The following is a 71,743-nucleotide window of genomic DNA, read 5'->3' on the forward strand; positions in this document are numbered from 1 at the left end:
GGCCAAGTCTAGCTAAACTAAGGGTGGGAGGGATGGGGAAATCGCTCTGCAGCTGGCGAGGGGAAAAAGAGGGCGGTCCCCGGGCGTGCCTGGCCCTAAATAGCCCGGGCCACGCCTCCCCCGCCCGCCGATTGGTGGGCTGGGTGGCAGACACGCCCAGGGATTCCCCCCAAGTCTCGCGGGGGCAAGGGAAGCCCGCAACACCCTCTCTGCTGCAGGGGCGGAAAGGGCTTTCTTCTTCTTCTTCTTCTTCTTCTTCTTCTTCTTCTTCTTCTTCTTCTTCTTCTTCTTCTTTTTGCATTTCTAGCACATTTCAACAGAAGAAAAAACTGAAAGTAATAAGAAAATCGGGAAAAAATGAGCTACATATTACATATTCTATTACATTCAAAAATACAATCATTGGCAGGCTTCTCTTCCTCTCTTACCTTGGTTTCTTTTATATGTCACTTCCTCACACGTCTTCTTAGTTTCCCCAATCATATTCTATCCCTCCCATTAATTTTAGTTCTAACTTCCGCTGCTGAAAATACTAACATCTTGCTAGGTTAATTGCATACTAGTTCTTCCTTGCCGTTTGCCATGGTGAATTTCAGGGGGATAGAAACACTTATGCGTGGAAAGGGTGGGGGAAAAGTGTGCTGTCCAATGATGTTCATCACTGTGTCACACTACGCTCATTGTTGTGAATGAAATTTCTCATGATAAGCTAGTATATTGGTCAAAAAGTCCCAGTTCCATAATGCAACAGGTATTGCAGTGTGAAAGCAATTTTGGAAAATGGCGTATAAGTGCTAGCATTATAACCAGGAAATCCACTGCAATATTCCATACCCTCCAACATTTCTCCGATGAAAATAGGGATACCCTATTCAACAACAACAATTTTACTATTCATACCCCACCCATCTGACTGGGTTGCCCTAGCCATTCTGGCCGGGTTCCAATATAAATAAAAATATAATAAAACATGAAACATTAAAAAAACTTCCCTATACTTCAGCCTTCAGATGGCCTGGGGGTTTGGATAACTTCATACCCTCCAACATTTCTCTGATGAAAACAGAGATGCCCAGTTCTCCCCCACCCAAAAAAATGTTAAGGGGTACTCTTATTTTCCTACTCATACTGAAATACTGCCCCTCAATGAGGCCAAACTTAGATTCACAAAATGTTTAGGGGTATGCATACTCCTGCGTACCCCCAGGGAAAAAAAGCCCTGGGGATGCCCTAAGGAAAAGTGGGATATTCCAGGATCAAATCGGAAACTGGGATGGCTTCTGTAAATCCGAGATTGACCCTGGAAAATAGAGACACTTGGAGGGTCTGATATTGTCAGGGTTCTGTTGGTGGCTCCCGCCAGGTTGCCCAGCAAAGTATAAAGACAAAGAAATGTTTATTACAGTGGTACCACGGGTTAAGAACTTAATTTGTTTTGGAGGTCCGTTCTTAACCTGAAACTGTTCTTAACCTGAAGCACCACTTTAGCTAATCTGGCCTCCCACTGCTGCCACGCCGCCGCCACACGATTTGTGTTTTTAGCAAAGTTCTTAACCCGAGGTACTATTTCTGGGTTAGTGGAGTCTGTAACCTGAAGCATCTGTAACCTGAAGCATCTGTAACCCAAGATACCACTATACTGTCCTTTTTTATTTCAATCTTTATAGAGAAAGGCTATAGAACCCAGCCTCTTGGATAATGGCGTTGTCCCAAATGAATCTCCACCACCCGTCTCTCCCATTTCCTCATTCGTCAATCTCATCACCTACGGGTGCTGCCACCTGCCCTCTTTGAGCTCTTTGCTCTCCTACTTTTAAGGTTCGCTGGGTTCTGGGAGTTGGAGGGTCTGGAATGCTTTCTAATGACAGTCTGTCCGCTGGACGTTGTTCTGACTCTTCCATGATTTCCCAGCTTCTCCCCTCATCTTCCTCCGAGCTGTGAGCTCCCTCAACTCCCTGAAACGCCATTTACCTTCCTGCCGGAGTGGTACCTATTTATCTACTTATACTTTGATGTGCTTTCGAACTGCTAGGTTGGCAGGAGCAGGGACTGAGCTACCAACAAGACCGGCGGAGAGGGACTGAAAGAGACTGGAGGGCCTCGGACGTGAGGAACCCGGGCTAAGAACTGTTATTTTGGACATGCTTTGGGAAGGGACGCAAACCGGGGATGGGAGGGAGGGAAAAATTAAGTTCTAACAACACTCATGATTATGCGATTTGGTTAAAAAGATCATTATTCAAGACAAAATGGGAAATCGATGGAAGGGAATTGAGGTCCAACTTAGAAAAAATTAATTTTGTTTGCTTTTATAAAAGGACTAATATTAGGACAGGGAAATGCCAATTTGCTGACATAAATTTGGAAATGGGGATGCAAGGGAGGGGGTAGGGGGAAGTCAATGACCAGGGTTAGGAAATAATATCTTCGGGAAAGTATATATGTTTGTTGTTGTTTTCTTTTTTTTCTTTCTTTGTTTATGTGTTTATTTGTTTTTCTTGTGTTTTTGTTTTTGTCTATATAAAATGTGAAAACCCAATAAAAAATTTTATAAAAAAAAAAAAGGAGCAGGGACTGAGCAACGGGAGCTCACCCCATTGCGGGGATTCGAACCGCCGACCTTCTGATCGGCAAGTCCTAGGCTCTGTGGTTTAACTCACAGCGCCACCCACGTCCCTTCGGTTTTCTTTATAGGCAGTGCTTAAGTGATGAGCCCAAACTAGGCTTGAGTGAAACCGGCATGCTCCAATAATCCCCATTCTGCAGTAAAAACTGAGCGGACCAATTCCATCCAACACCACCTCTCTCATTACAATAGTCCCCAATGTCCAGACGTGAGAAAAATGAGCGCTGTACGGTTTATTGGATACTTAATGGTGTTTTGGGTGTTGGGTTGCAAAATATGTCAAGAATAGCAGCCTGGAAAGCGGCAGGCAGGCAAGCTGGTCATCCTACAGAGGTTCAACTAGGAGTCAAGCAGTCTATATGCAGCTCAGCTTGCAGCTTAGCAACCAGTTAACTCAGACTGTAGAGCCAGGAAGGATTAGCAGGTCTGTAAGGTTGGATGGGATATTATTGGCTCCTCAGGTCATGTGACGACTGATGGATTGAATACTATAGCACACCCTCTTGTTAACTGCAGCAATGGTGATGGCTGATGTAGCACAGGAATGAGCAGGTCAGTCATTCCCAACTGTAGAGAAGAGGGTGCCTGGGTTTTATTATAAAACTAGGTACGACGACGGGATTCCATTCAATTCCCGAGTTTGAGATACTGGTCTTTGGTCTTGGACATCCCCTGTTTATTCCATCAGTGCTGCAAAAACTGAAGTCTGTGTACACTGCAGGAAGGTGTCTGAGCGAGCCAAGAATGTGTTCTCTTATGGCAGAAGCAGATTCACACATGGCTCCATTTTTGCTCTTCCTCCCAATCCATCTTGAAACGCTGTTGGGAATGGTCCAGTTGGTGCTACAGGACGTACGGCTTTAATGTTTTCCTGCAGATCAGTAAATATATGTTGCTGATATACAGCAGATCAGATGCACAAATAATGCAGCTTAAAAAAATAAATATATTGAAATCTGGGTGTTTTTCCCCCTCCTTAAAGGACTGCATTATACATCCCTCTCATTCTTGTTCTGTTTCTGGAAGGTTCCTTGTGGCTTCCTGGATTTTGGAGACATTCCTCTTCCTTCCCCTTTGATGCCAAACTATTTTATGTAAGTTCTGAGACAATCAACTTGGCCATCTCTTTGGATGCAATTTCCTTCTGATTTTAAATTTGTCACTGGGGAAGACTTTTTCTTCCCCTAAGCCAAACAGCTGTTTTTTATTTTATTTTATATTTTTCTCTGGTTCTGCCTCCCCCACCCCCTCCTCCCCAAGTGGTCAACTTCCTTTTTTGGAGTTCATTCCTTTCTTCCCCCTCATATCAAAACAATAAAATACAGATTACAAATGGAATGGGATTTGCTTCAGTTAAATTCTGTTGATTCCGCCATCCTTGCTTCCCCTGATCTGGGTCTATGCCTATAGTAATAATAGTCATCATTCCATTTTTTGTTGTAGCACTTCTTGAATTTTTTAAAAAAGAAAAAGACTGCTACGGAGGAAATATAAGTCATGCAAATCTATCTTGAGTCTCTAATTCAAAAGCCCTGTTTCATTTATTTCTAAAAATGTAATCTATTTTTCTTTTTAAAAGAGAGAGAACCCAAAATGACTTACAATAAAATTTAATCTGTAAACACACCCCTGTGTTGCAATATAGACAAGCTGAACAATATAACACAACACAATGGCCAATAACAATGGCACTAAAAACTATTTATGTTGTTGTTGTTGTTTAGTCATTTAGTGGTGTCCGACTCTTCGTGACCCCATGGACCAGAGCACGCCAGGCACTCCTGTCTTCCACTGCCTCCCGCAGTTTGGTCAAACTCATGCTGGTAGCTTCGAGAACACTATCCAACCATCTCGTCCTCTCTCATCCCCTTCTCATTGTGCCCTCCATCTTTCCCAACATCAGGGTCTTTTCCAGGGAGTCTTCTCTTCTCATGAGGTGTCCAAAGTATTGGAGCCTTAGCTTCAGGATCTGTCCTTCCAGTGAGCACTCAGGGCTGATATCCTTCAGAACAGATAGGTTTGATCTTCTTGCAGTCCATGGGACTTTCAAGAGTCTCCTCCAGCACCATAATTCAAAAGTATCAATTCTTCGGTGATCAGCCTTCTTTATGGTCCAGCTCCCACTTCCATACATCACTACTGGGAAAACCATAGCTTTAACTATACAGACCTTTGTTGGCAAGGTGATGTCTCTGCTTTTTAAGATGCTGTCTAGGTTTGTCATTGCTTTTCTCCCAAGAAGCAGGCGTCTTTTAATTTCATGTCTGCTGTCACCGTCTGCAGTGATCATGGAGCCTAGGAAAGTAAAATCTCTCACTGCCTCCATTTCTCCCCCTTCTATTTGCCAGGAGGTGATGGGACCAGTAATACAAATGATCAGAAATTACAACCAAAGTCTCTAAATCATCTTCACCGGTCTTGGCAGAATAATTCAAAAGTTTGATATATACATAATCTGTCACCAAATATTGCATGAACAGAGTTCATCAGTGACTACAGAATCATATGAGCACTGATCCAGAGTATATTTTCTACAACGTTTATATCTGCTTACATGTAAGATTGGCTTGTTAAGAAATTGAACTGCATCCTTCTCGTATTAATTCTTACAAGTCTGGCGGGTGAAGAATTGATCAAGATTGGCTGCTGAAGCATTGAATGAAACAGAAAGTTATCCGGAAACTCTGTCCAGGCGATATTTGGTGACAGATTATGTATATATTGAACTTTTGAATTATTCTACAGCAACTGGTGAAGATTTAGAGACTTTGGTTGTAATTTCTGATCATTTGTATTAGTCTATAAATAGTGTTTAGTGTCATTGTTATTGGCCATTGTGTTGTGTTATATTGTTCAGCTTACAATAAAATGTAGCACCCTTAAAACTCACCGTATTGTAAACTCTCAACATGGCAATGAGAAAGTTAATGCTACCATTCGTGCAAAAGCTTACCAAAATAGGAAAATTTTCATTCTCCTCTGGAAAAAAAAGTGCTGGGTTTAGGTGGGTCTTTCCTGTAGGGAGTTTAGTAGACGTTGGACCACTTCCATGGGACTTCATTCTGCACCAGAGATTAAATTTTGAGTATAAGATTATTCAATTTACTTATTCGTTCATTTAACAAAATGTATTTACAACTTACTCAACGAAAAAAACAAAAAAGCGGTTTCCAAAGAACAATCTTAAAGGTTTTTTTTTTTAAAAAAATGCCAATAAAATCAAACACGTGAACATAATTGTTTGTATCAAAAATATAAATAAAATCAGCAGATGAACTCAAACTTAAACTTGTTAAGCAAGTAAAATTAGAGAACAAGAAGAGACAGCTTTCAAAGAGGATTGGAAACCATTTGTAGATTATCTAAGAAATCATTGTAATAATGTTAAAATGCTAGCAGGTTTGGAGTAAGCTCAGCAGTAAAAAAAAAAAAAGCAATGTGGAAAAAAATGGAGGTAAGAATAATTAGAATATGCAGAATATGCAGCAGAAATAAACAATTTGAGGAAACCATGGAAGGGTGGAAGGGAAGTTGACTAAAAGAAAGTATTTGATGAATTGATTGAAATAGATTGAATTTTCGTTTTTCTTTTTTCCTTTCTCCTCTTTCTTTTTTCTTTCTTTTTCTTTTTAAAATTAGATGGTATTTTGAAAAATCTATAAATAAAACTTTTTTAAAACAAGAAAAAGAGATCTGAAATCTTATGTGATGAAGTTGCTAAGAGTATACATCAAATCTGGGATACCCCTGGCTGAAACGTCATCTTGGCCACAAACTCAACAAACAGATTTAGGCAAGCTGCTGTCCCCCACCTCCAATTTAATGATGTGCAGCAGAATGGGGACCAGGTAGGATGGAGCTGCCATGCTAGTTTATGGACTGGTGGGTCACTGTTGCTTTCCAGGATGGCCAAATTGGTGAGGAGGTCGGCATGGTGGAAATGCACCTGCAGGAGTGACAAATGAGCTCTGGCAGTGTCCTTCCTGCCACCATGAACCTCCTGGTAAGTGACAGCAACACACCTGCCAGAAAGTAGCCCTGCCTTATCCAACAAGCTACTTAGGAATGCAATCCTGCTCCGAGCAGGGATGGAGGGGAAATCCATCCTGAATGGATTTCTACACAGCTTACTATGTTGAGTTTTGTCTGCTTGTTTGTTAAATTTACACACTGCCTCAAGGATCTCAAGGTGGTGCACATGGTTCTCCTCCCTGTTTCATCCTTGGTGACTGGGCCAAGGTCATCCAGTGAGCTTTGTGGCTGAGTGGGGATGGTGGCGCTAGGGACACGGGTGGTGCTGTGAGTTAAACCACAGAGCCTAGGACTTGCCGATCAGAAGGTCGGCGGTTTGAATCCCCGCGACGGAGTGAGCTCCCGTTGCTCAGTCCCTGCTCCTGCCAACCTAGCAGTTCGAAAGCACGTCAAAGTGCAAGTAGATAAATACCGTATTTTTTGCTCTATAAGACTCACTTTTTCCCTCGTAAAAAGTAAGGGGAAATGTGTGTGCGTCTTATGGAGCGAATGCAGGCTGCACAGCTATCCCAGAAGCCAGAACAGCAAGAGGGATTGCTGCTTTCACTGCGCAGCGATCCCTCTTGCTGTTCTGGCTTCTGAGATTCAGAATTTTTTTTTCTTGTTTTCCTCCTCCAAAAACTAGGTGCGTCTTGTGGTCTGGTGCGTCTTATAGAGCGAAAAATACGGTAGGTACTGCTCTGGCGGGATGGTAAGCGGCGTTTCTGTGTGCTGCTCTGGTTCGCCAGAAGTGGCTTAGTCATGCTGCCCACATGACACGGAAGCTGTCTGCGGACAAACGCCAGCTCCCTTGGCCAATAAAGCGAGATGAGCGCCGCAACCCCAGAGTCGGCCACGACTGGACCTAATGGTCAGGGGTCCCTTTACCTTTACCTCTTCCTGCATTGGCCACCCAAGTTATATCCAAGCCTCTTATGCGTTGTGAAACTTAAACAAGAACAATACACAAAATAATTCTATACAAGTTAAATGCAAAATTGCATGCAAAAAAAAAAAAAGGTATATCATGCATATAATAAATATAACAGAGTCAATCCCATTCGGTATTATATTTCTGTAAGGATAATTTCATGCATTAGTAACTGAGAGCTTTTTATAGTTATATGAAATGTTGCATGCATCTGTTCTTGCGCTGATTCCTTTAGGAACCCTTCTGTGTATTTCAGGATTATAATGCATATAATATGCAACAATTATTCATATTTTTAGCAGAACCAGTAAAAAAACAAGTCAATTCTAATTAAGATCAAGGAGGAAAACAAAAACTAGAAAACATCCATGGGGATAAGTTCAACATGGAGATTATTATTTTTCTTTCTTTTCTTTTTTTTTAAAAAAGCCCCACCCCTAGTTCCTAGTAAGTGTAACATTGTCAGTCACCATGACTACTTGTGACCTTTTGTTCTGGAACGTGTTGTCATTGTTTTTATTTCTATATTTAACGAATAGGACTAACAATGAATGTGATCACTGTAAGCCAGAGGTTTCCAACCTTTCTGAGTTCATGGCTCCCTTGACCAACTCTATTCTTTCTGCGGCTCCCCGGTGGGGCTCAGGAGCCCAGTTATGTCACCCCTTGCCTACAGAGCTGCCAGACTCTTACCCTTTTTTGAACACCCTCCTTGCGGAGTGTTCCCTCAGCCTCCTCTTCTCTCCTCTGGGCAGGTGCTGCTTCCACCCCTGGTCTTTCATCTGCCCTGCCTTGCCCCACAGGGGCCTGGGACTTGTCTGTCCATTCCCAACAACAAGGGCTGGTAGACCAGCTGGCTGAGCTCCCTCACCTGCTTGCTTGCTTACTTACTCCAAGGCCGCTTCAGCTCCTGGAAACCAGCAACATCTGACCAGCCCCTGAGACACCATTCGCCTGCGGAGCTTGTAGCCAGAGCTGCTGCAACAAACAGCTGTGCAAGCCTTTGGGAGGCAGAGACGCAAGAGTAGGGTTACCAGACGTCCCTGGTACAGTCCCCGGATTTGCTAATCTGTCCCTGGACAAATTCTGTCCCCAGACTGTCCCCAGATTTGCAAATCTGTCCCCGGGAAACATGACAGCGGCAGCCTCAGCAGCCCAGAGCCAGCTTGGTAGCGCAGTTGGCTCTGGCTGGCTTCAGGAACTGTTCACTGCTGAAGGGGAACCGGGGATGTCCGGCGGTACAGATCTCCTGCCCCCTTCCCCCTTTGTTTTGACAAATCGGGGGAGGCTCAGGAGTTGTGGGAGGACGGCTGTTGCCCAGGAGGGGCGCAAGGTGCGCAGTTTCTCTGCTAGGCAAGTGGCAAGGCCTTCTTTCGCACCCTGTGAAACATAAATGCACAGAGTTATTTTAAAAACTGGACAACGACAGCCCGTCCGCAACTCCTGAGCCTCCCCCGATCAGTCAAAACAAAGGAAAGGAGGCAGGAGATTGGGGGAGGCTCAGGAGTCATGGGCGGGTGGCACGCCGTTGCCAGGTTTTTAAAAAATCCTGCGCATTTATGTTTCACAGGGTGCGAAAAAAGGGCTTTGCACCTTTATACAATATGCATGTGTGCTTGGACCCAGGGTCTTTTGCCTCACCATCCCCACTACTGACTCTCTGTTGCTACTCAGCTTTAATATATATATATATATATATATATATATATATATATATATATACACCCCGCCCATCTGGCTGAGTTTCCCCAGCCACTCAGGGCGGCTTCCAATCAAGTGTTAGAAACAATACAGCATTAAATATTAAAAACTTCCCTAAAATAAAAATCTGGTAACCATACGCAAGAAGGCATCAGAGGAGGGTGGGGAAAAAAGAGGGACAGAGACCAGTGTTGCCAACAGCACTCCTGACCATCATTCAAGACACCCTGTGTGCCACGGCACACTGGTAGAAAACTGCTATAAGCAGCTGCACAAATTTGCAGAACTTTTAGGAGAAACTGGCTTTGCTACTCAGGAGGATTAAAGAAAACAATCTTCCTTTCTTTTTTTTTAAAAAAAAAAACAGCACCAACCTGCAGTGCTTAGAGCTCGCCATTCCCCCTCCTCTCTTCCCAATGTGTGCGAGTGAGAGCGAGAGCTTTCACAAACTGGTTCTACAGTCCTTGGCATTTAAATCAACTGCCAAGTAGCGCTCACAGTGGATTCTTTGCAAATAACTTACAGTTAACCACATAAGATGCACCGGGATTAAGCTAAACCTTCTTTTGATACCTAATGTGTTATGCTTTCCAGAGCAATTTGGTGGCAGAGACAAACTGTTAAAAAGTGCAGGAAATTCAAATGCATCCCAAGCGAGCATGGGAAATAGAAAATTCCTATTTGTGCCGCCTCCAGTTCTTTGCCATGTTTCTTCATCCAAGCCAAAAACTGCGTTGCTCAATATTCCACAGTGGCCAGTGAAAGGATGAATGGAATTTAGTGCTCTTTTGTATGCTCTGTGAGGGAAGAGAAAAGGGCACAGTAAAGCTTTTATTGACCCAACTCCAAATCCAGTGTGTCTAACTAGGAAATTGTTCATTCAGTTGGAAGCCAAAAAAGCATCGATGCTTTAGTGAGGCTGAGACAGCAAAATCAATTCAGAAAACAACGGCTGTGTTGAGTATGTTTTTTAGGGAGGGGAGTCTCAGGCTAGCACAGTCTGTGGTCATGAACAGGACAACACACTTTCGCTATGCTAAACTTTATGAAATTAGGATCAATGAGAAATTGCAAGTACGGCAATTGCTGTTGTTTCTAAATCATAAAACCAGCTGTGAAATAATCTCATAGGAGCCAACTCCTAGGGGCTGAGGTCCCTTTGCCCCCCGATAAAATGTTTGAGGGGGCTGATTCCCCCAAAGTTGATGGACTTTCTCATTCAGATGGTGTGTGCTGTGTCTTGTGATTGATTATGTGGGGCGGGGCTTACCTAAGTGCCCAATATTTTATTCAGGTTGACACCCCCGGATACTGTAACTCCTAAAGTAAAATCCCCACTCTTTCAGGTCTCTTGGTAGACTTAACAGTCCTCTCAGAAGGACTGTTGTTTATCATGATATTTGCTTATCGTGGTGTTTCATGGTCTTTCTTGGGCATTGGTTTTCAGCCCTTGCCTCCTGCTTGGCAAATCATTTTTCCTGGGTCACCTTAGTCTGCATAACTTTACACCAGATGGTCACTGGAATAAGGTAGTTCTGAAGCGTGAAGGGAAGGGACCATAGCTCAGCGGCAGAAGAATACTTTTGTTTCATGTGCCAGAGGCTGCAGATTTAGTCCCTGGCATCTCCAGGCTGAGGAAGGCAATGAAAAGACCCTCTGCTTGAGTTCATGGAGAACCATTGCAACATTGGGCTACACCAGCCTTCCACCAATCTGGTGTCCTTCGGAGGTTTTAGAGTACAACTCCCATCAGCCCTGATCATCGGCCACACTGGTTGTGGCTGATGAGAGATGCAGTCAAAAACATCTGGAGGGAACAAGGTTAGGGAAAGGCTGACCTGGACAGACAAAGTGTCTGAACTGGGAAAAGGCAGATTCCTGATTGATTGCACATTCCTTGCTTCCCTGCCTCCTAGCAGCTTTAGAGTCCCAGATTTACAGAAGCCACCCCAGTTTCTGATTTGATCCCGGAATGTCCCGCTTTTCCTTAGAATGTCCTTATTGTCATTGGAGAAATGTTGGAAGGTATGGAATAGGACATCCCTAGGGTTTTTTCCCCCTAGCCAGAACTTGCTGGAACTCAGTTCTGGCACCTCTCAGGTGGGCACCATTGGTATTCTAAGAGAATGAGGGCGGCATTCATGGTGAGTTCCAGAACCTCTTTTTCTAGAAAAATAGCACTGGACGTCCCTATTTTCATCGGAGAAATGTTGGAAGGTATGCTATGCTGCTGAATGTATTTGTCCAAATCCAACAGCAAACAAAGCTCATCGAAATCTGATAAACTGCTGAACTATTGTACAGTCCTCCTGGCCTATTCTGCACCTTGCAGATTGGAACAAAGTTATCCCTTGATCCGACATAAAGTGTGTTTAGATGTTTGAGAAAAAATATGCTTAGAAGTACATACTTCTTGAGAAAATATGTTCAAGAATACACATTTAAATATTTTGTTAAAAAAACAACCACACAGATGAATGCAGAAACCAGATAAAACATATTAAAGAATGAACATATGTGGAAATGAAATAGACCTATTTTTCTAGAAAAAGAAGTGCTGGAACTCACCATTGTTGAATGCCTACCTTGTCCTCTTATAATGGCAATGGCACCCACCTGAGAGGTGCCCTGAGTTCTGGTATGTTCCGGTTGACAAAAAGCCCTGAAAAGCCCAGAAACAGACCAGAAGTGTATGCATGTAGACTCATTCCACACATAGAAACCAAAAGGGCTTTGAAATTTTTCTTTAACTGGGTGACAGCCTGAGAAATTATCAAGAAATTACCAAGAGGCTCTAACAGTGGAGGGAGGCAGTCAGAAAGACAGAAGCAGTAAGAGGGGGCACAGAGACATTTTTATTAAACGTAGTGCTAGGGAACTCATTCTGTTAGTAACAGGATTTACACTGGAGCAGTGGATCTTCTTCCCCTCTCCCATGCCCCCACCCTTTCTGTTCCAGGTCCCCACCCCAAACCCTCCAGAATAGACTTGGCTATGGTGTGTGGTTTGGGCGAGTTTCATTCTGCAAAAATAAATCCATGCTAATTGGATACTGCCCAGAGAGTAACCTGCTGGCCCACAAGTTGCAAAGCACAAGGAAATGTGTTTGGAAGAAGTATGCGGTCTCATTTTGTTTGTGTGTGTGTGTAAGAGAGAGGATGGCGAGAGAGAGTGAGAGAGTGTGTGACTGGGTGTGAGAGAAACCGGGTCCTACCCTTGACACATTCAACATCCTGGAGCCAGCCATGATTTCAGTAATATGTTTAAATAAATCCAAAGGGATAGACTTTCAGCTCCAATTAGAATAAGCAAGATTTCATTTACTTTTGCCTTTCTACTTCCTCTGAACTTCAGCAAAACTCATTTGGTTCTAGCCAAAATATGCTTGTCTCCTTGCCCGGTGTTTTTAATCCAAGGCTTGTTCCGTATGGTCTTTGAGACCCTGAAACGGCATCTCTAAACCAAGTTCCGTTATGCTCTTGCCCAGTTTCTTGAGGCTATGCTTTGCTTTATGCACTCTCTGTTGACAGCAATTGAACCAGAACGGGATGCTCATGCTGCGGTCATAACTTCAGAGATCCAGCTACAATGGGGTGAGGGAATCATCTGGAGAATGTGCTCTTTCCTATCTTGAGGAGGGGGATGCAGAAATGAACGTTTCCAGCCAGATCTCTGGACTGAGGAACATGCCTGCGTTGTTGCCACATGCTCTCTTCCTTTGCTTTGAAATGACCTCTTAAATTCTCAGAGCCATTACGCATTTGGATTTGGAGCATGGATAGAATGTTGCCAAACAGAGGAGCATCTGAAATTGCTGCTCATCCGTCTAGTATAGTATTATGTACATTGATCAGCTTTGGCCACCTCATGAGAAGAGAAGACTCCCTGGAAAAGACCCTGATGTTGGGAAAGATGGAGGGCACAAGGAGAAGGGGACGACAGAGGACAAGATGGTTGGATAGTGTTCGTGAAGCTGCCAGCATGAGTTTGGCCAAACTGCGGGAGGCAGTGGAAGACAAGAATGCCTGGCGTGCTCTGGTCCATGGGGTCACGAAGAGTCGGACACGACTAAACGACTAAACAACAACAACAACATTGATCAGCAGAGGTCCTCCAGGGTTTCAGGGAGAAGTCTCCCTGCATGGTGATCCCAGGAGATGAACCTCAGAACTTCTGTGGGCAAGGCAGATGCTTTACCACTGAGCAACACCCAAACAGACATTCATAATAGTCCTCATGAGCAAGCCATTCATACAGTCGTGAGAAAGTGACATCACAAAGCAAGGAGACTTCAAATGACTTCAGGAACTCATCAGCCCCCTGGCCTCAGTATCTTGTCCTTGCAATTCTCACCCAACCATACCTCCCCAATACCCAATAACATACTGTCAGGGAACTGCCATCGGAGCCAGAGGGAGAGGGAGGGCTCCAGAGGGATTCCGGAGAGTGTCCCAAGAGGGAGAGAAGCAGCACATCTTCTAGAGAAGGAAATCAGCGTAACACCAGTGGAGAAGGGGGCAGATGGGGGAATCGGCGAGGTGGCTCCAAGACTCTTCACCAGGAACCAGTGGGGAGAGCACGGGTCCTCCGATGCCCACACCCTCCCTGCGCAGAAGGCTTCCGCGCAGGGAAGCTAGGCGGAGACTAAGCGTCAAAGAGCTTCTTTGCTGGAAGAAATTCAAGAAACGCCCACTAACGGATTCTGCCAGCGATTGAGACAGTCATGGGCGCGTGGCTGTCCAGACAGAAAGGGTTCATTCAGGCAACCAGCCAAGGGTGGCGTTGATTTACACACAAGCAACCCCTAGAACCATTACACATACCATGCAACTATACTGTTTTAAGTGGGGCACTACAGATTTACAGAAGCTGCTCTGACTTCTGATCCCAATCCCGGATGTCCATGTGGGCTCCTGTGCTTTGGCCGTATCAGAGTGCAGGACCAAAAGATGTGCATTCACCCCACGCTGTGTCAGGACAAAAAATGTAAGTAAAATTTAGCTTCCCCTCGCAAGCCGTCCACTTCTTCCTCCTTCCACCGTGGCTTTCCAGCTGATGTACTTCTTGGAAGTGGCACCAGCTTCTGGAAGTACAGCAGTGGCGGAGGCCACAGAAACTGTGGTGGAGGTGGCAGCTGTGGTGGTGGGCAGGTGAAGGTGCAAGGGGGTGCGAAGGAAGGAGCTGGGGTGTGAAGGGGTACAGCTTCCATTGAGGTCTTGTCCTGACTTCCTTCACTCCAGTGTTGGAGGTTGTCTTGGAATGAACTTCAATCTCCAGGAATCTCCTGAGGACAATCCTAGAGATGTGACAAAGCACCACTGCTGTCTCACACAAGTGAGACAGCATGGGTTCAACGTATAAAAGCAATTGTTATGAGTTGAGGGGGGAGGAAGAAAGTAGGCTGCATGTGAGATCCTACAAATATAAGCTAGGCTGTTTTCCTGTGTTGAGGTGATTGACTGGGCGATAAGCCATTAGGGCAACAAAGGAAAAGGAACTCTGTGTGAGATGGAAAATGAAGTTGTAATTAGTTAGAAGGATGAAGCCAGAGTTTAGAGTTGAAAGTTGCCATCAGATGGGGTAATAATAATAATAATAATAATAATAATAATTCAGTTAGAAGAAAAGCTGTATGCTGGACAGTTAGAGAGGGAGCAATGTTTGATTTCAGTTTGAATCCAATGCTGCAGCTATGGGAGAAACAATACCCTTTAGGGTTGCTAATGCTGTGAGTCTATCCTCTGTGGGCTCAGGTTGAAAATATGTATAAATAAACCCAATTGCCATAAATAAACCACAGTCTGTGCTTTGCCTCACTCCAGAAGGAAACATTATCCCTGGATAAGCGCCTGAAACTCCTGGAATCTCACACCGCTGGTCCGCGATTGGGGTGGCGGGCAAAAATATTCAGCTCTCACAAAAGATCCTCAGCCAATTGAAATGCAACCTTTAGCCTTCATTTACAAATGCAAACAAACTGGCTAGCATAACTTGCAAGCAGTCTTCTTAACAGTCTTGCTGGTGTTAAACTGCTGGCATAAAGTAGGAACCCCGTTGAAGTGAGTATACAGCCTCTGACTCCCTCTATTTTTCTTATTTCTTATTTCTTAATTTAATTTCTATACCACCCTATCCCCGAAGGTCTCAGGGCAGCTCACATAAAATATCAAATACATAAAATCAAAATAACAACAACCCAATGCCTCCCCAAAAGAGGGCCAGCATTTTAAAAAGGGTCCAGGATGTAAATTGAGTCAGGCAAAGGCCTGGTTAAAAAGGAACGTTGCCTGGTGCCTAAAGGTGTATAATGATGGTGCCAGGCGAACTTCCTTGGGGAGAGCATTCCACAGATGGGGAGTCACTGCGGAGAAGGCCCGTTCTCGTGTTGCCACTCTCTAGACCTGTCAAGGAGGCGGCACACGAAGAAGTGCCACTGTATTCCGCTCTGGTCAGACCTCACCTGGAGTACTGTGTCCAGTTCTGGGCACCACAGTTCAAGAAGGACACTGACAAACTGGAACGTGTCCAGAGGAGGGCAACCAAAATGGTCAAAGGCCTGGAAACGATGCCTTATGAGGAACGGCTAAGGGAGCTGGGCATGTTTAGCCTGGAGAAGAGGAGGTTAAGGGGTGATATGATAGCCATGTTCAAATATATAAAAGGATGTCACATAGAGGAGGGAGAAAGGTTGTTTTCTGCTGCTCCAGAGAAGCGGACACGGAGCAATGGATCCAAACTACAAGAAAGAAGATTCCACCTAAACATTAGGAAGAACTTCCTGACAGTAAGAGCTGTTCGACAGTGGAATTTGCTGCCAAGGAGTGTGGTGGAGTCTCCTACTTTGGAGGTCTTTAAGCAGAGGCTTGACAACCATATGTCAGGAGTGCTCTGATGGTGTTTCCTGCTTGGCAGGGGGTTGGACTCGATGGCCCTTGTGGTCTCTTCCAACTCTATCATTCTATGATTCTAAGGGCCTCAGAAGATGATCTCAGGGTCCAGGTAGGTTCATATGGTAATCTGCCACGTAACCAGACTTGAAAGCCTATTCATTTTGCACAGCAAGGAGGGCCCATCATATAACCTGGGATTCTAGAGACCCTACAGCTCACCTGTGCTCCTCTTCCAGTACACCACTGATGATAAGGCTTGTCTTTTTGGAATCATGATGGGTGGACTCCCCTTGATGGAAGTGGAAACTGACTGCATTCCAAGCTTGTTGAAATAGTTTGGGTATTTGCCATTTTTTCTTCCAGAGAAATACTCTTTCTTAGAAATGGGGAATGTGCCTTCCTTCTATGTCAGGTGTCACTTTCCCAACCAAAATGATTTGTCTTTGAGAAAAGGAATTTTGGGAAGGGTAGCTATCACTGAGAGGAATGTTCATCACTAGAATTCCTCTCCCCCCACAGCCATTCTTACATAGTTGTAGAAGGGCTTTCATCCTTCTTTAAAAACCCTTTACATTCAATAAACTGTCTAACGTTCTTCCTTCCCTGATTTTTACTTCTGATTCATTCACTTTTTGGGGAGGGGTTGGGCAATGTGGAATGTGGCCCTTTCCCGCAAAGACATCTGGCCCTCAGCACGAATAACGTTCCTCATCCCTGGGCAAGATGATGATCTCATATACCACACTAAATATAATCTCGGGGGGGGGGGAATCGAACATCCATTTATATCTTTAGGATTTAGAATGGAAATCTAAGTAAACACCTGGGACCATTGTGGAACAGTAACAGGACCATTTGACCACCTTCTGACTCTTCCAAGAGTTAGCCTGCGAAGATAATCTATACAGATGGACAGATTGCCAAGATCAGGAGCCACCAAATTAATATTTCTACTTTTTCCATTAATAATGTTGGGCTCCATCTCAGATAAGCACTAGCAATCCTTTTTTAATCAACTTTTTTGAGCACCATCTTGGAGACACATCAACTGCACTCAATCATAAGGTCAAGTTCATCAGATTAAAAGAACAGCTGAGGTTTTGAACCTCAGTGTTTTACACTATTTACACAAAGTGCCATAATTTCTGCAGAATATTAAACACTTTGAAAAAACAACAACACCTTTTGCTAAGAAAAAAACAAACCAAAACCCTTCATTGATTCATTGCAGAACAATGGCAGCTTCGTTTAGACCAAAGAACAGTTTGGAATGCATGAATTCAGCTGAATGTTATCTTTTAGACAGTTTGGTGTAATTATTTAATGAACGGAAATGGAGCATTGTGGTACTGAAGGATTTGAATGCGAGTTGAGGGGTGCTGTGGCTAGCTCATGGTGCAGCTCCATTTCAGAGCCGTTCACATTTTCAAATAATGAAATGGTGAGTTTTCATGGTTTGCCCTTCTTTACCTCTTTCAGCTTCATGTCGCAATTCAACCAAAGAAAGCCGTCTTTTGCCAGATAGCAGGGACATTGGTTGCTGAGGCAACAGGTTGATTGGAGTGGGTAATGGGGGTGGCGGAGAGAGTAGGCCTTTAAAATAAAGATGGCTCATTTCCAACTTTTCCCCCTTCTGGCAAGAAAACAGTGCTGTGGACTCCTGAAATCAATAAACCTGTTGTTTGCTGTGGAGATTTCCCTTGGATTTTCAGCATTAAGCTGGGGAAAACAAGACATTTCTGTTATATCATTTTAAAGAATTTGAAAGAAATGGTTAGTGCATTGAGATTCAATTTAAAATAATTGATAGGAAAACAAGAAGAAATGCTGAAGGTCTCAGAAATCACCATCTTACTTAAGATACTGTTACTGGGCTTTGTGACTTGCAGATAGCTTGGGCCATGCATACATTAGGGAAGATCTGACAGACCCTCCAAGTGTCCCTGTTTTCCAGGGACAGTCCCAGATTTACAGAAGCCATCCCAGTTTCTGATTTGATCCCGGAATGTCCTGCTTTTCCTTAGGATGTCCATATTTTCATCAGAGAAGTGTTGGAAGGTATGGAGTTATGTGACCCTGAGCCAAGGAGGTAACTATACAACTTTTAGAAGACATCTGAAGGCAGCACTGTATAGGGATTTTTATATATAGATAAAAGTTTAATGTTTTATTATGTTTTTATATGTGTTGGAAGCTGCCCAGAGTGGCCAGGGCAACCCAGTCAGATGGGTAGGTATAAACAATAAAAATATTATTATTATGGAATAGAACATCCCTACTTTCATCAGAGAAATGTTGGGAGGGTATGGATCTGCAGAGTTAGTGAGCCACCGATCTGAATGTAGGCCAGCGATCATGCATGAAGGAGACTCCCTGTCCTTTGCAGTGCTAGGCAAGCAGCATAAGCAAGAAGTGTACCAGGATATTGGTGGGCTTCCATAACCTAGGTTAGAAGGTCGCATGAAGCCTGGCAATTGCACAGGCTTACGTTAGAGGCAGAGGTTACGTTTGGATCTATTGATAAGGTAGATTTTCCCATTTATTTTGATTTATCTTGAATGAGCCACATGCTAGTATATGTGGTATGATCACTCACACATCCCTAGCTCAAATGGGATAAACAAACCAGTAGCTTTGGTTGATAGTGATGCCCAAACTGGAGACCATGGTCTGTTGAACCCTAACAACTTGATCACGATTCAGCCTGAATCTATGGTTTGTCATTGGCTTGATGCTCATGTCTTGTTAAAGGTAAAGGGACCCCTGACTGTTAGGTCCAGTTGTGGACAACTCTGGGGTTGCGGCGCTCATCTCACTTTAATGGCCGAGGGAGCTGGTGTACAGCTTCCGAGTCATGTGGCCAACATGACTAAGCTGCTTCTGGTGAACCAGAGCAGCGCACGGAAATGCCGTTTACCTTCCTGCCAGAGTGGTACCTATTTATCTACTTGCACTTTGAGGTGCTTTCGAACTGCTAGGTTGGCAGAAGCTGGGACTGAGCAACAGGAGCTCACCCCATCGTGGGGATTCGAACCACCGACCTTCTGATCGGCAAGCCCTAGTCTCTGTGGTTTAACACACAACACCACCCCGTGGTCTTCATGTCTTGTTAGAAGCCAACAAACCACAACCTGTGGTTTTGTTGTAATGGAAAGCCAAAGCTTCTTGGTCTGTTTATCCTGCTCACACTGTGGGACAAGTGAAATAGAAGAAATAATGAATATATGCATTTTTAATACGTATGTTACCCTAATGCATGCATTTTCCAAGTAGTGGAAAACAGGGCAGGGCTCTGCTACACACCTGAGCATCCACTGGCTTGCATAGTGCTGTCCTCACACCTCTTCTTCTCTGTTCTGGTATATAAGTGTACCTGGAGATGCAAGTGATGGAACCTGGGACCTTCTGAATAATAATAATAATTTATTTGTAGCCCGCTCATCTGACTAGGTTGCTTAAGCTACTCTGGGCAGCTTCCAGCATATACAAAAACATGGTCCTTCCCTACCTTATGATACAGAATTTTGTTGTTGTTGTTTAGTCGTTTAGTCGTGTCCAACTCTTTGTGACCCCATGGACATGAGCACGCCAGGCTCTCCTGTCTTCCACTGCCTCCCGCAGTTTGGTCAGAATCATGTTTGTAGCTTCGAGAACACTGTCCAACCATCTCGTCCTCTGTCGTCCCCTTCTCCTTGTGCCCTCCATCTTTCCCAATATCAGGGTCTTTTCCAGGGAGTCTTCTCTTCTCATGAGGTGGCCAAAGTATTGGAGCCTCAGCTTCACGATCTGTCCTTCTAGTGAGCACTCAGGGCCAGTGGCGTAGCGTGGGTTGTCAGCACCCAGGGCAATGCAAGTAATTTGTGCCCCCCCTGCCCTAGGGGCAGAGAGCTGCGAGTGCGAGGGCGCCCCCCAGATGTTGCGCCCGGTGCGGCCGGTCCCCCCTGCACCCCCCACGCTACGCCACTGCTCAGGGCTGATTTCCTTAAGAATGGATGCTTTTGATCTTCTTGCAGTCCATGAGACCCTCAAGAGTCTCCTCCAGCACCATAATTCAAAAGCATCAATTCTTTGGCGATCAGCCTTCTTTATGGTCCAGCTCTCACTTCCATACATCACTACCGGGGAAACCATGGCTTTAACTATTCAGACCTTTGTTGGCAAGGTGATGTCTCTACTTTTTTAAGATGCTGTCTAGGTTTGCCATCCCCTTTCTCCCAAGGAGCAGGCGTCTTTTAATTTCGTGGCTGCTGTCAGAATAAAACAGAATTTTACAGGTGCATATATTATCAATCCAGTTTGATTTTTGTAATGATTTCCCCCAGTGATAACATCCTTGCCCTAACCCTTTGTATTCTTCCCAGAACTTCACCATTGCCTTCCAACGTTTCTTCCAGCATACAAAACACAACATATGCCGTCATGGGTGTTCAGCAGAGGAGGGCACACTAGCTGGTGTTACCCCGACATTGTCGGAATTGGTCCCTTATTCTCAACTCACTACACAATAAATGGATTATGCATTTAAAAGGACTGTATGCAATCAAGAAGAAATTTTAATTAATCACCAATAGAACTGGCTCTGTGGAAATAATATGGCCTGACAGTTTAAGGTTTGATCAGCACATCACGGAGATTAAGAACACTTTTTGACTTGAACAGTCAGAGTCCCAGAGAGTCAGTTCAGCCTGAAATACTTTTGAAAAGCTAGTGTGCACAGATCACACAATGTCATTGTCTCTCCTAATGCTGCCATTCCACTGGGAGCCAATGCGGGGCTCTTTTAACTTCCGAGAAACCTCCCAATATCATGCTGTCCTGGTCAACACTGAAGCAACAGAGATTACAAGACATCAAACTACAATCTTTTTATCCCATGCTCTGTGTGTATAAAACAAGGAGTCAGCTTCCCTTTGAAGTACTAATTGACTGTCTGTATCAATCAGTGCCTAATCCCTTTCCTGCATACATTTAGATCTCCACAGTAACTGAGACTGGTTTTCCTCTGTTACACACAGGAAGGCACCAAGGGTGGGGGAGTGAATGGTCACAGCGATGAAATCAACCAGTGATCCAAATTTCAGACAGCAAAGCTAAAAACAGCTTCATTCATGGTTTGTGCTTTCGCTAGGCAAGTCAATAGCTGAAATCTTCAGATGGTTTACTCTAAGTATTTGTACGACTGTCACACTTAAGTGTCTGTAGTATATTTGCAAGGGAGGAGGGTGGGGAGGAGACCAACTGGTCCTGCCCCTGCGATCTCATTGCCCATGCCTTCTTAGCACCCCTGCGAGATCCAAAAAATGCCAGACGACACTGCTCTGAAGTAGGCCTTCTGAATACTGTAGTGATCCAATGCCAGAGTGTGGGACTTGAGGACTGAAACTGATATATACAGTCCCTGTTGGACACTTTTGGGTTTTTGCCACTTAGTGGAAGATGCAGACAGATGCTGCAGACTCTGTTTCCTGTTTGCTTCCTATAGCCAAGGGCAGCACATCCTGTTTTGCTGCCTGAGGAGAAACAACGAATGTGCTGCCCTGCACCACTCCCCTGCCCCTGCCAAAGCCTCCCTTTCCTGGGTCATGTGGCAGGGACCTCAAAGTGGCGACAACAATGTCAGGTTCTGGCAAGGTCTCAAGAGTGCTCACAGAGCTCTCCTGAGATCTCACCATGTTCATGAGGTCGCAAAAGATTCTAGAGAGATCTCACCAGGAGCTGCCACTGCAGGATGAGGCAGTGGGGTGGAAGGGATGCCAACAGGGGGCATTGCCTCTTGGGGTTATGCCACCAAAGATGGCTGCCTCATCCCACCTCATAAGCAGGCTGGCCCTGCCTACAACGTCCCGTCAATCTAATCAGCATGGACCCACTTCATATATGTACTTCCTTTGAGGCAAAGATGGTGAAAGTCTAAAGCCTTATAATGTAGCTAGCTGTTGCAGAGGAATCTGAGGAGAAATGTAATTAAAACTGTGAGAGATGTTGGCTCCTTGGGAGGAGTCTCATGAGATTATTCCACACCCATCTGCCACAGCTGGAGAGCGCATAGGTCTGTCCTAAGTGCTTGCAGCCTTTTATCGTATTGTATATTTTCCTTGAAAGGGACACGGGTGGCGCTGTGGGTTAAACCACAGAGCCTAGGACTTGCCGATTAGAAGGTCGGCGGTTTGAATCCCTGTGACGGGGTGAGCTCCCTTTGCTCGGTCCCTGCTCCTGCCCACCTAGCAGTTCAAAAGTACGTCAAAGTGCAAGTAGATAAATAGGTACCGCTTCAGCGGGAAGGTAAACGGTGTTTCCATGTGCTGCTCTGGTTCGCCAGAAGCAGCTTAGTCATGCTGGCCACATGACCCGGAAGCTGTACGCTGGCTCCCTCAGCCAAAAAGAGAGATGAGCGCTGCAACCCCAGAATCGGTTACGACTGGACCTAATGGTCAGGAGTCCCTTTACCTTTACCTATATTTTCCTTGGGGTGGACGGGGTGTTAAGGGAGCGGTAGCACCTCTGGTGAGGGGACACATTTTGCTCCTTCTGAGGTAGTTTGTCCACCTTAGGTCCACACCCTGCACTCAGCTCTCACCTGTGGCTGTCAGTATGCAACAGCAGCCACAGCCCAGGAAATGGCTTCAATCGGCTAAACCAGTTGAGGGTAGCCAATGGGTCTGAAACCCTCCATGAATTAGGGAGAGATTGAGCCGACGAGACCAATAGTGGGCCCAACGGTCAAGAAGGCGGTTTCTGCATGTGCTGTAGAGGGAAGTAAGGGACAGATGGGGCTTGCCCATATGGGAAGATAGCCCATCTAGGAGAAGGAAAACTCTGATGCTAAACCTCCACTGCATTGCGGGATATCTTTAGTAGAAGAAAAGGCTAAGGAGTAAACCTTACACAAATCTGGAGTGGAGTCCCTAAGATGGTTGGATGGCACCTTAGATGCCTCCACCTGGCCATTTCTGCAGCCAAACTGGTGCTAAATGTATTGCTCTGCTTTCTTTTGGACCACATCAACGAGGCTGAGAAGTGGGGTCTTGTTGCCTTCATACTCACTACCCATTCCTGCACCCCAGGGAGGTTACTTTGGTGCTGCTAGGACAGTGCTTTGGTTTCAGTGCTTTTGGAAGTGCATGTCAGTGTCTCTCGAGACAGATGGAAGCCAACAACAAAACAATATTTCCATGGACCTAACTAGCCAGTGATATGAAGCAAAACAAGTAGTAAGCAATCTTGTCGAGCCATACAGCCAGGTCCTGTAATCCACTATGCACTAACTACTGTACCCAAATTGTAAGCAGTGATATTTTCTCATTTATCTCCTGCTACAAAGATAATGTGCTTCCATCACCAAATGGTTAGGTGGTTCAGTTCAGTAGGAATTGGATTACATCTTAATAGTAGTGATTTGTATTTGTGTCCCGAAGGTATCAGGTTGTTAGGGGGTGAGTGGCCACCACACAGGGGGCAGATTTTTCCTCCCAGTAGTGTTCTGAGGACATCGTTGCTGTTAAGTTGTGGGTGAACATATCAGACGACACAGCAATTCTTCTAACAGCTCTTGTTTATTCTCAGGCCAGAACAGAACTGAATTGAAGGGTTCAGACAGCCTGCCTATACAGAGCTCCAGTACAACGTAACTGTAACAATTTTCTAAAACTATCCAATCACTGAACGTCACTTTTGATCCCTTATTTGCATAACTATCTACAGTATCCCCCTGCTGGCCCAGGGTGAGAACTTCAGTACATAACAGTTGTGATATAATGTCCTCCCACAAAGGCCTTGAGGGCCGAATTTGCCAAAGGGTGTACTAGAGCCACAGCTGGAAAAATTCACCTAAGTTGCCAAGAAATCATAACGTAAGAGCTCCCCTTGAAAATTAAATCGGTTTTCGCCACCCCACACCAAATTGCAAAAAACACAGGCTCTCCACTTTCACAATATGAGAAGGGGCTGTGAAGGGGAAGGCAGAGAGGCCGTTTCAGCCCTATTTAAAGCTGTCTAAACTATAGCTGGATCTTGCCCAAATTGTGTAACATATATATAACCGTATGCTGGGAAATGTTCCTCGCTAAGAGGTAAACAGAGATGTTCCGAGAACTAATAACAAGAGGAAGATGCATAATTGATCACCAGAGACTCAGCAAGAGAAAGCAGCAAACTGAAGCATGATTAAAGACAACAGAAGAGATGTGGAATCTGGAACAGAACATAGCCTGGATTAGAATCCGCCCGAGGCTTCCTTGAGGAATGTTGGCGTTTTGCCAGTGAATTACTTTAACATGCAAAAAGGTGGATAAGCATAAATGACCTTGAGTTGCAACTCAAGTGTGGAGAGAAATGCTGTTTGTCCCTCTAAGCTGTTGTGAACCCTGTAAATTGCATGGCAAGAGAGCAGTGCTGAGGGGAAGCAAGAGGTAACAGCAGACTCCAATCCACTCGCTGCTGGGGGATGGCTAGAGAGCAGGGCCACACTTTGTGGGCCATGAGGAAAGGCAGTTATGTGGCTGGTTAACTTTGTCTCTAGGAATGTAGCACGCTGCACTTTCGTTTCTAAAAGGCTGGGGAATTGGGGGCATATTATTGGTAGTTTGGTGGTAATAGTAGTAGTAATGATGATGATGATGATGATGATGATGATGTCCCAGTAATAAAGTGGATGATATTGTTGTTGTTGCTACTTCTCCTAGTGGTTATTATTAGTATTAATAACAATGCTAGTAGTAGACAAAGCTTTCCCCCCCAGGCATTTCTCAGGTGGGTGCCATTGCCATTACAGTGGTACCTTGGTTCTCAAACCTAATCTGTTCTGGAAGTCCGTTCCAAAGCCAAAGCATTCCAAAACCAAGGCGCACTTTCCCGTACTTTTAAAAATCCGTTCCAGATTTTTAAAAACAGCCCCTAAACCAGCAATTTAACACGATTTTTACTATCTAACGAGACCATTGATCCATAAAATGAATGCAATAAGCAATGTACTGTAGTCACACAATCAATCAATCAGTAGCTGAACTGGGTTCCACACAGTCACAAAAGCAAAAAGCAAAAAGCAGCAAAAAGAAAAACGCAAAATAAATAGCAAAAGCAGGCAGACAAAACAGAAGTATAACACTCAAAACAGTGCATGTTTGGCTTCCGAAAACATTTCGCAAACGGGAACACTTTCTTCCAGGTTTGCAGTGTTTGAGTACCAAGGCGTTTGAGAACCAAGGTACCACTGTATAAGAGAACAAGGGAGGCATTTATGGCGAGTTCCAGCACCTCTTTTTTTTTGGGGGGGGGCAGGAATAGCACTGGTATCATCATCATCATTGGAACAGTCCTAACAGTAGTAATTATAATAATAACTGAACAGTAATGAACTTGTTGTTGTTGTTTAGTCGTTTAGTCGTGTCCGACTCTTTGTGACCCCATGGACCAGAGCACGCCAGGCCCCCCTGTCTTCCCCTTCATGGATCACTGACTTGCCATGGCGAAGGGGCTTGAATAACTCAGAGAAGCTATGAGCTATGCCGTGCAGGGCCACCCAAGATGGACAGGTCATAGTGGAGAGTTTTGACCAAATGTGATCCACCTGGAGCAGGAACCCGCAAGCCACTCCAGTATCCTTGCCAAGAAAACTCTATGGACAAAGACAACAGGCATATAAAAAGTAATGAACTACTATCCATAATTGTTTGATCCCTGTATGGGACAGCTGCATATTCCTGCATCGCAGGGGGTTGGAATACATGGTCCACAGGGTCCCTTCCAACTCTACAATTCTATGATTTGAAGTATGCAAAATGTTCACATTGGCAATTTTGTGTGACTCTCTCTCTTTCTTTCTCTCTCTCTCTCGTGTGTGTTAAAAGTAGCTTAACTTTGTTGCAGTTCATCAGTTCCATGGAAGCTGTCCGGATGGCAAAGAAACAGAGATAAAAATGGAGCAGGGAGCAGCTGTCGACCATCTTGCAGGCACAAGGTGGGTCACATATTGCACTAGCCAAAACTAGAGGAAATTTAATGGCGTGAAATGCTGTCATCACTTGGAAATGGCGCTATGTGGATTTCCTACGAACAGGTGGAATTATCTTTTTGGCTATCAGTCGGAATGTGGAGAGTAACTATGGAAATAAACAGAATGAATAACCCCAGAGCTGGATCAGAAAGTAAATGGGAGCCAATTCCACCAAGCGGTTGTGTTCACAGTAGTCATTGCCCTGTTATGGCAGAGCTGCTCCAAACTGGAAAGGAAAATGTCCCGAGGGTCAAAGAAGGCAGAAGGCAGAAGGCAGAGGAGCTTCTAACTGCCTGAGGAGCTGGCAGTTACAGCCCTGGAAGACCGAAGGGCACTGGCCTGTGTTTGGGTTTATGAAACTTCTAATCTCCTTAGCTGCAGTGTAGAGTTGCAAAAATGATTAATGGAAACATGGAGCATGGCCAGGAAAGAACATTACAGCTCTCCATTCTGATCTAATTCATAACACAAAGCTCACCAATTCACTCAGCATGTCCAGAGCCACTGACAAAATGAGGGTGATTTGCAATACCAATGGAACATTTTACAAGTATTGGGTTCTCATAAGGCTGCCAGTTTCACTGGTGCAAAGAGACATAAGTGGTGGAAATGGTGGCATTCTTTTTTGTCATAAAAACAGTGCAGGAAATATCAGTGCTCGCTTTCTCCAAAGCAACTGTTCTCAAAACGAATGAGCCAGTCCTGCCTCCTTGCACTAGATGAAGTGATCATGTGACCTGCCACCATAAACTCAGATTACACCAGTATGCAAATCCGCAGCCTCTCTTTAAAAGGTGCATAATAAGAACAACAATAATTTTATCATTTGAACCCTGCACACCTGACTGGATTTTCCCAGCCCTTCTGGGCAGCTTCCAGCATATCTAAAAAACATAAGATGTCAAACATTAAAAACTTCCCCAAACAGGGCTTCCTTCAGATGTCTTCTAAAAGTAGTGCAGTTCTTTATCTCCTTGACATCTAATGGGAGGGCGTTCCACAGGGAGGGTGCCACTACCGAGAAGGCCCTCTGCCTGGTTCCCTGTAACCTCACTTCTTGCAGTGAGGGAACCACCAGAAGGCCCTCGGAGGTGGACCTCAGTGTCTGGGCTGAACAATGGGAGTGGAGATGCTCCTTCACATAGCATGTGAACATATCCATCTTTTTTAAATTGAGCAAGTAGCTGGTCGGACCAAAGTACTGCACTGTCAAAGTACTGCACTGTTCAACTTCAGTGACCCTTTGCTTGAAGGAGAAGCACTCCAAGTCTGGTTACTGGTACAGTGGTCAATAGCTCCGGTCTAATCCCAATATCCTCCAGCTGAAACATCCAAGAGGAATTGCAACAGTAAAACTAAGATAATGAAAATGAGTTTCCAGGAAATTTAAATATTTTGTGCAGGAATGCTGAGCACAGCTCTTTTTGATCAGATTTCAGGACTGGCTGTTCCATCCAGCTGTCATATATTGTCCCTCAGGTAAATGTAATAGCAAGACAAACTCGACTACGAACGTAGGTTCCTTTGCTCTTTCATTTTTGCTGGAAAGTTTCCATCACCCCCTAGAAGGAGTCTAGGAATGCTGTGCAATAATCGTGCACAGGGGCTTTTGAAAGCTATTTTCAATTTGAAATGAAACAAAAAGTTCCAGTATGATTAAAATACCTTAGAGCAATAGAATTCTCTAGCGTATGTAACAACTACATAAATTATTGCAGGAGAAGGTTCCTCAGACTGTTGTAGAAATCAGTCCAAAGAGGCCCTTTCTGTATCATTGCACTTCATAGAAAGCCTAGGTCCAGGCTCTGAAAGAGGTATTTTCACCTTTAAGAACATCCGAAGCAACACGTGAGATGAATTTAGAGGGGCCTTCTGAGACAAAGCATCCACGGGAAATCTGTGTAAAGTTAATTCCAAATAAATGAATAAAATTAACCAAATTTCTGATATGCAAGTGCAAAATAATTCTATGAATTGGAGAAATGGAGAAACCAGTGGTCTTCAAGATGTTGTTGGTTTCAGCTCCCATCATCCTTCATTGTTGACCATGCTTGCTGGTGCTGATGCGAGACAGGCTCCAAATTTCTGCTACAGGCAATATGGCTGTCATGCTCTGAACTTGGTCCTATAGCTGTTCCTTTGATAACCGCTTAATTTACCAACATCAGCTGATGACCATGCTTTGAAAAGCCTCAACTGATTATCACTGGACATTATGCTTCTGTTAAAGGAACAAGAGCAGCATGGGCTGTTTGTTTCTGATAAGCTGGCATCCCTCACAGATAGGCTTTTCCATATTAGACAGCCTGTGTGCTTTATTCCTGAGCTGAAGTTTCTTAGGTCTCTTCCCGTTCTATTTTTCTGATATCTGAACCCTGTCATTCTTGTTGGCTTTTGCCAAATGAAGTGTTGCCTTTTGCAACGTTGCCAACCCACCCTCCCTCCCTCCCCCATCACGTGAAACCACCCAGAACTATTGGGTTGTGGTCTAATCTCCATTTCAATGCGAGCTGCAAGATGTTACAGTCTTGGCATGCTAAGCTCCAGCTGCAATTCGGATCAAAGAACAGCTGAAATTAATGGTACAGAGAGCATAACTGTAAGAGCAGTCAGGTGTTTTTATAAGTGAAACGGGTCCTCAAAAGCGAAAGAGGAAAGAAACAGATGAAACAGACTAGTCTCGATAGATATATTTATGAACGGACTAGGAATTGTCAACTCTTCCCTATTTAGTACAATAAAGTAATGGGATGTTAAAAACAGTGTAGCCTTTGATGAGGCGGGACTGTGCATGATATGGTGTTTTATTGCAGACCAGCAGCCCTGGAAGTCATTTGGCTTGCCTCTATTTTATAGGAGTTGAGCAGGCAACTTGGTGTTAACAGAATGGTTCTTGAACAATAGGAGTTTCTGGGGAAGGTTCCCTGGACAGGCAATATCCTGTTAAGGAAATATGAATGGACATAGGAGTACCAGAGAGGTCCAAGGAAGAGTCTACTAAGTGTTGGTGGCAGGACAGGGTGGAAGAAGGTTGGTTCTGGATCTCTCATATAGTTCTTCTGATAACTCTCATGTCTATGTAACTCATGAAAATGGTAAAGTGGCTTATCAGGAACATGGTGGCTAAAGTCTCATGTTATTTGTCTCTGAAGAGATAGAAGCACTTCCCCAAAGTCACATTTTAGCATCTTAAAAGGTAAAGGTAAAGGGACCCCTGACCATTAGGTCCAATCGTGACCGACTGGGGTTGCGGTGCTCATCTCACTTTATTGGCTGAGGGAGCTGGCGTACAGCTTCCGGGTCATGTGGCCAGCATGACTAAGCTTTTTTCTGGTGAACCAGGGCAGTGCATGGAAACGCTGTTTAAATAGGAGTGGTACCTATTTATCTACTTGCACTTTTGACATGCTTTCGAACTGCTAGGTTGGCAGGAGCTGGGACCGAGCAATGGGAGCTCACCCCGTCGCGGGGATTCGAACCACTGACCTTCTGATCAGCAAGCCCTAGGCTCTGTGGTTTAACCCACAGCGCCACCCGCATCCTTTAGCATCTTAATTATTTATCTATTTAAACTGGATTGTTTCTTAAAAACCCCACAGCAATCAGATAATTTCAAAATGCATGTCACAAAATGGTGTGATGGTATAATTCAGTGTTTCCCAAACTTGCATCTCCAGCTGTTTTTGGACTACAATTCTCACCATCCCTAGCTAGCAAGTGGTCAGGGATAATGGGAATTGTAGTCCGAAAACAGCTAGAGACCCAAGTTTGGAAAACACTGATGTACTTCCTCCCAAACCAGGATGTACAGTGGTGCTTCCGGTTGCAGATGGGATCCGTTCCGGAAGTCCGGTTGGATCCTGAGGTTTCCACAACCTGAGGACCACTTCTGCGCATGTGTGTGTGGCGAAACCCAGTCAAATAATTCCGGGTTTTCCGCTTTCGCATCCTGAAGTTTACGCAACCAGAGGGTTACGTAACCGGAGGTACTACTGTATTTACAAAACTTCTCCAAAAGAAAAAAAAAGGTTACATTTATCTGGCTGGTGAAGTATTTTAGAAGGCTTCAGAATTAACGCCTGCGGTCAGGAATTCCATTAGCCATGCAGTGAAATCACTCCACATATTTATTCAGAAGTAAGCCGTCACTGAGTTCAATTATCCATGGGTATAGAATGTGATTTATTTATTTAATTTTCCTTACGTTTACATCCTCTCTTTCATCCATCTTGGAACCCAAAGTGGTATACAAGTGATGGTCTCATTTGCCTGAAGACCATGTACCAGGCTGCGGCCAAAATGGGCAAAAACCTTTAATGTACACTTAGTTGGGATATTTCAGAGTAAAACCATGGAATCCAATGAACCAGAGTTTCCGAAACATGTTGCTAGATGGCAACTTCCATCATTCCTGACCAGTGCCCATGCTCTGATTGGGTCTGATGGGAGTTGGAGTCCACATCAACATGTTCCTCACCCTTGATTTACCTCCTGCCACTTCCAGTAAACAAACACGCTCTGTTCAGGTAGCGGCTGTCACTCATAACTGCAACATGTGTTCCACAGGCAGAAATGACTGCACATAAAAGTATCGGACACAGGTGTCTGGGTGTCAAAGATCATTCCCTGCTTGTACGCTCCATAAGGATGCAGACAAATGTGTAAAACAGGCCGGGGGGACTTGGCAAAAGTCATTCAATGTGGGTGCCATATCGGTGACCCCGCCCAGGTCACAGGTCGTGTTGCTTTTGGTGCTGTACCAGATTAAATCCCCGCCTTCTGCGGTTAACAAAATATCCCGTGGCATGTGGAAAGAATGCCTGTGCATCTGAATGTTATTTAAAACAAGAGACCAATCACTCTGGATCGATTCAATTAAGGACCAGATTCTCAGAATCAAGTGTTAATAATGAGTGTTCTTTTTTCCTTTTGTTAAGCGCAGCACAGTGCAGGGTGCTAGTGATTCAGAGAGATTACAGCTGAGGAACAGTGGTGGCTGGTGCCCATTGAAATTGGTAGGGCTGAAGGCAGGGAGACAAACAGCAGGTGGCGCCGGAACCAACGGCAGGCAAAGCCCACTAATTCTTTGTCCTCATCCTTCTTCCTGCTGAGTTCTGCTAGAGCAGGGGTCAGCAACCTTTTTCAGCCAAGGGCCGGTCCACTGTCCCTCAGACCATGTGGTGGGCCAGACTATATTTTTTTTGGGGGGGGAGGGGAATGAACAAATTCCTATGCTCCACAAATAACCCAGAGATGCTTTTTAAATAAAAGCACACATTCTACTCATGTAAAATCACAGTGATTCCTGGACCATCCACAGGCCAGATCGAGAAGGCAATTGGGCCGCATCTGGACCCCGGACCTTAGGTTGTCTACCCCTGTGCTAGAACAGCAGTGAGGCTTAGGATGAGGAAGTTGACAAGGGATGCTTCTCTGTGGAATGGCTTTAACTAAGAAGGTGAGTGGTAGCTGAGTTTGGTGGGGGCAAAATGCCTCATTTGCTATCATGCACCAACCTCCACTGCTGGGGAGGGAAGAATATTTTTTTTAAAAAATTTAAAAAATCCCTTTTTGAGAGAGAAACTGTATTTTTCGCTCTATAAGACACACCAGACTACAAGACACACCTAGTTTTGGGAGGAGGAAAACAAGAAAAAAAAATTCTGAATCTCAGAAGCCAGAACAGCAAGAGGGATAGCTGCGCAGCGAAAGCAGCAATCCCTCTCGCTGTTCTGGCTTCTGGGATAGCTGCGCAGCCTGCATTCGCTCCATAAGACGCACACACATTTCCCCTTACTTTTTAGGAGGGGAAAAGTGAGTCTTATAGAGCAAAAAATACAGTATATTGAAATGCAAACGCTTTGTTTTCATGCCCCAGCTGTTTTCTTTACCAAAAATGTCCTGTTTACCAGAGCAAGGAACAGCTTGCATTCATTATTCGATGGCAGGGAAGTTTTGACTAGCGCTGAAGTTGCTTCTCTTCAAAGGGGAGAGACAGTAGTTCAACGCAAGTTCACAGAGCTGCATGAATTGGCTTCCGGGACACTTGCTAAAAAATTGTTATATTCAGAAACGTTACTATGAATTTTTTAGTTAGTCATTCAGTGTGTGCCACAACTCTACAACTCTATGATTCTATGCTTTTTGACCACCACCTAGTAGCATTCGTATTGGACAAGCTTTGGGCAAACTAATGCCAGTGTCCTGGAAGAAGCAAAGATCACGAGTGTCAAAGCAATGATTCTTCAACATCAGCTTCGTTGGACTGGTCATGTTGTTCAGATGCCTGATTAATGTCTTCCAAAGCAACTACTCTATTACAAACTTTAAAATGGAAAGTGGAATGCTGGTGGTCAACAAAAAAGGTTTAAAAATTCTCTCAAGGCATATCTTAAAAATGTACAGTGGTGCCCCGCAAGACAAATGCCTCGCAAGACGAAAAACTCGCTAGACGAAAGGGTTTTTCGGTTTTGCATTGCCTCGCTAGACAAATTTCCCTATGGGCTTGCTTCGCAAGATGAAAACGTCTTGCGCTTTTTTCTTAAAGCCGCGTGAAGAGGCGCAGTTGCGATGGACCGTGCTTCACAAGACGAAAAACATCGCAAGACGAAAAGACTCGCGGAACGAATTATTTTCGTCTTGCGAGGCACCACTGTAGTCTAAACACTGACAACTGGGAAACACTGGCCTGCGAGCACTCCAGTAGGAGAACAGCCTTTACCAAAGGTGCCATGGACTTTGAAGACGCTCAAACTCAGGACAAAAGGGAGAAATGTGCTAAGATGAAGGCATGTTTGGCAAACCCTCACTGTGATCAACTCCCAACCAGAAACCTCTGTCCCTACTGTGGAAAGATGTGTGGATCCAGAATTGACCTCCACAGTCACTTACGGACTCACTGTGAAGACCGTGCTCATAGAAGACAATCTTACTTGGCTTGATTTCGTATCTCCCTGTACAGTGGTACCTTGGGTTAAGAACTTAATTCGTTCTGGGGGTCTGTTCTTAACCTGAGGTTCCACTTTAGGTAATGGGGCCTCCCACTGCCACCGCAGCACGATTTCTGTTCTCATCCTGAAGCAAAGCTTAACCCGAGGTACTATTTCTGGGTTAGCGGAATCTGTAACCTGAAGCGTCTGTAACCCGAGGTACCAATGTATTATACTAATGTTTCCAAACAGTAATAAAGTACAAATAAATGTATAAATATGTATGGTGGTTTATCTTTGCAAATTAGATTTTTCTTGTAAAGCTTGTATACTATAAAAGCCTGTATACTATATAAAAACTGACATTTATTGAAAATACTGTTTTTTCTTCTTACCGTGGAGAACTAAGAGGGATTTTTCCATGGAGGGTACTGCTAAAAAACATATAAACCCTGTGTTCTTTATTTCACAAGCCCCAGGTTTGTTGTGTAATTAACATAGAAATTTTGGGTTGTGCATGCAAACTGAAAGGCAGTTTTCAGCTTTTCTTTCCATTACCTAATGTCAAGTCACTAAATGTCACGTTTTTCTTCACTGGATCAGATTTTTGCTACATGAAATAATTATTTTGATGTTATAGACTGGCATACTCTTTGGTCTTCTGTAAGTTGTATAATGAAGATAGAACCAGGTGCTTGTAGCACTAAACATATTGAACAATGATAGCCATCGGATTTGATAATTCCTACTTTGGCCGCTCTTTCAGTGTCAACAGTTATACAGTAACCACTGTTCACCACCCACTGGTTTGTTTTTTGTTTCAGTTTTTTATTATTATTTAAAAAAGAGGTCTACTTTATTCAAAAAATATGCATGTCACCCAAGCATAAACCTTTCCCCCTTAATTTTTATTGACTTCTAAAAAAAAAACCTGGAACACCCTTCCTCTCCTCTTCCCCAAACCCAAAGGCATAGCTCAGATGTAAACAATAATATAAATATGAAGGAAAATATTAACCACCATATATTACAGAATGCGTCAGATACAGTTTGTCCTAGAGTCATTGTTCATTTGCTGGATGAATAGCAACCAGACTGCCACAAATGCCTCTCCTTTTGTTTGCCACACAGGTTTTGTGTGTGTGTGTGCTTTGCAGAAAGTGTTATGCCCAGATTATGCCATTGATGTACATTTGGATTATTTCCAATTTCTAGCTATTAGTATTTAAGCTATTAGTATTAAGAAGCAAGCAGTTAAGCGTTTGTATACAGTACATTCACAACTTACACACATTTAACTTGTGTGCATTTAGTTTTATATGCTTGACAAAGTTAAAAAGAAAAAGAAAGGGGGAAGGTGTGTGTGTGTGGGGGGGAGGCTGTAGCAACCACCATTGCACCCAATGTGATTTGACCAGTGCTTTTTTTCTCTCTTAAAAATGTTTAGGGGTACTCTCATATTGACTCAAGAAAATCACCATTTTATAGTTCAAATCGGGGAAAATAAATGCAGTAAGTGGCCAAAAGTACAAAGAACATGCATTACTCATATTGAGGCCAAACTTTCATCAGTAAAACACCCCACATTCACATTCCATACTGCTTCACACATTAAACGCTCGCTTCCGTCTGAGACTCAGGAAACACTGGGAAAGGAAATGAAGCCACCATTGGAGGTGGTAACAACAAAACTGACCAATCACAGTGCTAGATTCTAACTCCTACTTCACACATTAAACGCCCGCTTCCATCTGAGACTCAGGAAACACCATGACAGGAAATGAGGCCGATTCACCATGCTAGAGAAGAAACTATTTTTTTAAAATTAGTTTCTTCTCCCCTTAGATTTACAAAATGTTTAGGGGTATGTGCACGCCTGTCTCTCCCCAGAAAAAAGCACTGGTTTTGACTATATGTGATTTTGACTTTAGGCACTATCCCCAGAATGCATAAGTTGCACTCGATATGAGAAGCAGATATAGGGGAAATGTTGAGTGCAGTGCAGTGATTGCCAGATTATGCAATAGAGTTCTATTGTTTGTAAATCTGCTGCCAGAGCTGTTCCATTTACTCTGAAGGAATAAGTAACCACCGAGGAAGCAGATGGAAGGAAGCTTTTCTCCATATTGGTACCACTGAATGCCTAAAATTGAAGACATGTTTGCGGGCGTGTGTGTGCCCGCATGTGTATGGGACTTTGTACCTTGAACACTTTGGGAAATACTATTAAAAACATGAATTTAAACACCCCAGAAGTGAATTATTTTATTAGCAACAACAAGGGACCTTATTCTACATGAGATGATGTTCTCTAATTTTCCATCTCCCCCACCCTCTTTTAATCCATAACTGCTGGTGGAATATTATTCACACATGGACTATGTATTTTCTCCAGTATAGTAAATTAACTTGAGAAGGTTGACAGCTCTTGTTTCTGTTTACCACACAAATAGTATTAATAGTAGAGTTGCATGAAAATAATGTCAGGTTGTGCGCCTATTTATCTGAGCTGAGGAACCTCTCCTGTTACAGAAGGTGCAGGGTAACTAAGCACTGTTGCTGGTCATCAAAGGAACATAGTTCTAACACTCTTTGTGGTTCCATATAATTCCATAGTAGTCCTAATATGCTAGAGTCCCCTGTGGGATAAGTCAGCCTCATATAAACAACATACTTAACTTTAATGCATGAAGGGGTTAAGTCCACAGAGTCTTGCCAGGCTTAGCTAGGTCACACTCTCTTACCTTGGGAAGAAGGCTTACCAAACTCTTTGTTCTCTCACTTCCACCATATGAACCCTAGCAGTAAGGAAGTCTAAGCTGGATGCTCCAAATTTAGACCACATGGCTTAAGCATGCCATTTTTGCCTTTCTATTAAAATAATTTAGAAACTCTTACAATTTTTGGAATCTAAGTTAAACTGTCTGTCTTTTCTTGCTGCTGTATGGAACGGCACATGAATCTGAACTTTGAAGAGTTTGTAAATCAATCATTTTTAACTTACCAAACATGTGGTCTCTTTCTATGCTAAGGGAAGTGGGGAACTTTTGAAGGAACTTAGGGATATTACAACGGTCTAACAGGCTATATTTCCATGCTCTACTTTGCTGCATGTTTTGTAATTTTAAATCTCTGCTGGGGCTCACAAACCAAAGAGTATGTACCCCAAACCTGGACCTAGGAATCCAGGGAATTATAATTTTATATTTTACATACTGTATTTTCTTTTTTAATCAAAATACAAAAACCAGCATCCTGCATACAGCTTGTGAAAAACAAAAATAATGAAGGAGTGTTCCCACTCAGAATAAGAAGACCACACTGTAATGAACACTAATGCTGGGATTGGAAGTCTGTGGCTTGACACTTATTGTTGAACTCAAACTCCCATTGGTGGGGTAGGAGAGCTGAGGGATGGAATTTATATCTGGTAACCAATGTGCCAGGGACGCAGGTGGCACTGTGGGTTAAACCACAGAGCCTAGGGCTTGCCGATCAGAAGGTTGGCGGTTTGAATCCCCGAGACAGGGTGAGCTCCCATTGCTTGGCCCCTGCTCCTGCCAACCTAGCGGTTCGAAAGCACGCCTAAGTGCAAGTAGATAAATAGGTACCGCTCTGGTGGGAAGGTAAACGGCGTTTCCGTGCACTGCTCTGGTTCACCAGAAGCAGCATAGTCATGCTGGCCACATGAACCGGAAGCTGTACGCCGGCTCCCTCGGCCAATAAAGCGAGATGAGCGCCGCAGCCCCAGAGTCGGCCATGACTGAACCTAACGGTCAGGGGTTCCTTTACCTTTTACCTTTAACCAATGTGCCCCTTTGGTTTCAGATAGTACATGGGTAGATGAGTCTAAAATACCTAGCACAGAAATTTTCATGGCCCTCTAGCAGCTATGTTGGTTCATTTACCGAAAGTAATGTATTTAGCATTAACTCTGGAAGTGTATACTCAATTCTGACCAAAGTAAGCCTCCTAGAGCAAAATCATCCTTGGGAGCTTGCTTTGGTCAAGGAGAATTAGCAGGGGCACATTTCCCCTGTCTCTCTCAACACAGGTCACCATATAGGGCAAGCAAATTGAAATAGATCTAGAAAATCTGTTTCCTCCAAGAGCACCTAGCAGGGGGAAGTAAGAGACGAGTGACTCAGGTATGAATTGCAATGGGTCATGTGTTTACTCATTGGCAGAAAGGGTGAAGGTGAAGATGCAATGGTGGTGTCTCCTGTTTTTTCCTCCCAGACAGATGGCAAAGCAGGAAAAGGTCGATAACTTTGTTAGACAAACTCACCAATATTCTTTTCCTTGCTGTCTCTTATCTGTTGTTCATTCCATCCTTCCCTTGACCTCCCGCTGGAGTGGGTTCATCAAGCACAGATAGACATCAGCAGCTGAAAATCAGATTTAGAGGTCAAAATAGGTCCAGTCTTTCTCGATGTACAAGATGTTTCCCCCTTTATTTCCAGCACTGTTTTTAAAATTGCATCACCTCATTCTTTCACTGTCTTTTGTAGGAAATAATAGACCTTTGCTATCCCAATGAGATAGCACAGAAGCACGAGTCCGTTTGCGGCAGGTACCCTCCATGCAACTCATTTTAATACATTGAAATGGGCAGCTATTCCAGTAGTTTTTAAAAGAGCCAACAGTACCAAATATTGATCACATCCATATGCCCAACCTTGGGAGATTTGTCCCCCCTCTATTGTTAACAAATTCCAAAAGAGCAGTTCATAAAGAAGAGTACATGCAGGGAGGAGAACAGTCTGAAGGCATGTTCTTTTGACGATAATGATGTACGATTTATAGAGGACATCAAGAATAAGCCATGTTGTGATCACTCATAACGCAGCTTACTTTTTGCGATGCTCTTTGTACCCCAGGCTGGAGCGATAATCCATCATGGACCTTTGAGTAATTAAAACAAGTCAGATAAATTGAAAGAGTCCATCTTTAGGTTTTGGGTCGTTTTTGTTTTTTTTACTCTTTAATAAATTTTGCATGACTTGGCCATCCTCTGTTCCCATGCAAATGACAGCAATATGGAGGAAAATTAAACATGTGTGCTCCAGCTTGGATCAAAATATAATTCAACTGTGGCCCTGGCAAAGACTGAGCTCCTGGCATCACATTTATATGTATGGATTGCACATCTGCCACACTGTCACAAATATGCAGTAATGATCAGAACAGAATCTCTCTTTTTTTGGCATTTCTACTTGGTCAGAAATACTTATTTTAGAAATTTAAGCGTTGCTGCAGAACATATGGTTTAGATAATGGGATATAGCTTTTTTTTTAGAGCATAGAGGCTAAGAGTATGAAGTGAGCCAGGATGGAAGGAAGTTCTGTTTCAAATTTCATCTCGACTATAATAGGCAAGTCTGCACCTCTCAACAAGGCAAACAAGGCCTAAAAGGCAATAATAATGATAATGATGATGATGATGGTGATGATGATAATAATAATAATAATAATAATAATAATAATAATATTTGTAATACCCCCCATCTGATTGGGTTGCCCCAGCCAATTTGGGTGGCTTCCAGCATATACAGAAACATTATCAAACATTAAAAACTTCCCTGTACAGAGCTGCCTTCAGATGTCTTCTAAAGGTAGTATAGTTACTTATCTCCTTGACATCTGATGGGAGGGTATTCCACAGGGCAGATGCAACCCTGTAAGCTTACTTCTCGCAGTGAATGAACTACCAGAAGGTCACTGGAGCTGGACCTCAGTGTCTGGGCTGAATGGTTCTCAGGGCTTCTCCTAGCTAGATTTCCCCCTAAACAGTCACACATCGATACACCCTTGGGGTGCTTTTGCCTGGCTAAAAGGTCTCATTGAACTGTAATAATGCCTCTCACTTGATGTGTGTGCGTGCCACCCAATTTTGTCTTGGCTACCCCAGGCTTAGGGACGCGGGTGGCGCTGTAGGTTAAACCACACAGCCTAGGACTTGCTGATCAAAAGGTCGTGGTTCGAATCCCTGCGACGGGGTGAGCGCCCATTGCTCGGTCCCTGCTCCTGCCAACCTAGCAGTTTGAAAGCACGTCAAAGTGCAAGTAGATAAATAGGTACCACCCCAGCGGGAAGGTAAACGGCGTTTCCGTGCGCTGCTCTGGTTCGCCAGAAGCGGCTTAGACATGCTGGCCACATGACCCGGAAGCTATATGCCGTGAGATGAGCGTCGCAACCCCAGAGTCAGTCACGAGTGGACCTAGTGGTCAGGAGTCCCTTTACCTTTACCTTACCCCAGGCTTTATTCCCAAATCCTTCTAAATGTAGATAAATTACATACACACATGTCCAGAACCTGACATGGCTAGGCAAAGTACTATGGCGTAGTGAAATGTGAGTAGGCATGAATAGGATGAACAGCTCACACAGGGCCCCCTGAATTATCCATGATTGACGTACGTGCACCAATTCATGCATTCACCCCCCCCCCACCATGATCTATATGATCCCATATCTAAGGAAGAAATACATGGAGGGGAAGAATTATTATGTGAATTCCAGAGCCAGCCCATTGGATTGGAGTATAGTGCTTAATTTCATATAGGAAGATAGAATGCATTTTGGGTTGTTTTTTTTTGATAGCCATATTTAGAACCTCACATATTTCATCCTTGCATTGTGTCACAAATGTGGATAGCCAAGTAGTTTCACTTGTCTAGAAGTGTGGCCAGGCTAACAATGCTGACTTTTAATACTTCCTGTGGAATAAGCTTTTAAAAGCTGTACACAAGTGTTCACCATATGCCCCACATACCCAATCTGTTGTGTGACTATGGGGCTGATTGCTTACTGCTGTTCTTCATGTCCCAGGACAACCTTAGTAAAGAGGGATTTTTCTTTTCTTAAAAAAGGATTTGGCTGGGGTGGGACACAATTAATACATAACATAAAACAAATGGGAGCAGACTCAGTATATTAGTTAAACAAAACATGAAATACATTTCGTCCTAAAGTTCATTATGGCTTGCCTAGCTGTTGCAAACTAAGCACCAAATACCATTTTCTGGTGTTTGAGAGCACAAATGTGCATGTAAACTAAGGTTACCAGACGTCCCCGTTTCCCAGAGACAGTCCCCGGATTTACAAATCAGTCCCCATACAAAATCCATTGAAGATGAAAAGTGTCCCCGGATTCATTGAAAAAATCTGGTAACCTCAATGTACACTCCAACAAACAGATATATTTGAGGGTAGATTGCTGATTTAAAGTGGCTGCAATTGAAAGATGGTCCAAATGAATTAAACAGAATGACTGTCAAACAGGGATAAATCCCAGATTCATCACAACATGCACTTGAATTGGACAACCAAAATGTCCACATGGCTGCTGAAATCATGGCATTATGTGTTACAGCTGTGTCTATTGGAAGTAAAGTAGGCCTTTACTTTGTCTTGTGAGCACAAAAGTACTGTCTAAAATAGAGTTGTGGTTCGAGGACCCGAACCCCGCGCAGTGGAATGAAACACAAGGACACGTGATATAAGGTTAATGGGCAAGAAAAGGCCACAACTTTATTGATTACAGCAAGTGAAAAGGAATCGGCTTAGGCATTGGATTGCGTCAGCTGACTCCACCCACTCGGAGAGGGGTGAGTCTAAAAAACAAAGGGGGTTTATTCACCAGTAGGTGGAGCCTGTTGATGCTAATCCAACTATAAGCTCTCCCCTGATGTCACCGAGGGTCGTGCCATGGCCTCCCACCAAGCAGGCATCGGACAGAATACACGACTGCCGGATTCCTTTAACGGAATACCCCAAAATTGAAGGCGCAGGCGATGGCCACACCTAGCCCTTCCACACACCACAACACATTATTCCAATGCCTAACCTACCCACCAATACCACGAAAGTTGTGACGATTGCTACGAGGTAGGCGAAAAAACCAAAAGGCCTAATGCCAAATGGAAAAATTCCTACCAGGCCCCCCGGACAACCAGGGTGACCAACCTAAGGTCCATAGCAAGGCCAAAAGAAAACTGGAAACCCTGCTCTAAGGGAGTGGAGGGTGGGTGACTCACAACGGGACGACAAAAAGTGAGGGCTGGAGGCTGGCGCTGCAGCAATTTAGGCTGCTGTACACACGCCCTTGAAGGCACCTGGTTGGGTGCCTGGCCGAGGGTGTGGGCGCCAGCCAGGTGGGTGGGAGGCAGGGGGCAAACGCCCCCTGCTTGAGGCGGAGTCCGGCTCCTGGCCACAACCACTCCCCTCTCTTGCAGGGAGGAGAGTCTATATCAAACTTCTGTCTGTTCTCAAACTATGCCTTGCCAACCAAGCAGAATAAAAGACTCTGGTTTTGCCCCTTGGATCACCAAAATCTGCTGCTAGGGTCTGCCCCAGATCTGTCCAATTCTTGGACTTAGCTCCCTAGCTTTACCACTGACACATGCTAGATTTGCTCTGCTCCAAAGAGAGATATGGGATCAGTTTTGCAAGTTGGCAATCTTATTCATGATCCAGGAGCTGGAGAGGAATTGTTTCTTGCAAACTAACTTTACAGCACAGACGTACACACGTACACAGTTAGCCTTCCTTCTAGGCTAGATGATGCTATCATAGCAATAAGGGTTTCTGTCTTTGTTGCTGAATAATAAGAAGAGTTTGGATTTGATATCCTGCTTTATCATCACCCAAAGGAGTCTCCAAGCAGCTAACATTCTCCTTTCCCTTCCTCCCCCACAACAAATACTCTGTGAGGTGAGTGAGGCTGACAGACTTCAGAGAGCTGTGACTAGCCCAAGGTCACCCAGCAGCTGCATGTGGAGGAGCGGGGAAGTGAACCCGGTTCACCAGATTACGAGTCCACCGCTCTTAACCACTACACCACACTGGCTCTCAGTTTAGAACAAAACCACATGCTTTATTAAGAAAAATATTAATATACTGCCGACTGATATAAAATATCATGATTGTGTACAGCAATGGCCTCTCACCCCTTTTCAAGTGGGTGCTGATTGTGGAAGTTGACTCTGTCCACCACCCTCAACCACTATGGTCCACGTACAGTTTTTAGGGGAATTCCCCGGCCGGCAGAATCAAGGGGCGGGGATCCCTTGCAAAAATGCCAGCGTTAAATGGGCCAATCAGTGGCCCTGCCAGATGGGCAGTGCCTTGCCGGCTGGCCAGACATTGGCTATAGGCCATGTCCGTTCAGCCGGCAACACAAAAAAGTTGACTATGTCTGCCCTCCACAGCACGGCTAGCCGAAAAGCAAAGGAGAAGACCAAAGAAAGAAGAAAGATAAGCAGATGGGAACGGCTCTAAATACATGTACAATAAAACCTAAAATGTCATAGAAACAAGACAAAATAATCATTAAAATGATTGGCTAATCAAGGAAGTTTAAACAGCTGTATCAGCCTGTCAACAGAAAAAGGTCTTCAAGCGAATCCTGAAAATCATAAATGAGAATGTCTGCTGAAACTCTGCCTGAAGCGTATTCCACAGCATGGGAGCTGGTATGCTTCTGACGCACAAGGGGCAACTAACAGTGTTTCCTCAGTTTGGTTTGGGGCTGCAACATAGGTGGAGTGTGAGTCATGGTCCTAAACAGCCATGGGGCTGGGGTTAACCTTGGAGAGGAAAACATAGAGGCTTCATACAGCTGATATACATAGAGAGAATGCAATTTGCTGTATTTTGCTTGCAATGGAGACACAATTCGTTGGGATGAGAGACACATCTTTATCTATGGCTACACTCATGGAATTCCTTAGTCCACAAGGTTTGTCCACTTTCCTGCTGGGCCGATGAGGTTTTATATGGTGAGCTTTGCTAAAGGTTATTATTATTATTATTATTATTATTATTATTATTATTCACTGATCCTGTAAACAAGAAGGAGCGTCTTCACCCCATCACTCAGCCCTGACACTGAGATCCAGCACCAAGGGCCTTCTGGTGGTTCCCTCACTGAGAAGTGAAGCTACAGGAAACCAGGCAGAGGGCCTTCTCAACAGTAGTGCCCACCCTGTGGAATGCCCTCCTATCAGTTGTTAAGGAGATGAGTAATTATATAGAATTATATAACATTTATGAAACATCTGAAGGTAGCCCTGTATAGGGAAGCTTTTTAAGATTTAACCTTTTACTATGTTTTTATATACTTTTATTATACATACGTTTTTATAGGGAGCGGGTGGTGTTGTGGTCTAAACCACTGACACCCTCGGCCTGAAAGCGAGATGAGTGCTACAACCCCATTGTCACCTTTGACTTAACTGTCCAGGGGTCCTTTTCCATTACCTTATGTTTTTATATATGTTGGAAGCTGCTCAGAGTGGCTGGGGCAACCTAGTCGGATAGACAGGGTGTAAATTAATCATCATCATCATTGATATTTACATTCTTTTATTATGGTTTGGGTGATGTAATAGCAGATTGGGTGACAATAGCTTTAGAGGCATCCAAATCAGTCCAGTTTTGAACCATCACACCAAATTGGGTGAAGTCATGTTTTGGTCTGTCGTTTTGATTCAAAATGGTGTCCAACATTCAAATGCAGACAAAGACCTCCTCTACAGCAGGAACCCTGATGCCAACTGGGTGATGATATGCTGAATGGCGTCCGAACCCATAGAGATCAGACAGACAAATCACTTTCCAAAATATATAGTAGATTGCCATTTCTTCTTTCTACTCAATTTTAACAAGACCCATAAAAACATAGAACACTAATTGCTTGGATGAATCCACTGTGGGCTTCAGACATAGCCTATAAATTTCACATGATTGGAAAGGTTTCCTGGGACGATATGCACCTGCAAATTGTTAGCCAACACCCAGTGACACATTTTACGGTCCTTCAACAGCTCATAGTTTTATGCAGCTGTAGGACTACATGAATTCTGAATGCTTGACATTTGTCCTAAGTGGTGTTGACATTTCAGGGACTTAAAGAATCAAACAAAACACACAAGAACACAAATCCTTTGCATTTGATTTGCCCCATCAGCAGAAAAAGGAAGTCCTACCATCTCAGGAAGTTCAAATTATACTCAAAAGACATACAGCTGCAGAAATATAAAACAAGTAGTTGAAGGTCTGATTGCTATTAATGTATGGTATCTAGCCCTCCTTAATGGATAGTTGCTCCCTGCTCCATAAGGTATCTATACACACACACACACACACATATATATAGAGAGATTAAATTTATTTCCATATTTATTATTTTCTCATGCTTATTTGGCTGACTACTAAGAGCATGGAGTTGTTTGTGAATAACCTCAAGAAGGGGCTCATGGGAGTTGATTTCTCATGTGAAACTTGCCATGCCAGGGGGATCATTTATAAAGTTATAGGAACTCAGGAGCTCAGAAATACTAGGTCTGATCTATAAATTAATATTGTTTCTTCTGTAAACATTAGCAAAACAAGGAGCTCCCTCCCAAAGGAATAGACCTTTCTGCTGAAAAAATATCTCACATGGTCCAGAAAATGTGAACAATATTATTATTTTTTTGAAATAACTACGTCCACATTCAGCCTGCCAAAGGTTGGCTGTCAGTTTTCAAAGCGGCAAATCAGTAAGAACACAATTCAGAGCAATGTTTGGAGGCAATATACAGTGGTAGCTTGGGTTAATAACTTAATTCATTCTGGAGATCCGTTCTTAACCTGAAACTGTTCTTAATTTCAGGTACCACTTTAGCTAATGGGGCCTCCCACTGCCGCCGTGCAATTTCTGTTCTCACCCTGAAGCAAAGTTCTTAACCCGAGGTACTATTTCTGGGTCAGAAGAGTCTGTAACCTGAAGCGTCTGTAACCTGAGGTACCACTGTACATCTATATCAGGGGAGGGGAACCTCTGTCCTGAGGGCAAAATACCTTCCTTGCATTTTTGCTTGGCCAGAATTTGCCCTCAAACTCTGATAATGATCCTTGCTTGCCGGAATGGAAGATAGATAGGAGCGTTTGTAGACACTAGCCTACTGTATAAAGGTAACTTTCAGATTTATTGATCCACCCACTTTTGCCTCTGCCTTGCCCACCAAGTGACTCCCACAGGGTTGCCCAGAAGGGAATCTGAAAAACCCCCACCATATCAGAACTTCCAAGTATCCCTATTTTCCAGGGACAGTCCCTGATTTGCAGAAGCCGTCACGGTTTCTGAATTGATCCTGGAATGTCCCACTTTTCCTTAGGCCGTCCCTATTTTCATTAGAGAACTGTTGAAGGGTCTGGAGTTATGCGACCCCTAGCCAAAGAGATGAGTAACTATACAACCCTTAGAAGACACCTGAAGACAGCCCTATATGAGGAAGTTTTTTGAAAAAATATGTTTAGTGTTTTGTTTTTATATATATTGGAAGCCACCCAGAGTGGCTGGGGCAACCCCGTCAGATGGGCAGAGGATAATTATTAAATAGGACGTCTCTATTTTCGTTGGAGAAATATGGGAGAGTATTCCATGCCTGCTTTAAATACCATATTTTTTGCTCTATAAGACTCACTTTTTCCCTCCTAAAAAGTAAGGGGAAATGTGTGTGCGTCTTATGGAGTGAATGCAGGCTGCACAGCTATCCCAGAAGCCAGAACAGCAAGAGGGATTGCTGCTTTCGCTGCGCAGCGATCTCTCTTGCTGTTCTGGCTTCTGAGATTCAGAATATTTTTTTTCTTGTTTTCCTCCTCCAAAAACTAGGTGCGTCTTGTGGTCTGGTGCATCTTGTAGAGCGAAAAATACGGTACTTGATGGTGGTTATGAGCAAAAGGAGCACGACTATCATTTTTATGCTCTGTGTGTTTCCAAGAGGGAACCAGCTTCAGCTGAAGCCTTTCTGCATTTTAAACATTATTATAATCGATCAAATTTTTATCGAACCAGTCTGCTGTTGTTTGGGGGTTGCTTTTCTTCCAGTTTTTAGCTCTGCAGATTTTTGCAGCTGTTAACAGGTTAACTATTACGTTCAGGTCTATTTCTAGCAAAGTTTTTGGTTCCAGAGATGAGGAGCCACCTCTCATTTAATTCATTGTATTGCTGATTAAATCCCAAAACACCTGAATTTTTTAACGTTCTGTGCAAACTAGGGGCTGTCAACCCTACACTTTCAGCTTCCTGTTGAAGACCTTCATTTCTGAACAAGCCTTTTAGGGTTGTTGTTTTTTTTAAATAGTCTATAGTTGTATTGGATTTCAGACCCCCCCCCCATATATGGAATTGCTTTTATATATGCAATTGGTTTCAATTCTTTTTACATATAGAATTGATTTAATCATTTTATTGTTTTCGTTGTGAATCGCTTTGAGATATTGCAAGAGAAGCAATCCATAAATGGAACTAATTAATCAATAGTTTTTCCCCTTTCTTACAGTTTCATATTTTCTATGCTAAGAAAATATTGCTCTTCTACATAATCTGAAAAGTACTGGAAGAAGGGTGTTGTGTGTTTTTTTTAAAAAAGAATATTTTAGAATCTTCTTTATAAACTTACCTTCTGTTGAGCAAGTGGGATATACATTTTGTTAATAAATAAATGATCCCTGGGAGTACAAATACTGAGGTAAACAAGAATTCACTTCTGATCCAATAATGCCTGGTTATATTAGGATTTCTGATAGTGTCAGTGCAGCACTTATAATAATTGAATCAGCCCCAGGAACGTAAAGATAATTGAGTTTTAATAGATACCCTGTATCCAATGTGCCATTTCTTATCAATTCTCTCTGTCATATTACCCTTTAATACAAGGTAACAAACACTGAAGTAGTCAGGAATCATATCCTCAGTGGGAATATTCAAGTAAATAAAGCAGGGCAGATACATTCCGTGTGCATTAATTAAGAAAATTAAACGTATACCTTCCCGCACAGGTTACATAATACCCACATTCTTAAAACTTGTTGTTTGCCATCTGTACTCAGCATGTTGTCACACATGATCGTTAACTTTGAAAAGCAAGTCTTGCTGAACAAAGGCCATGGAATAAATGGGTTGCCGTAAGAAAACAATTTAAAAAGAGTCACCTGTTGAGAAAAGACACTTAATCAAACCTTGGCTTAAAAGAGAGAGAGAGAGAGAGAGACCACCCAAGATTAACAGACCACTCCCCAATCCCTATGCACACACCAGTTTAAAATCAGGTATGTTATAAGAAATGACTGATTGTAAGAGTTTTGGATCGAAACCATCCTTTCTAAAAGTAGACCTTTTAGAATACCAAAGGGATGAATTACATGCTGGATGATTGACTGCAGATGATGCAAACTAGAGCTGATTTAAAGGACACATTTGGAAGGACAGAAAGCCAGCTTGGTTTAGGGCAGGCACAGGCAGACTCGGCCCTCCAGATGTTTTGGGACTACAATTCCCATCATCCCTGACCACTGGTCATGTTAGCTAGGGATCATGGGAGTTGTAGTCCCAAAATATCTGGAGGGCCGAGGTTGCCTATGCCTGCTTTAAGGCAATAGCAATGGTCTTGGGGCCTGAGAGAACCAGATTTTGATTCTTCGTTTGTGGTAGTTAGCCACACTCAGACCTACCTGGGAATCATCCCCATGCATGTGTGCTGGCTCAAGTGACTGGCGTAGAAACAGCTACCTAATGTGCCTCTCAAAGGATTTGTTTATTTTATTATTATTTTGGTGGGGACAATGTCAAATAACAAATCTCCCTGGGAATATCAGAGAAAGGTTGCATAAAATGGCTTATAATAAATAAACAAATAAAACAAGCATTTCTTTCGCTCTTCTTTTAACAGAAGAGGAGCTATGACCTTATTTGAGTTTGCGACTTCCATGTTTTGACACTCTTGCAAGCAACTCTCTCACGTGCTTTTCAACAAGTCAACCAATGCTGTGTTATGGGTTGCATTTTGTTGCCTTGGTTGAAAATAGGGATGGGATATAACCTGCCAGTTCCACTCTGCAGTTCATGTAGTTTTTAAGATAATGACAGTTTCCAATTCACAATGGACCTGGACACCAAAGCAGGTCCAAAGAATTACAGACCCTCCAAGTGTCCCTATTTTCCAGGGACATCCCTGATTTAGAGAAGCCAATGAATGAATTCAATGAATGAATTTGGGAATTGGACAAAAAAGGAATGGACCAGAAGGCTTGGTGAATGTTCTTTAAAGGTCTGTGGCCAGACTGTACCAGCCATGCCTCATCAGGGAAATTTCAGGTCAAAGGCCTGGAAGAACTTGGAAATAATTGGAATGCAAGGAGAGGCTATGGGGAGAAGACGCATCCTCATCCCAGTCCCCATGTAAGAGGAGGGAGTTAATCTGTGTCTGTAAAAGCAAATGTAGTTTTTGGAATGGATAGGGATCAAGTGTGCTGCCTTGTCCCCACAACTGATGCCATGCACACACATCACATGACGTGCTGACACTGTGCACACATGTCACATGACATACTAACATATCACATGCATGTGTGAGTGAGACAGGCAAGCTGCATGCGTTGTGCGATTAAGGTAAATACATCATGCAGTGTGCGTACACAGCCTTAGAATATTCACTCCCCAGAGACAGATTTGGAGCTGGAAGCATATTTCAGGGTACAACTAGGGTTCTGATGTGGGGCAAGGGCTTTGCTGCATGGATGAATGAATAAACTCTTTGCCTCGAACAGTTGCCTACCTATAGCTTTGTAAATCAGGGCTGATTGTTACTGTTAATGTCTGATGTTTTATTGTTATTTTTGTGAGTGTTGGAAGCCACCCAGAGTGGCTGGAGCAAGCTGGCCAGATGGGTGGGGTATAAATTAATTTTTTTAATTATTTTTTATTATTAGTGGTGCCTAAATAAACCCAATATTACAAACAGCACCGCTATCCCCCCACACCATTGCTTTCCTGTGATTTCTCTTCCATGAGGAAGCCATAACCGGGTAAGTGCTACGCACGGAACAACTAACCATTTTGAGAAGTAGGTGAAATGTCAGGAATGCCCCTTTCCCCCAATTCTTCCTGTGTTCTGTCTGTGTTTCTTCCAGATATTGCTGAACAGCCAGTGTCGATCCTCTCTTTCCAGCGCTCTAATTACAAACTAACTTCTCGCAGTGTTGCAACTGCTACTAAAAGGAATGCCATTAATTTTTCTCCTCTCTTCTTCTTCTGACTTTGTCTGCAGCTATGGGTGCAGAGATATAGGGAAGAGCAGCAGAGACCACCAGCAAGTAGCAGCTGTGATGTAAAACAGCAGGAAAGAGTTGTTCAGAGGGGAAGAAAAAGAAGGGGCCTCACCTTCTTCAGTAAAGGTTTGCGACAACATGAAAGGCAAGAACTGTGAAACTAAATAAAGGCTTGACACACAAAAAGAAGGATTTAAACCAAAGTGAAGGAACGTGGGAGGTTGCATTTTTTTAGAAAACAAAACCACGAAAACATCATGACATCTATTTTCTTACCACCACCCCCAGACCTTTTAAACAGCATCATGTTTTAGCAACAGAATGGAGAATGTTTCTCTAAAATACGTAGGAAGTTTGCAGCTGAAACCGGAAGCCTTACTGTTGCCAAATTCTGCTAGACTTCCTTCGTAAACACTGTCATGTCGAATCATGTAACTTTTCTCGATAAATATTCTGTTGATTTGGGAAATCTCGGGATGAGCTACCTCTCAAGATATGGTTCAAAAGTATTTTGAATGTGCATTCTGTGAAATGATATACAATGAGTTGGAAAAAAAAAAGTTTAACATAACTTTTGTGGGGGAAAACAGAAGTTATTTTTACTAGGAATTTTAGATGCAGAGATACTAAAAGAGCAGAAATGATTGCTTATATATGCGATGACAGCAGCCCGGATACTAATGGCCCAGAGATGGAAAGAAGATAAAGGCCCGGCCAGAGATGAATGGCTGGTGAAGATGATGGACTATGCCAAAATGGCGAAAATGACCGGGAAAATCAGAAACCAAGAAGATAGAAACTTTAATAAGGAATGGGGAAATTTTACAATTTACTTAAGAGAACACTGTAAACAACTAAAAGCTTTGGTGGAATTTGAGTAATTCTTGTAATGTATTGAAAACTAATGAGGAAAGGGATTATTTCAAGAAAGCAGAGAAAATATATGATGCAGTGGAAAAAGTTTGATAATGGAAATCATGGAGGGATGGAGGAAAGTTCAAGGTTTCAGGAATCCTGAATGTTGTTGATGATGATTAATGTTTGAATTTAAATGTATAGAGTAAAACTGAATAAAAAAGATTTTGTAAAAAATAAATAAAACAGGCATGAGCCAGGAAAAACAATAAAATTGCAATGTGGCTATCTCGGAGTGACCAGTTCAACTTAGAAGAGAAGCAAAAAGGGTTACCAAGAGAGATACCTTTGTTGAAACCTGGACTCCTTTCTTTTCATATGTAAGGGAAGGAGAGAAGAATTCTTTCCCACCAACAAGCGCATTGCCTGGCCCCCACAATTGAGGGAGGTGACGCCGTGTGCCATGTGCGAGTTCCATCAGCATACTAGTGATATTTGTGTTTTAAAATGTGTGCACTAAAACACACAGTATTCCAATTTGGATACAAGCATTTAATAGAGAAGTTGAACAAATTCAAGTGACCTTTCTGTGTAAGATTCTTGGTGCCCCTAAATGCATAAGTTATTTAACCTTATGTGCTGAATCCGGTCAACATCTGACAGAAAACCAAAGCATGGCTCTCCACAATCAAGGCCTGGCTGAAAGTCCATTTTAGAACAACATCTAACTCCTTCTTAACCTCTATGCTTGAAGACCGTATTTTATCCAGATGGTATAGAGCAGGGGTGGCCAACTCCCAAGAGACTGCAATCTACTCACAGAATTAAAAACTAGCAGTGATTTACTCCCTTTTGGGGGGTTCAGGTCAAAGTTGTTGAGCTTTTAAAGGAAGGAAAAGAGGCCTTTTCTTAGGGGTTGAGCTTTTTTGAGGGAGGTAAGGTAAAGGGACCCCTGACCATTCGGTCCAGTCGCGGACGACTCTGGGGTTGCGGCGCTCATCTCGCTTTACTGGCCAAGGGAGCCGGCGTACAGCATGACTAAGCTGCTTCTGGCGAACCAGAGCAGTGCACGGAAACGCTGTTTACCTTCCCACTGGAGCAGTACCTATTTATCTACTTGCACTTTGACATGCTTTCGAACTGCTAGGTTGGCAGGAGCAGGGACCGAGCAATGGGAGCTCACCCCGTCACGAGGATTCGAACCACCGACCTTCTGATAGGCAAGTCCTAGGCTCTGTGGTTTAACCCACAGCGCCACCCGCGTCCCTTTTGAGGGAGGTAGAAAGCCCCAATTTTTGAGAATTCAAACCTAAGCTTAAGGGAGAATGGGGAACAGCAACTCACCAACAGATTGCTGGAGAAACAAACAGCCTCAGTGAGTAAACTCCGTCTTCCGTTCTGCAGATCGTGCAACAATGGAGGGCGGGGCAGGATTCTATTTTAACAATGCTAAGGAAAGGGACACAGCGATCGACCCGGGATCTCCCAGTAGATCGTGATTGACCTGTTGGACATTCCTGGTATAGAGCAATTCAAGACAAAATCTGTAGTTTGGTCATTGCCCTCGAGAGCCTCAAAGTATGTGATGAAAATCAAGCAGTGGCTCTACGACCACAAAAGACAGCACTTGTTACCTCATACTCCGAGATCTTGTTCTCCAGAGGCCTTAGGTGTCAAAACATCCCGCAGAACCTGTGCCAAATATCTAAATGATCTACTACTCCCTTCCCATTGAAGAGCTTTTATGCTTGCGAGACTAAATACTCCCCCCTCCTCAGTGACCAAAGGCGGATTCTCACACATTCCATTTCAAGCCCATTTGTGTGCCTGCAATCAAGAAGTACGTGATTCAATGGACCACATTCTCTGAGATTGTCCTTTACACAGCAGACCTCACCAGCTAATGCTGAGCAAAATATTGGACATCTGGCCCACAACTCCGAGAAGAAGCCAAATAAGGTTTCTCCTGGCAGATCGGGAAAAAGACATTACTGCTTTAGAAGCTTCCCTTTTAGCCACAGTTTTACCCGAAAGGGTTCCCAATGAACTATTCTTTCGGGAAATAGACATGGCATAGCAGAATATCCAAATGCACACAACCATAGTGTGACCTTATGGCCTTGATAGCTTCACCCTTGTATTTTTAATTATTCCAGTTACTTGAAATGTTTTATACTGTATCTGATTGATTGATTGAACACACCCTCCAACCCCAAGACTTCTATATTGGCAAAACCTATCTGGTGTTTCGCAACTTTCTGACTAGTTGCAGGACCTTAGTCAGACCTAGCATAGTACACGCAGAATCCACAGAAGCAATTGGCGACTTGGCTGCAGGATAGACGAAGCAGGAACCAGGAACTTGTAGTTAGGTGTTTATTATATACAGTGGGCTATTTACAGGAAGAGAACACAGATCTTTAGCTAGCTCTCTCTAACACGACTCACAATTCCTACACTCACTGACACAGAACAACTGAACCCAAACTCTGAACTACCAGTTAGTAGGCCATTAATTATCACTCCCTTGAGAGAGCTTGACCAATCAGGGAGCGGTCTCCATGTCTCTGTTATCACCAGGCAGACTTACTCCTTCAGATTGCCTTCTGGCTGTCTGCCAAACCTTAATTGACTCTGTGTGAGTAGCTGCACGTACACAGTTTCTCAGCATCCTATATGTGTGAGCAGGCTCCTGATGTCCTCCTACTAGGGAAGGCTTTTCAAGCAACAGTATTTCACCTTGTTGGATTCAAGAGCAGCAGTTCTGGTTATGTTAAATCAATTTTAAGTTCCCTCGTTTTGCCAGAAGATCAGTATTTGGAGAACAGCTTCACATATCACATTTAAACCAGACTCCTTTTAAGATGCTGAGAGGTCCAGCATCTGAAATTCACTTCCTTCTCACTGCAGCATGTGTCAATGTCATTTCTCTTCTCTTGGTTGGCAAAAAACCCTCCCCTAAATATGCTTATGATCCCTTTAAAAAGAGCCATCTATATTTGACATCAGAAGCAATATGTTAAGGTTTTATGTCTCCAAAACTGAGAGACAAAAATAAAATAAAATACTGCTTTTGATTCACTTACCATGTATTTCCCTCCTTAAGTCCTTCTGCATATGGGCTCTTTTCAGTTTTCATCAACTAACATAAACATCAAAAACAAAGTTAAGGAAAATATTTACACATAAATACATAATGATAAACTATATTGTGAAAGTTATCATCTCATCTTTCTACTACTTTTCTTAGCAGCAAATGTTGAGAGTATCGGAAGTAATTTCTCTCAGATGATCCCACTCTGTAGAGAGAACAGGCAATGATGGCAGGTCTTGACTGGAGCATTATTGATTGCTATTTATTTCTGAAAAATCACTTGGAAAAAGCTCCTTCACAATTTGAAAGGACAAAGTCAGAAAAAGATAAAAAACAGTGCTAACCTTTCAAAAATTCCAGTCAGTTCCTAACTGTAAATACCTGTCTGCAAACACGTAGACTATATGTATGGGCTCATCAGGGGTTTTTGATTTGTTGTAACTCCTTGAGTTTACACTTAGTGGTTTGCTTCTGCCTAATACATTCAGTGTTGCTTAGGAAGCCATTTTAGACCCATCACTCGAGGAATGTTCCGCCCTTTATAAATTCCTGATAAAATATTAAAACTTCAGTAGTTGATACCCAAACAGCCCACTGACATCCCCATTAGTGTCTATTTGTGTCACCAAGCGAGAACTGAATAGTGCTCAAAGTGTTTTTATTTCTTATTTAGCCCCCCCCCCTTTTATGACAGTGTGGGTTCATATGGGCCCAATCATAACATCAAGCGACTACTCCAAATATGTATAAACTTCCATCAAAAGCAAGTCTTTCAAAGTTCATGCATCTTTCATCGTCTGTGTAACCCTTGCTCACCACTTAAAAGAAAGGACCAAAGGATTTATGATGAAGTCAGAATAAGCGTTCTTAAGAACATTTCATGTGCTGAACAGACTAGACGGCAAAGATCAAAATAAAGGCCTAACCACCAGAATAAACTCACGAGACATGTCTCTAAAGTGCAATCAGATGGCCCTATCTTTCCCTCACACACTTGTGGTAGCATGACTACCACTGAGTCAACCAAAACCCATAGAAGAACCCTCCAAGCATCGTGACCTTGAATTTGATATTTGTGTGAGGAAATCCATCCTTTCAATTCAGCATATGATTGACAGAGCACCCTCTTGGCGAAAAACCTTGTAACTAGGGCTGTGCACACCAAATTTTCACTTCAAATGTTGACCTTTTGACAACTTTTTGCTGAATCATTGGGCAAATTATGCGACAATTGATTATGCCTGCACACATACAGGCATGATTTAGGCTGGTCGATTGGGGCTGGGCCAGCCCAGAGCTTCACAGTCACCTAGAATGACTTGTCTTGGGCTGAGAAGTTTCAGAGCTGGCCTTCAAGATGACAAGGCCCATGGGGAAAGAGTTTAGATAGTCCTGAAGGGCTGTTTATGGGAGCCCCCTGACTTGAGTGAGCCAGTCTTCCTTTACATGTGGTTGAGGATGGGGCCGCTGACACATGATCACTGTGTTTAATGGGAGACAGACTCCTTATCTGTGTAGAAATGTTAGGAAAGATATCAGAGAAGCCTTTAAACAGCTCCATTTTTAAAAAAATGGTGTGAAACCAGCCATGCTATTCCAGGATACAATATCCCCCCACTCCAATAAACGCCAAACATTTTCCTCACCATTGAAATCTTGTCCTAAAGGCCCAGATATATATATATATATATCTGTTTCTCTCCATCTCAAAGCCTCTTCCAATGTCTTTCCTTCTTTCTTTTCATGGTTGGAAGCTCAATTTGTTTCATGCAATACTGTACAGATTTTTTTGCATGGGGAGAATGTCCTTTTTTGCTGCTGGTCAACATTTAAAGAATATGTATAGTTACTGTAAGTGAGTTTAGGTACCCCCCCCCAAAAAAACCCTCTCCTGATAGTGTGTGCCCCTGTGAGCTCTGGCTTCTGTCAATATCCTTCTATTTCTTTGTGGAGCTTGCAACTGTTCAGTGCTTATCCTCATTACAAGTTGACCTAATTCTAGTAGGACATGATTTGTACAATTAGAGCCATTGTATGGCCTCCTTTCAAACGCCAGTGTGTTTGAATAAATACTGTATGCATGACACTTTAAAAGTTACACTTGAAAGGTCCTGTCGTTGAAATCTTAGTAAAAATTGTAGCTGCAAGACTTTCTGGGGCTTTTTCCACACCCTAAGCTGCATTATATAAGCATTGCAACTGGATTCCCTCTGAATTATTTTATAACAATAAAACTGCTCCACCCTGTTGAGAAGCAGAAGCAACTCACTGGGTCGAGTGGCGTTGTTGTGCAGAGAAGTCAGTGTGGTGTTCAATGGTGTGCGGTGAAATTTGTTTTAGGGGATGTGGTAGGAATGTAAAAATGTGAAATGCTTCTGGGAGATTATATATAATGAGTTGAAAAAAATGTTGAAATATACATTTCTAAAGAAACCAGAAGCATTTCTATTGGGCATTGTGAGGAGTGATATAAATAGAAAGGAATGTAAGTTCTTTTTATATGCAATAACAGCAGCAAGAATATTATTGTCCCAAAAATGGAAGCAAGGAGAGTTATCGTCGATTGAAGAATGGAGGATGAAGTTAATGGACTATGCAGAATTAGATAAACTAACAGGAGGGATTCGAAACCGGCGAGACCAGAAATTCACGGAAGACTGGAGTAAATTTACGGACTATTTGAAAAGTAATTGTGAAGAACAGACGACGTTTGTAGGGTTGCAAGAAGTTTTGTGAGGAGTATTATTAGAAGTATTGTAAAAATGGATAAGGGGGAGGATGATTTGTTAAGAGATGTAAAGCCAATATAAAGTTAAGAAGTGGTTAAAATGGTGGATCATCAGAGGTGCTGATGGAAGTCCAAAAAGGTTGTATAAGTGATAAGTTTGGTGGTACATTTTGTAATATATATGTTAAAATTAATAAAAAAATATTATAAAAAAAGGAAATTTGTTTTAGGGGAAGAGTTTGGGCCAGAGGTTCCAGCTTGTGAGGGAGATTGGGTGGGGCACAACGCACGTGCGACTTCCTGATGTCATGCTCGTGAGCATGGTGCCTCCTTCCCTAAGCTGGACAGAAACTTCCCGGATTTTGGGAAGGAGGTGTCAGGGCTCCGACAGGATGCTGCAGCCCTTCTGCCTCCTTCCCAAAACCAGGTGGGCTTTAGGAAGTTGGCAAGAGAGCTCTTGGACCCGTCAGAGCATCGTGTCTCCCTCCCTAAGCCAGGCAGAAGCTTCCCGGGCTTTGGGAAGGAGGTGCCCCGCTTTAATGCTTTAATACTCTAATTTACCAGGAACATTTAGGGGGCTAGCCTAGTCCCCCTAGTCCACTGACCACACACCGTTGGTGGTGCCAACGCACTGATGAAGGCAACCTGCCATTTTCGCTGGTGTCTTTGCACTGTGTTGGTCTCTCAACTGTCCCGCCCTTCGTTCTGCCCTCCTGGCAAGGCAACAGTGATCTACCTAATTGGAAGCTGGTATAGAGGCCAAGTGCATATGGAAGCAAATTATATTGTTTTCTCTCTATAGTTTACTACAGGGGAAGGCAGTTGGCCAGACTTGTATATATGCCAACAGAACTTACTAGCCTGCAGAAATCTTTACTAGCTTGCCACAAGGCTTCCGTGTTGAGTGCAGGTGAGGGCAATCCCATCCTCTGCAGCTCACAGGAAATGCAAGCTTTTGACTCCTTGACAGGTTGTGTTTTTTAAAAGAGGGGGCAGAGGATCCAGTGTTTCTGTGCTGGTTGCAGAGAAATTGACTTTCTTTCCTCTGTGGCTGGCTTAGGAAACCAGCAACTTTTCTGAACTCCACCGGCCCTCTCATTCACCTCCAAACAGGGATGGGGAATCTGGAGATGCCTAGGTTTGAACTGGAGACTGTCTATATGCAAAGCAGAAGCCATTCCCCAAACTCTTTGCTGCATAATTCCCATAGCTCTAGCTGTTTTTAAGACTTACTGTATCAATGAGAAGCAAGCAGGCAATCAAAACTTGGAGCATCTACACATATATATATGGTAGCAGTGAACATAAGAGCAAAACAAGCAGGCAACAGAAAACCTCCCACAAATATATCATCCACAACACACAAACCAATAAACACTAGTCAAGCGAAAAGGGAAAGGGGATTACTCAGTCTATAATTTCACTCTGTAAGGTAAAGGTAAAGGGACCCCTGACCATTAGGTCCAGTCGTGACCGGCTCTGGGGTTGTGGCGCTTTATTGGCCGAGGGAGCTGGCATACAGCTTCCGGGTCATGTGGACAGCATGACTAAGCTGCTTCTGGCGAACCAGAGCAGCGCACGGAAATGCCGTTTACCTTCCCACTGGAGCGGTACCTATTTATCTACTTGCACTTTGATGTGCTTTCGAACTGCTAGGTTGGCAGGAACAGGGACCAAGCAATGGGAGCTCACCCCAGCACGGGGATTCGAACCGCCGACCTTCTGATCTGCAAGTTCTAGGCTCTGTGGTTTAACCCACAGTGCTACCCGCGGCCACACTTCACTCTATAAAGTCATCTAATATTTGTTTACCTTTGTTTTGATTTTGAATAACTTCATTTTGCTGCCAGTGATGGCACTATAATATAGAATGTTAGAAAAAATTAATTTCCCAAAATGCCAAGAGGAGATTTCTCTAGGAACCCTAAAAAAGTAAGAAAAGCTGCTCTGAAACAGACCAAACACTAATCTGGCTCAATGGTCCAGAATGTGCTTCTGAGAAGCCCACCAGCAATAGCCCTGTTTCATTACTCATCTCACCCCAATCCCAAAACAGCTAGTATTCAGTAGAAAACTGCCTCTGAATCTATAGCTAAGATGATCACAAAGGACAGGTTCACTTCATCTGGGAGATCAGATTTTTCTTTTTTCTTTTGTCAGAGCATATTCCAAAAATTACTCGCTGTATGCTTCCCCCTTGCCAGGCACTGACAAAATAGCGTTTTCACCAGCAAGCTGGTTTAAAACTTTTTGAGGTTTTAATAGCTTTTAAGAACTCAACTGTAGCTATTGTGTTGTAAATTCTTTAGCGGCATGTGTGGGATGTGCTAGCAAATTCTTGCAAAGAGACCTTTCTCTGGAGGTTTTCATCCCGCTTGATTTAGAATGAGCAGGATTTTACAGTGTCAATAACCCCCCAGCTGTTTGCAGAGCCCTGTCCTGGCGATGGGAAGACATTGTAGCCTGAAATCCATATAAAGCACGAACTTTTTCTTTCATGATCAAGCTCACACAAAAGGATTGCATGCAATGTTAGCTAGATTTGCAGTAGCTCTCACTTCGTAAAAGGAACAGTGGGGCAAAAGCTTTATTAGAAATATTTGTGTGTGTGTCTGTGTGTCTCTGTGTGTGTAATATTTTACATCTCATGCACACATAGTAAACTAAAAAGGCCTGTTTCCAGTGACTGAGACCAGCAGCGTAGCTATCCCATGGGGGCAGGGTGAACTGCGTGGCACCTCTCTGCCACCTCTCTCTCAGCTGTAGGGCAGCTGAAGGAGAGGCGGAGGGCAGATGCAAGTCCCATGCTGCCGTTTCAGGCAGCACGGAGCCTACAGGCCCCCAAGCCACCATGTCACTCCCAGGAGAGATGCGTGGCTCGGGCACGTTCAGGCCCCATGGTAAGTGCCAGCCCCTGCAGTGTGGCGCCCAGTGCCAGCCGCATTTTGTTACATTTGTTGACTGAACTAAAAAGTTTAGTGAACCCATTTTTTAAAACAAACACAAACAAACAAACAAACAAACAAATAAACAAACAAACAAACCAAAACTCATATTTTTGTCACTCCCCTCCGTGATGACACCTGGGGTCATCTGCACTCCCCTTCCTCCGCCACTGGCTCTTCTTGTATGCTAGGTAAGTGGGGTATCACTTATCAGCACAGGAGCTTGTTTCTTGCAGTTGTACTCACACAGCACCTCAGCTTCCTGCACTCCACATCAACAGCAGGCTGCAAAATAGCGAAATGAAGTAAACAATTTCATTCATAAGAAATTCCCACCGTGGAAAAAAGGTTTTAAGTGCTTATGCTCACAGTGTTAAGCAAATAAACTAGAAAATAACACTTGCAGCTGTAGGTATCTTATTTTTCCATCTTTTTAATAATTTTAATATGTGGGATGGGTGACAATAAATTTTCCACGCCGAGTACCACCTGACCTTGCTATGCCACTGCCCCTCAGCTCTTCAGTTAGGCTCTGAGTGCAAAGCCAGCCCTTCTCCTTGCCTCTTTTCCCAGCAGCATCCCCTTGCCTCAGGCCTCTAAGAAAGAGAATTTGGGGTTTCAGTTGCCTCCAGTCTCTGGTTCATTCCCCCCCCAACCTGGACAAATACAGATGCCTTCCCTGGGGAGTCTCTCCTTGCCTTGGGAAAAGGCGGGCGGCAGCACCTAGTAAACTGGGTGGCAAGCTAGACTCTGGCCTGACTCACTGCAGGACAGTTTGGGAGGGAAGGGGAGACAAGCCGCCACATCATACAACCATATGTCTGGCAACGAAAATCCACCTCTTTATTTTATATCTATTAAAATTTTATATTTAATTCTCAGTTTCTTCCCTTGCCAGACAAGGCTGCTCTGAGCCTGGTTTTGGCTGGGGAGGGCGGGGTATAAATAAAAAGTTGTTGTTGTTTAAACCTAGAAACATATTTTTGCCATTCTTTGAAGCACCTTGTTCTGCCTACTATTGGAGTGGTTTGAAAGAAAAATAGAATTTGGGGCAAAATATATTCATTTTTATAACTAAAATTCTTCCCATTAGAGAGAGTTTCATTCTTCCCCGTAACTCAAGGTTTTTTCTTACATCTTTTCATGTCTTTACATAATTGTCTTGAAATATATTGGAGTTTTTCAGAAACTCAATATGGAGGTCGGATGGCCAAAGTATTGGGAAATCTTGGAACAGGAGGGAGACAAATTGAGATTGCAAAGTTATGAGAAAATGAAACATAAAGTACAAGATTGGCTTCAATATCATCAAATAATGGAGTTTTTCAAACAGGACAGAAAAATTGGTTTTCAGGTGGAAAAATCAAAATTAGAGACAGAATTGTTAGAACCCAACACTAAGAATTTATCAAGAATGTATAATTTGCTGCTGAAATGGAATACACAGGATGAGACAGTTAAATCGGCTATGATTAAGTGGGCACAGGACATTGGTCATAATATTATGTCTGCTGACTGGGAATGGTTATGGAACACCGGTATTAAATTCACGGCATGTAATGCCTTAAAGGAAAATATTATGAAAATGGTTTACAGGTGGTACATGACCCCAGTCAAGCTCGCAAAAATTTATCATTTGCCTGATAATAAGTGTTGGAAATGTAAAGAGACTGAAGGTACCTTCTATCACCTTTGGTGGACATGCCCGAAGATCAAGGCCTTCTGGGAAATGATTTATAATGAAATGAAAAAGGTACTTAAATGTACTTTTCCTAAAAAACCAGAGGCCTTTCTCTTGGGCATTGTCGGCCAATCAGTGTCAAAGAGGGATAGAACTTTTTTTATGTATGCTACAACAGCAGCAAGAATACTCATCGCAAAGTATTGGAAGACACAAGATCTACCCACTCTGGAAGAATGGCAGATGAAAGTGATGGACTATATGACACTGGCTGAGATGACAGGCAGAATCCGTGATCAGGGAAAAGAGACGGCGGAAGAAGAATGGAGAAAATTTAAAAATTATCTTAAGGACTATTACAAACTTGATGAAGGTTAGAATGTTGTGGTTTTCAGGAATAAAGGGATACAGTGACATAAGGTCAGAATACAGAAAAGACTAAGATGATAGAGGTTGGAAAGGAATAATTGGGAGTTGCTATAAAATTATGGACATTGGGATGCAGAAAGGGGGGTATGGGGGAGTCCCGCAAAAGAAGTTTATGAAAAAAATGTTATGAAATTATATGTGTTTGTATGTCTTTTTAAGTGTTTGTTTGTTTTTAAAAATTTTGTAAAACCAATAAAAATTTTATAAAAACAAAAAAAGAAATATATTGGAGTTTTTCACTGTTAACCATATTTCTAGATACTTCACCTTTTTCTCAGTTGTCAGCCCACTGGCCATCTGCCAATCTTTTTTTGCCTGTGCATCCATATTTTTCACCAAAACCTTAGTTTTGGTTGTTTTAAGATCTACACTTTTTTAATAAGATTTTTTATTAGGAATTGTAACATAACATTTTATCAATAAAACATATCATCCTCATTTCCCCCCTCTATTTTCCCCTTCCCCAAAATAGAAACCCCCCCTCCCGCCACCCCCCAAACTTCCCTCAGCTCCTCTCTCTGGTTTTTCCATACTTAGAATTTTCTGCATATTATAAAATTGTAAAAATCCTTAACCTATCTGTCTATATGTTATTAATAATAAATTTGTGAATGTTTATTCAAAACCTGCCAAGGAGTCCAGTTCATTTTGTTGTTTATTTAAATACTTTGTAAAAGGTTCCCATTCTTCTTTAAAGTCACAATTGTCCTTATCACGTCGTCTGTATGTTAATTTCACCAATTCCGTATAGTCCATCATTTTCTCTTGCTACAGTTCTTCAGTCAGGGTTTCTTCATTCTTCCATCCTTGTGCTATTAAGACTCTTGCCGCCGTTCTCACGTATATAAAGATATTCTTAAATTTCCTTGGCAGGTCTTTCCCTAAAATCCCTAACAAAAATGCTTCAGGTTTTTTGACAAATGTTAATTGGAACATTTTCTTCAACTCATTATATATCATTTCCCAAAGTTTTCTAATTTTACTGCAATCCCACCACATATGGTAAAAAGTCCCTTCTTTTTCCTTACATTTCCAATACATGTTTGAACTGGTTTTATACATTCTTCCTATCTGTACTGGTGTTGCATACCATCTATACATCATTTTCATATACCGTATTTTTTGCACCATAACACTCACTTTTTTCCTCCTAGAAAGTAAGGGGAAATGTCTGTGCGTGTTATGGAGAGAATGCCTACGGGTGGCATGCCTACGGATTTTCCTCCTCTAAAAACTACGTGCGTGCTATGGTCGGGTGCGTGTTATAGAGCGAAAAATACAGTGATTTTCTTTCAACAGAGAGCAATCTGTAAATTTTAAATCAGTTTTCCATAATCTTTCCCAGTCTTCAAACATTATATTGTGACCTATATCCTGTGCCCATTTAATCATTACTGATTTCACCTCTTCATCTTTTTTCCCCCCATTCTACATCCACCTTTCAGCAGCTTCACCTTCCCTTCTACAATTTCCTTTTGGAATCTGCATGTCGTATAGCTAAATCCTTTCTTGTTATCTTCTTTGTATATTTCATGTAGTTGCCAATAATGTAACCAACTCTGAAAATGGTCATAACTTAGGTACACTTCTCAATGGTTCTTCTACAGAAAACACCACATCAACCACAAAGGCTTTTATCTTATAATTCCCTTGGCCCACCGATATCCCCTTTATGTCAGAATTATTTCTTATCCTCTGCACCAACACCTCTAGGGCTGATCTAGATTGAAGCAGTGATAGGGGGCATTCTTGCCTTGTCCCCTTCTACACCTTACATTTTTCCTGTAATGGCATTATTTACAATCAGGTTTGCAGTTTGATCTGTATAAATTGCCTTAATTCTTTTGAGGAAAATGACTCCTAATTCCATTTCCCCCCTAATAACTTAATCATAAATGACCAAAACCAAAAAGAAATCCAATAGGGACTAATCTAAGGTTCTGCACTTTGGCAGGAAGAACCAGCTGCACCAATATAAGATGAGGGATACCTGGTTTGCTAGTAGTACATGGGAAAAGGATCAAGGGATCTTAGTGGACCACAAGCTTAACATGAGTCAACCCAAGAGTGGTGCAGCAGCAAAAAATGCTCATGCTATTTCAACAACAGAAAAGAAGACAATAAAACAATGAAATTCAAAATAGTAACAATTTATTGCACGTTTATTCAAAATCCATTAAAAATGAACTTTCTTTCTTTCTTTCTTTCTTTCTTTCTTTCTTTCTTTCTTTCTTTCCTTCTTGTTCTGCCCAAACTCAGTCCATATTTCATGGCTGCTTAAATCATCTGTCCCCCTCCTGATTCTCAGTGAGTGCCTCTTCTTCTGCCAGTCTTTGGCCAGTTGAGATGTCCAAATAGATCAGCAATTTATTCAAGGAGGAAAATCACAGCTCCTCAATGATGATGTCATCTGGATGGAAAAGCATGAAAAAGAGAGAAAATCAGTTCAGTCCTCTCCGCTTCTTGTAGCTGGAGTCAGTCTGGGTGCTTCCCTCCCAGGCCAGGTGGTAAAGGCCTGCCAGGTCCTGCAGGACTCCCAGCAAGAAGACCTGGGAGGTGTGTCTTGGGCAAACAAGGGACAGGGAGTTCACTGTCCCCAAGGTGTGGGACTTACCTTCTTTCATATTATTCTTGAAACAAGCCAGCTCCGGACGAATTACTGTGTTCTGCAGAGGAAAGACAAATATGAGTCAGTTGACACTATGAACCCCACCCTGGATGGGTGTAAGAGAAGCAGCCCCACCCAGGAAGGATGGAAACAACCAAAGAACTGAATACAGGAAGGCAAAATACTTACTCTTAGGTTCGGGAATCTTCGTGAAAGGGCCAGCAGCAGGGATATACTGCTGGCCCCTAATTTCCTTTGCTCTTCACTCCCCAAAAGGGCGTAATATCGGAGGTCCTGCGGGATGAAAGAAATGGGACAGTTAGTTGGGTAAGGGACGGGGGGCAACCCTAAAACCACTCCTGATGCTGTCAGGATACTTACGGTAAGCAACTGGAGGAGGGTGCCAGTATTCGGGGCTTCTAGGAGGAGACCCCCCAGCAGGCTCTGGAATGGCCTCTTCAGTTCCTGTGGGAAAAGAGAGAAGAGAGGTTGAGTGCTACTGGGTTAAATTTTGTAAGAGTGTAAAAAGAATAAAGAGCTGTGCAAAGAGAAGTTAAAGCAGAGGACATACCTCTTTGTCCTCCTCTGCGCTCCCCAGAACTGCCTCTGCTGTTCTATGGAGGATCGCACTCACCATAGAGGGGCTGAAGTGGGGTCTCATAAAACTGGAGAGAGAAAGGGAAGGGGTTAGACACTGCCTCTTCCAAGTCTCCCTTGACCCTTCTCCCTCCTGCTTGACTTGCCCACCCAAAGCTCCCCCTGGAGTTCTGTCCCCCTGCAGCCCTGCCCTCCCCAAAGACCCCACTCACCTCAACTGCTGGAGGGCCTCGAAGGCCAGGGCCAGGCTCAGGGGGCGATCCCTGAAGTACTCCAAGTGCCCGAGGATGTTCTAGAAGAGAGCAGAGGAGGAAAGTCAGCTCTTTCCGGGAGTCTCCAGAGGACGGCTCCAACCCCAAACGCCAGCCCCTCTCTGCCCCTCCCTCCCCATGGGGTCCCTCACATCACCCATCACTCACCAGAATGGCTTTGGCTGTCTCCTCCTTGGAGTACTTCAGGGTTCGGAGCCCCCTGAGCCGAGCTGCCTGGCAGTCCTGGATGATGCCCAGAAGCTGGAGCTGATCTTTGTCCAGCAGCTGAAAGGCAAAAGTCAGGCTGTCAGTTCCTTGTGGGGGGAGGGCTCCTCCACATCTGAGAGTGCAGAGTGGAGTGCAAGAGGGGGGGCAGGTCTGAGGGATCCCCTCCCTGTTCTCGTTTTATCCAATACTCACCGCAACGGAAGGGATGTGGATTCCCAGCACATCTGCAAAGTGAAGGACATGGGGACAGGTGAGTTCCTCCCTGAGCCCTTGCAAGGCTTTTCCAAGAGTTTTCTCCTGGATTCAAGTCCTACTACAAGAGAGGGACACTCCAGGCCTTGGGGGCCAATCCTGACCTCCTGCCCCCAGAACATGGCTCCCCAGGGAACGTGCCCCTCCCGCTGACAACTGCCCCCCTGCCTTACCCCACAGCCCAGCCCCCCGATTCTCCCATCAGACTCCACAAAACGGGGTGGTTGCTGGGGGGAGGGGGTTCCAGATTCTGTCGCAGATAGGCGGGTTGGATCCAGCCGTCTGGCTCTGTGCATCTTTTTACTAGATGCCCCCCTAGCCCATTCCTGCCCTCCTCCATCCCCAAAAGGAGGGCCACTTGCTCACCCGACACCGCAGGCTGCTCCAGGACTTCTAGGGGGGCCACCTTCTTGCAGCTGATCAGCCGCCTTAAGCGCCTGAACCTAGAAGAGATGAGCAGAGAGAGCGACTCAGAAGCCGGTAGTTCCAATTCAGGGTGTGTGTGTGAGAGAGAGAGGAGGGGCGTCTGGCCCAATTCCTGCCATCTCTCTGCAGTTCTGTGACCTGAAAGGGCATCAGCAGAGCTGGAAACAGGCAGCCCAGAGCACAAATGGCTGGCAGAGAGAGAAAGGAGGCCCCAAGTGCTATGGGTTCAAGAGCTCCAACCCAAAGGAAAGACAAGCATTGCCAGCTGTTAAAGGGCTGCTCTGCCTCGTCTTCTTAGGACAGCCCTGCCCTTCCTTGGTGAGGGAGGAGACCCCTAGGAGGGTCCTCCAAGCATCAAGGTGTCCCAGAAAAGGAGCAGAACATGAGGAAGAGGGTGGAGTCTTTCTTGGAGCCAGAGAGACCCCCAGGAAGGGGGAGAAGGCCAATGTTGTAGGGCAGCTGGAGAGATGCAAAATGGAGCCAGGCAGAGGTGTAGTGGTTGGAGGGCTGGACTGGGAGGAGCTGGGAGAGCAGGGTTCAAATCTCCACTCAGCCATGAAGCTCCCTGGTACACCAGAGAGCCAAAGCTGTGGAGGGGACCCAGGACTCACACCCCGCCCCCAGGAGACCAAGAGAAAGCAAAGGAATGGTACTTACAGCTTGCACATCTTCTTGATGAAAAATCCGCCCCTCCTGTCTAAGCTAACTACCTATCTAAAATTCCCACCCAAGCCTGACCCCAAACTCTGATCCCACCCCCAAACCCAGCCCTAACGCTAAACCTAACCCCCACTCTAACCTTACACTTACCCCTAACTATTCTTCTATAAACAAAAGAAATATATTCAAAAATGTGCACAACTGCTCGCAAATGCACACAAATATGCGCAAATATGCACAAATGCGTGCAAACACACACAAAAGCGCACAAATACACACAAATATGCGCAAATACGCACAAATGCGTGCAAATACGCACAAATGCGTGCAAATATGTGCAGATGCACACAAATATGCACAAATGTGTGCAAATGTGCACAAATATGCACAAATGCACACAAATATGCAAAAAATAAAAAATAAAAAATAAAAGAAATAAAAAATAAAAAATAAAAACAAACAAATAATAAAAATAAAATAAAAATAAAAATAAAAAGTAAAAAATAAAAGTGTTAAAATAAAAAAGGTAAAATAAGAAATAAAATAAAAAATAAATAAAATTAAATGAATCAAATAAAAGTATTAAATAAAATAAAAAGAAAAATAGCAAGCAAACCTCTCCTCTTCTACAACCACCACCACCACCACCACCACCACTACCTCTCTCTCCTGACTCTCCTCACTAACCCACAATGGCCGCCTGCAAGTCAGAGGCTTTTAAGGGAAGAGCAAGAGATGTCACAAAGGAGGGCATGTCTTTGTCACCATGGCAACCCCTCCACCTGGACCAGGCCCCTCCTGAGAGGTGATGCTTATCTGTCAAAACTTGGAGGCACCTTCTGTTCCGCCTGCAGCTGGGCTGTATCTTCTATCCACAGATTCACATTGGCATTTCACATCCTTCTTTCTGCAGCCCCATTTCCAAAGGGAGACCACCTCCACATCCTTCAAGGCAGGCTAGGGGTCTCCATAGTGCAGGATCGAACCATCTGCTTTGCATGCATGCAGGCCTTCTGTCCTGGGAATGCCCCCCCCATTCGAAACCCTGGATAGCTGCTGCCAGTCAGTGCAGGCTAGTTGAAGAAGGATATTGAGCAGCTGGAAGGTGAGCAGAGGAGGGCGACCAGGATGGTGAAGGGTCTGGAAACCAAGCCTGATGAGGAACAGTTGAGGCAGCTGGGTATGTTTAGCCTGGAGAAGAGGAGAGAGGAGAGCCATCTTCCAATATCTGAGGGCTACAAGAGGGAGCAAGGTGAGATGTGCTGCCGCTGCAGTTTTGAAGAGTTAAAAGGTACGTTTCCCTATTTTGCCACATCCTGGTATATTATAGGTTGCTTCCAGACAGGTTTTTATTGTGGGATTGGCACTGCTCTCGCATACACCCCCATGACATCAGCATCAAAATGCTAGGCTGTGTTTCATTCCTTTTATATTCAGTTTCACAGTTTTCACAGAAAACCAGACAAGTAAAAAACAAACAAAAACAAGAACCCTGCTGCCAATGTCCCATTTGCAATTTCTGAATGGCCAGTTTACAATATGAAGTCCCCAGCTGGAAGCACCCACAGACACTTCAGTTGCCGCACAACTGGGGTGGGGATAGGGCAGGATGCAATCATATTGTGCATTTCAAATGTTTGTGCATAGCACTAGCAAAGGTGCAAGATCCTGCTGGTGGGTAAATACGTATTGGAAGGTATATGCTTGAGGGTTTCCTATAGACATCTAGCTGGCCACTGTGAGAACAGGATTCTGTTCCAGATGGGATTCAGCAGGACTCTTCTCAGTGGCATAGCTAGCCGCTCGGGTGCCGGGTGTGGTGCTCGCATCCTGCAGCCGGGGGTGGGACAAGCAGCCCAATGGGGGCAGGGCAAGCCACCCATGGGGCCAGGGAGCACTGTGTGGAGCCTCTCTGCCGCCTCCCCATCGGCTGTAGGGTGGCTGAAGGAGAGGCAGAGGGCAGATGCAAGTCCCATGCTGCCGTTTCAGGCAGCGCGGAGACTGCAGGCCCCCAAGCCACCATGTCACTCCCAGGAGAGACGCGTGGCTTGGGCACACTGCAGGCCCTGCGGTAAGTTCCGGCCTCTGCAGTGTGATATCCAGTACCAGCCACATTTTGTTACGTTTCTTGACTGAACTAAAAAGTTTCGTGAGCCCATTTTTTTTCAAAAAAAGAAAAGAAAAGAAAACCTCATATTTTTTTCACCCTCCTTAGTGATGACACCTGGGGCAACCCCCACCCCCACACCCCCTTCCTCCGCCACTGACTGAGACAGTTTATTATACCCATACAAAGGTGACCATATACTTTCAGAATTACTAACCAGTCCTTCTTTTGACATTTCAACTTTTGAGTCAGAAATTGAACATGACTAATGCATTGATGTCCTTGGTTGAAGGTCATCCCTACATGCTCAGATGTGATTTTCTCTTTCCTTACATAGTCTCATGTTCAAAGTCTTTGAAAAGCTGTTAAATCGAAGTCCAATCCACATCCTCATTTAGAATGCCGAATAAAACAAAGCCACTTCCTGCAAAAATCAGGAGGGACAGCTCTGTGGGAAGACCTGCTGGGATGAGCAGTTTATGATGTTGTGGATCTCAGCGGGCTGATTTCCAGCTCAGCTGGTGTTAAGCCCCCAATCCCCAGCTCAGCTGAAGATATGCCAGCATAACTTGCTCATCCCAGCTCAGCCATAGCTCAGCTGGTGAGTTGAAACTGATGGAGCCATTTATGGTGTAAGCCATGGGTAGGCAAACTAAGGCCCAGGGGCCCGATCAGGCCCAATCACCTTCTAAATCTGTGCTACAGGTATTCCGGGAATCAGCATGTTTTTACATGAGTAAAATGTGTCCTTTTATTTAAAATGCATCTCTGGGTTATTTGTGGGGCATAGGAATTTGTTCATTTTTTTCTTCTTCAAAATATAGCCTGGCCCCCACAAGGTCTGAGGGACAATGGACTGGCCCCCTGCTGAAAACGTTTGCTGACCCCTGGTGTAAGCAGTGGTGTAATGGGGGGGGGAGCCTCAGGAGATGTTGCACCGGGCCCAAAATTGCTAGGGGGCACAAAATTTCAACACCTGGCGCTACCTGAATGCAGCCGCATGCTTCTATTGCTGGGCTCTGTTGAAAATGGCTTCTCCATGCGAACCGGGAAGTGACCTCTCCAGACAATGGAACAACTCTTCTTTTCTTATCTCAGTGGCTGCAAGCTCCTGGGTGATGCGGACGCTGTTAGACACTTAAATGCGCGTGCATACTCTGTCGGTTTCCCACCCTCCCACTCACCCCTCCATGCGGTCCTGGGCTCTGACAACCCACGCTACGCCACTGGGTGTAAGTGCACCCAAAAGGGACATTTGGAAGGGAAAGGAGATTTAGGCTGGATCCCAAGCCCGTTCTGCTCAGTCATGTGATCGGGCAACCCAACATAAAACACTATTTTAAAGGTTTCTTTCCCCTCTGCCGTGCTTAGGCAGAGCAACAGCAGAAGCCCTGCTGCTGAATGTGTTACAATGTGGTGTAACTTTACACTAGCTTGCTTTGTGCCAAACTATGGACATAGGATTGACATGTCAAGGGAACTGACACATAGCACACTTTGCAGAGCAGAGAGAGAAGGCAACCCCTGCTAACTTGCAATTAGTCCTTTTAAGGGACACAGGTGGCACTGTGGTCTAAACCACTGAGCCTCTTGGGCTTGCCAATTGGAAGGTTGGCAGTTCGAATCCCTGCAATGGAATGAGCTCCCGTTGCTCAGTCCCAGCACCTGCCAACCTAGCAGATCAAAAGCACACCAGTGCAAGTAGATGAATAGGTGCCACTATGGTGGGAAGGTAAATGATGCTTCTGTGCACTCTGGTTTCCATCATGATGTTCTGTTGCACCAGAAACAGTTTAGTGATGCTGGCCACATGCCCCGAAAGCTGTCTGTGGACAAACGCCGGCTCCCTCGGCCTGAAAGCGAGATGAGCGCTGCAACCCCATAGTCGCCTTTGACTGGACTTAACCACCCAAGGGTCCTTTACCTTACCTTTACTTTTACCTAGTCCCTTTATTAATGAATCAGAACAGAAAACACTGTTCTGGCAGGCTCTGTAAAGGTGCTAAGTCTGACTCCTCTCTTTGCTCTGTGCAGCGGCACCTGCCTGTTTCCCCCTTTTCCTGATCCTCCAAGCTCCCAGTCCATCCCAGCTCTTCCCCTCCTCTGGGGTGCGTCCGGTTGCCCACCACCAGGATCCCAGATCCAAATTCTCTTTCTTTGCACTTTCCCTGAGAGGGCTCTCGGTCAGGCGGTTTCTACCACTCCACCTCACCCAGTCTCTGACAATGCCCTTAGCAATCCTCAATGTATGGGTCAGCCCTCAGTGCATAAGGATTTATTGTGGCAGTTTGCTTGGTCCTGATGAAGGTACTCTACTTTTGCTTGGAGATAATTCTTCTGCTGAACCAATGCAGCCATCTGGAATTTTGTGTGTGTGTGTGTGTGTGTGGTTTATTACAAAACTCCATTTAAGCATTATGAAGTATTTGAATGCTGACATATTTAATAGTACCGGAGATGTTCTCCATGTGTTCATAATCTGCCTGTTGCCCTCAGACATCAGACCTTGAGGGAAGTACACTCTGGCCTCTGCCATTGGCCAGGGAACCAAGGGACCGAGGGAGGCCACAGCCCCTGCCTCCCAGGAAGAACATTATGGCCGGAGGAAGACAAGTCTGTCCCCATCCATCAGGAAGCAATGAGTTTGTTTCCTCCTTGCCTGCCAGAAAGAACACTTGGCTCCAGTTGCAGAGCAGAAAGGAAGTACACTATGGCCCCATCCATCAGCCAGGGGACGAAAGACTGCTGGGTCATTTTCAGTCCCTCCATCCAAGCAAGACCACCAGGGCTGGAAGATCAGCCTGGTCCCAAACTGTATATAAATCCCTGTTTTTGGTTCACCACTTTGTTTCTGGCACTGTCAAACTGTTCTCCTTTCCCCCCTTCTATTCCCCTCCCCTTCTGCGTTTTCTCTTTTTAGATTTGTCAGCCTGCCTCTCCTTCTCCAAGCTTGGTTCTTATTTGGATGGGGTCACTGGAGGCAGGTAACAGGTTTATCCCACTCCTCAGCTGAGTACTCTTTTGCTTTCTCACATGTAAGCAAAGAAGTGAGAACTACAAAGCGTGTTCTCCTTCATGGAGAGCACGTGTTGTGGTGGGGTCTAACAAGACGTCCCACTGTTGCTGGGCAGGAAAGATAAGTTGGCCACCATTGCGATTGGGCTCCTCTTGTCATAGGGGAGAATTTGATGTTGCCATTTTGTGATTGACAGCCATAAGCTTTATATTCCCTGCGCGCAGCATTGAGCTTCCTCTTATCGCTGCGCGCATCGGATCACCCTCCCACCCTCCCTATATTTAGGGTTGTTCGCTTGACCTTACTATGCCTGTCATGGGGTCGTCTGCTTTTGGCACAGGGGCCTGGTAGGAATTATGTTCGTTTGGCTGATTGGCTGGTGCCATTTGGTTTTTGCCTACTGTGTAGCACATCATCACAACTTGTAAGGTTGCGGTTAGGCATTGGTTTTATGAATTGGTTGGTGGAGGGGCATGGATTGGCTGTGCCTGCCCCTCCCATACTGCTGCTACAAGAGTATTGCCATGCTTGTCATGCTTTTGTCTGAATCCTGTCAAGGGGCTAGAGCCAGGCAAGAGCCCCTGGGAGCATTTGGGGAGAGGTGAGGGCATGGTACCCAGCTCCATCTTTCTCCCCAAAATGTTTTCCCTTTCTGACTTTTGCAGGTGTGTGAATGTCAGTCTGTCCCC

At 43.9% G+C, this 71,743-nt stretch overlaps 1 protein-coding gene and 2 long non-coding RNA genes across 6 annotated transcripts in view; 1 reads left to right on the forward strand and 2 right to left on the reverse strand.

Moving 5' to 3' along the window:
• Positions 1-5,607: 5,607 nt before the first annotated feature.
• On the reverse strand, positions 5,608-47,178 carry LOC309530210. Of its 3 annotated transcripts, none has more exons than XR_014218682.1 (4): positions 46,926-47,178; positions 37,368-37,467; positions 19,463-19,564; positions 5,622-5,688 (listed from the first exon to the last, which is right to left on the reverse strand). It is a non-coding gene; the product is annotated as an uncharacterized lncRNA (long non-coding RNA). The 3 variants fall into 3 exon arrangements; XR_014218683.1 differs by lacking the exons at positions 5,622-5,688; positions 19,463-19,564 and adding exons at positions 9,627-10,066; positions 11,855-11,931; XR_014218681.1 differs by lacking the exon at positions 19,463-19,564 and having other exon boundaries at positions 5,608-5,688.
• Positions 47,179-63,102: 15,924 nt separating this feature from the next.
• Positions 63,103-66,309, reverse strand: LOC309531807 (uncharacterized protein). Of its 2 annotated transcripts, XM_082221517.1 has the most exons (10): positions 65,929-66,309; positions 65,212-65,288; positions 64,786-64,817; positions 64,534-64,650; positions 64,327-64,406; positions 64,089-64,182; positions 63,899-63,982; positions 63,707-63,811; positions 63,524-63,575; positions 63,103-63,319 (listed from the first exon to the last, which is right to left on the reverse strand). In XM_082221517.1, exons 1-10 carry the CDS (start codon positions 65,937-65,939, stop codon positions 63,294-63,296), a joined length of 678 nt encoding a protein of 225 aa, XP_082077643.1. In that variant the 5' UTR covers positions 65,940-66,309; the 3' UTR covers positions 63,103-63,293. The 2 variants fall into 2 exon arrangements, with proteins under 2 accessions (XP_082077643.1, XP_082077644.1); XM_082221518.1 differs by lacking the exon at positions 63,524-63,575.
• Positions 66,310-66,451: 142 nt separating this feature from the next.
• Positions 66,452-71,743, forward strand: part of LOC309530242 — a 32,601-nt gene continuing 27,309 nt past the window's right edge. The window contains exon 1 of the long non-coding RNA XR_014218718.1: positions 66,452-67,222. This is a non-coding gene — a long non-coding RNA (uncharacterized lncRNA). The remainder of the gene's footprint in view (positions 67,223-71,743) is intronic.

The sequence above is a fragment of the Podarcis vaucheri genome, assembly GCF_965113315.1.
Source record: "Podarcis vaucheri genome assembly, chromosome: 4".
NCBI classification, from domain to species: Eukaryota; Metazoa; Chordata; class Lepidosauria; order Squamata; family Lacertidae; genus Podarcis; species Podarcis vaucheri.

Coding starts and splice junctions, on each gene's coding strand:
- LOC309531807 (XM_082221517.1), bottom strand. Junction 64,651..64,785: donor TCCACATCCCTTCCGTTGCG/GTGAGTATTGGA, acceptor TTTGCCTTTCAG/CTGCTGGACAAAGATCAGCT. Junction 64,183..64,326: donor GAGGCCCTCCAGCAGTTGAG/GTGAGTGGGGTC, acceptor TTCTCTCTCCAG/TTTTATGAGACCCCACTTCA.